At 31.9% G+C, this 72,089-nt stretch overlaps 1 protein-coding gene and 1 long non-coding RNA gene across 2 annotated transcripts; one reads left to right on the forward strand and one right to left on the reverse strand.

Moving 5' to 3' along the window:
* The first annotated feature begins 905 nt into the window (after positions 1 to 905).
* Positions 906 to 34,175, forward strand: LOC114335203 (cuticle protein-like). Its single transcript, XM_050658981.1, has 6 exons — positions 906 to 986; positions 4,073 to 4,297; positions 5,036 to 5,319; positions 23,886 to 23,913; positions 26,639 to 26,830; positions 32,561 to 34,175. Exons 1-6 carry the CDS (start codon positions 975 to 977, stop codon positions 32,822 to 32,824), a joined length of 1,005 nt encoding a protein of 334 aa, XP_050514938.1. The 5' UTR covers positions 906 to 974; the 3' UTR covers positions 32,825 to 34,175.
* An 18,035-nt stretch (positions 34,176 to 52,210) lies between these two features.
* LOC126890583 (uncharacterized) lies at positions 52,211 to 54,447 on the reverse strand. The gene is made up of 2 exons (XR_007700380.1): positions 54,116 to 54,447; positions 52,211 to 53,986 (listed from the first exon to the last, which is right to left on the reverse strand). It is a non-coding gene; the product is annotated as an uncharacterized LOC126890583 (long non-coding RNA).
* Positions 54,448 to 72,089: the final 17,642 nt, after the last annotated feature.

A 72,089-nucleotide genomic window follows, 5' to 3' on the forward strand; every position in this document is an offset into this window, starting at 1 on the left:
ATAACTCTTATAGGTGTCGATAAGAATTGTCTACCTTATGTGCTTTTCTGTTTTTAAAGTTTTGTTAACTGTTATTTTTTATTGTTAATTTAGTTTTGTTTCAGTTAAAACCCCTGTTAAAGAGTAAAACCACCTATCTTTTTGTTTCTAAAGATATCAGGGACATTCAAAAAATAAAATGTTCACAAAACGTAAAACTACAATACGGTTCTGATACTAACATTTGTACCTCGTCCTCCCTACAGGATGGTACAAACTTAATATAAGAAAAACATTCCTTTTCTTCCACCCGGTATAAATACAAAAAAGAAGTTTGAATAAACCTCTGTACAACTGTGTAAATACTAAAAAAAAATCTAAAATAATAAAAAAAATTAGCGGAATCCGTTAATTTATTCACGAAAAAATCAACTATGAAAATGAGCATAATACTCCATATCCTTAACTTTTGACGAGCAGTTTATAAAGGAGAGGATGTTTTCATACCGGGTATACCGATGAATTAAAAATAATTGAAAGCAAAGCCAATCTGACATATTTAACACTACATACATGTCTTAATGACCAAAAGGGTTCAACATTAGACATTTCGCTAATACTGAAATCGGGACCACAAAAAGTTATTATTAGAACAATTATTATTAAACTAACATTGACACAATTGTTTTGAATGAATGTACAATGAATGTTTTAAATAGTTTTGCTAAATATTTTAAAATGGTTGCTACATAATCAATAAATGTGATATACAATGATCATAAATCGTTTCGGGCAATATTTGTCAAAATCAATTACTAGAATAAAAGCTTTTAATACTGCTACCAAAACGATAATATCAAGTGGGCTAGTTAATACGGCTGATATTCTTTCATAATGTGACCGTGATTCTGTCAATTTTAAGGTATTATTGTTTCATATAAAAAGCGTAGCAATGTAGTTTTATTCAGTTAAATCATAGTCTATCTATCAACACTATGTTCTCTAAAGTAAGTCTTAAATATGTTTTCTTAAATAGCATTAATTTTAAGACCCGCAAATTTTACAAAATAATACTTCTTTTTTTTAATGTTTTTTTGTCACTTTCTGGTGTAAGCTAACAGTGTTTTGATTTTGCTTATATCAGCTCTCCGTCATTCCGTGTTATCATGGCTTTCTACTCTAATCACTACGTCATATTTTATACCTCTTTTGTTCTTTGGTTATTCCTACCCTTAATTATTTCTTACAGAAATATTTGCTTAGTTTAAAATGTTGCCACTTTCTTTAGCCCTTTCATTGCTGACAAAATATACCTAACGCTACCTGGGTGCTAACTCGATTTTTCGCTGTATATTTACATTGTAGTGTTTTGATCGAGATGGCCATGGAATTGCTACATCCATAACATGAATCTAAACTGACGTTATAAAAACACATTTACCAACGCAATAGAAAGACAACTCGTTTCAGTCAAACTCAAACAAATACTAATCTCTAAACGAATGTTATCTTCTTCTTCTTCTTCTTCTTCTTCTTTTTCTTCTTCTTCTTCTTCCTTTTCTACTTCTTCTTCTTCCTTTTCTTCTTCTTCCTTTTCTTCTTCTTCTTCTTTTTCTTCTTCTTCTTATTCCTATTCTTCTTCTTCTTCTTCTTCTTCGTCTTCTTGTATAGACATGACTCTGTGTGTCATTCCATCGTTTTCATGGTCTTCCCACTGATCGTTTTGCTATTGGGGAACCGTCTCTTCGGCTTATGAGATCACTCCACTCCTGTTTCTTACACACTTATTAATTTTTTACACCTTTCATCTCCGTCGTATATCTGTACTTCTAGCTCTGTGCCATAGTGTCTTCCCATCTACTTTACGAAGGGTTCTCATCAATGCTGTTTTGAGCATTTTTGCTGTCATTTTGTATCAGATCGTGTTTCTGCCGCTTAGGACATGATTGGCCTGATGACTATTTTGTAAATTCCGCCTTTCATTTCTTTTTCGATATTTTTATTTCACCATAATGTCTCATTCAGGCAACCTGCGGCTCTGTTTGCTCTATTCACTTGATCTTCCACTTCTGTTTCGAGCTTTCCGTAGCCTAAATAGTGTGATGCTTAGATATTTAAACTCCATTATCTGACTCTCAAGATCCAATTATTTACATCTCATTTAATTTGCTGTGTTAACCAGGCATTTTGCCGTTTTTGGAGAAACTAACATGCTACATTTCCTGGCGGTTATATTAAATTGATGCAGCATACGTTGTAAATCATCTTCACTTTGAGAGATTAGTATTGCATCGTCTGCATAGCAGATTATTTTAAGTTGTTTGTCTACCATTTGGTATCCTTTTTTATTCTTATTTTATTATTTCATCCATGATCAGGTTGAACAATAAAGGACACAAGGGATTCCCTTGTCTTATCCCATTTCCAGTTTAAATTGGGTCAGTTATTTCATTTTCTACTTTTACGAATGTTGTGTAAGAAGCATGAAAACGTCATCGGCAGTAGTAACGGTATGACGTCCTAATACGTCATCAGCATTCAAGGGGTTAAGTTTTACTATTATTAACAAATTTGGCTTCTTTTTATTTACCTTGTGGCCTTGTGCCTTGTAGCTCTATACACAATTATTATTGTTTGATTTTGTATATGTTTACACATTGCATATTACAATAAATATTACTATTATATCAAATATATCAAATATATAGGGTGAGGCAGATAACTGGCCTATTAGAAATATCTCGAGAACTAAAGTCAACAGAATCATGAAAATTGGAATAAAGGGGTTTTGAGGGATGATCTATTAAATGAAAATATTTTCATCTCTTTGCAACTTCCGGTTATACCGGAAGTTGCTTATAACTTGGTTTTTTAAATGGGACATCCTGTATATTTTTACATTTTTGGATTCTCCTCAATATCTATTTACGTTTTTTTTTATTAATTTCGTAGTAAAATTCACACCCTGTAGAATTGTAATAATTTGACATTAAAAACTCTGCTTACGTTCAAGTGACTTTTAATATAGTCTATTATTGTTAAGAATCATTAGTATAGCTAATTTTGAAATTTTAGTATACAGGGTTGGTCGAAACTCAAAATGAATATTTTCTGAGTTTTCTTAAATAGAACACCCTGTATTTTAGTATTGTAATTAAATGATATTTTTTAGTACTTTTTTATTTTATAAGTATTCCCTATACCTAACTGCTTTAATTTGTGAGTTATTGGTGATTCAAGCTAAACATAAATTGCAACAAAAAATACGTAAAATTTTATTAGGTTGGCCTTGAAAATATTCAATCACAAATAATTTTTCAGAAATAAATACATATTAATCCAGACTGATCCTTAAAATTACCAATAATAGTTTAGCTATCAAAATACCTACGTAGTTAAGATTGTTGGTGCGACTAACAATTAAGCACAATTTAAAGCAGTTAGGTATAGGGAATGCTTAAGAAATAAAAAAGTACCATAAAATATCATTTCATTACAATACTAAAATACAGGGTGTTCCATTTAAGAAAACTCAGAAAATACTCATTCCGAGTTTCGACCAACCCTGTATACTAAAATTAAAAATTTAGCTATACTAATGATTCTTAACAATAGTAGACTATATTAAAAATCATTTGAACGTAAGTAGAGTTTTAGTTGTCAAACTGCTACAATTCTACAGGGTGTGAATATTGCTACGAAATTAATAAAAAAACGTAATTATCTTTTAAAATACCCTGTATAACATTACAAATCCTCATATTTTAAGAAAGAAGACATCGAAGAGAATCCAAAAATGTAAAAATATACAGGGTGTCCCATTTAAAAAAACGAAGTTATAAGCAACTTCCGGTATAACCGGAAGTTGCAAAGAGATGAAAATATTTTCATTTAATAGATCATCCTTCAAAACCCCTGTATTCCAATTTTCATGATTCTGTTGCCTTTAGTTCTCGAGATATTTCTAATATGCCAGTTATCTGCCTCACCCTGTATATTACTATTATACAAAATATAAAATTTAGCATTTTAGTAAAAATTTGTAAACAAATGACAACAATTACTTTAAATTTTTTGGTGTGTTCAATTTTAGATTTTGTCAGTGTTAGCCTTCACAGCTTTAGCACAAGCTGGCGTTTTAGACTACAGTCACGGCCATGCTACCTCATATGCTTCCTCAAACCTAGGTGGTTCAGAACATGGACATGGATATTCAGCTCCAGTTTTAAGTCACGCATATGCTGCACCTGTTGCTCACGGATATTCTGCTCCTGTTCTCGCCCACGGACATTCCGCACATCACGATGTAGATTACAACGTAAGTACAAAAATCTTAATTTATTAAGAATGACTAAAATAATTTCCAACGGTATATCTTCTCCTCCTCGGTCCCTAATCCCTTACAGAGATGAGTTGACACCACCAAATTTTTACATGTTATTTCCATTGTTCTCTGTTCTGGGTTAGTTATTCGGTCTCTTGAATTTCTCGGTTGATGAGTGTTTTTGTTTGATTCACCCAACGGCTCGGATATCTTCCCCTTGGTATTTTCCCTTCAACTTTGTTATTAATGATAAGTTTTTCCATCGTACCAGTTCTTCTGTCAATGTGTCCATAATACTGTAAGTATCTTTGTTGTATTTATGCAAGTAACTTATCTTTTATATTCAGTTGTTTTATAACATTTGTTCAATGTTCAACCCAAAATATTCTCAACATACGGCGGCGGTATACCTACATCTCAAAAGCCTCTATTTTGTTTTTATCTGATTTATTCAGAGTCCACATTTCAGAGTCATACGTCACAGTTATGTGAACAATAAGTGCTAACAAAAAGATCAAATTTTTTTTCCAAATTGTTATAATCTTCATTATAGCTGTTCTAGCGATAGTAAGCCTTCTACATATCTCTCTGCCACATCCTCCTTCGTTATAAAAGACTCCAGGTATACGAAACTATCTACTATTTCAAAACCATCGATCTCTTGAATACGTTGAAGTTTTTTTTTGTACTTGGTCTATTATAATTTATATATATAATTATTATATATTTTAGGCTTATCCCAAATACGAATTCAACTACGGAGTTCAAGATGGCCACACTGGAGACCACAAAACTCAACACGAAGTCCGTGATGGTGACGTAGTCAAAGGTTCCTACACAGTAGCTGAACCTGACGGTACTCTTCGTACTGTCCACTACACTGCTGATGACCACAACGGTTTCAATGCTGTTGTTGAAAAATCTGGACACCCAGTTCACCCAGCTCCAGCTCATGGACACGGAAAAGTACTCCTAGCTGCTCCCGCTGTCCACCACGCTCCATTGTACCATCATTAAAACCTGAAAGATGCATGTTGATTATTGTTACTGTATTTATTGACTTTGTTGATTGAATTACTATGTAATTAATTTTTGTACATAAAATAAATTTAATTGAATATACAGAAGAGTGTTTGCTTACCAGTAGTAAAGAGGTTATAACATTTACTGTGTAGGTAATCATTATATTATGTGATAACAGCAGTAAGCACGAAAGTATATGACACAGGTAAAATACTATTAGACTGGCAAAAACGAACATATTTAGTATCATCACCAAAAAAATCCAATTAACACTTTTCTTGACCTTCGGATGACCAAGCGGGGGAAATTGTGACCCCAGCGTATGTTTTTCTTTAATAAATTCAAACGTATTTTCAATTTTTACCTTATTATTTTTTCATTTGACTTTAATATCATTCTAGATATCCTCATATTTTGAAATAAAAAAATTCCCTATATTTTACGAATAAAAAATATATTCTGAAGTTGATGTTTAGTAAAATACCGTCTATTATGTGTAATTCCAAGTAGTATTACGCTAATGACGTCGAATTTGCAAAGTAACAAGACACTTACTCAAAATACATACTACACACTACACATGATACTAATACTCATGTTGTGACTGGCTGAATGACATAAAGTACATGCCATAAAAAAAACCTTAATTCATCCGTGTAACAAAAAAAGGTTGGTCATCGGAAGGTTAACACTTTTCTCAGAATCGTTTATAAACAAATGGGAAGGAAGTCTGAGTTAGGGATGGCGGTTGTTGACAAAACACCGGTTTTCGGTTAAACCGGTTTTTTTAACTTACGGTTTAACTTGGCGGTTATAACCGGTCAAATACCCGGTTATTCCAAAACCCGGTTTTAGGTTTTTTTAATCAATATTCAATACCCAATAAGTTACAACGTCACATTTACATTGCACTTTAGTTTGTGATACTGCATGTTATCTATTTTCAATATAAAATCTCGCAGTTTTCGATATATTGGAAAAATCAATTTTCATTTGGTAACTTCAAAGAGCTGTAACTTTTTTAAGTGCACATTACTAAGATAAATTGGGTTAAATCGGTCTATTTTTGGTCCCAGTATATGTGATTTAATTTATGACCTACCTTTTTGTTACACCCTTTATAATAATAAACTAACCCAATGAAAGTTTCGGGTCCAAATACATAATATCAAATAATTGAAAACTACAAAAGCAGTAAAATTAGCTACTTACATATTTATAAGACCTTAAGCGTAATTCTGAAGTAAATAAGACTATAACGTGTAAGTATACTTGTGTAATGTATATGAATAATAATTATTAAAACAAAAATGTAACATCAAAAATAGTGAAACTAGTAAAAATAAATAATGAATCATTGTTAAAATTCTGAACTGAGAGAAAGATACACAAAACTATTTTATTTTTTTCATTTTTTTAAGTGATTCCACAGGCTCGTTTGTGTAGGTATAAGCATTTATTATAAATAATACGACTATGACTGCACATTCTGCACAGCACACAGCTGATTGATATTGATACTAATATCTTTTAATATCTGTTTTTAATAGCATCCCAAATTCAGCATACATGACCTACTTATTCTAAAGTTTATCAAAATAGCTAGTTGAGCTTATCACATTTCTTAAACATATATTTCAGTGAGCGTGAGAGTCACTAACGAATATAAACCTTAAACAAATCAATAATAATTATTGATGAATTTAAACAAACAGTATTTTTTTCTCTGAATTCATTATTTTTTATTATCTGGTAACTATTAAGGTTTTATTATCGAAGGTCACTTATCAGGTTTTTTACCAGTTATTTCATTAAAAAGAAAAAACCGGTTATAACCGTGACAAAAAACAACCGACAAAACCGGTTATTACGAAGTATAAAACCGTGTTTAGGTTATAACCGGTAGATTTTCCCATCCCTAGTCTGAGTTAGAGATTAGTGACAATCAATTCGGATTTAAAAACGAATTGGGAACACTAGAAGCTCTTTTTGCCTTAAATTTATCAATAAAACTATGCAGAGACATGAATGTACAGTATATGTATGTTTTTTTGATTATCTAAAGGCATTTGACCGTGTTTACAATCAAAGCATGATTAAAATTCAGAGATCAAAACTGGAATTGACGAACACTACTAACAAATTTTCTCAGAACTATATTGGCACCAAACTACAACAAATGAAATAATAATAGAGTACACAACATCCGAAGATACACAAATCGGACGAGGAGTGCGATAGGATTACGTCTTGTCACCCCTATTAGTTAATCTGTATTCGGAGTCTCCCTTTATAGAGCCTTTATTGGACGCTTTATTACACCCTTTATTAGAGCTACAAAATATAATAAATGCGGTAGTTTGTCATAGAGAAATGATCAGTTAACATCTAAACGTTTCCAAAACTACAGTTTCTAACTCTCTTCTATCTTAACATTTTTTTCTAAAATTTTTTTAAAATAGATATATTTCTGACGTTTCCGAAGACAACGGCACTTGTTTCAAGCTTTTAGTCGTATTCTGTTAAAAGGTATCAATTTTACTTTACCAATTTTACATACGTAGTATAAACATTTTGATCTAAAACTCCTCAAAAAACTTCTCTGTACTTTATGTTTTAACATAAACGTGATAAAAAAGCTAAATTTCAAATTACGTCCCTAAACTTCTGAGATTTAACTTTGTCATTCACGAATCTGCCCCTATTATTTTAAAAAACTTATAACTTTTACAACAATTACACTGAAAGCTTACAGCAGGTCTCATAGTCTTCATAAAGGTGAGAAATTATATGCTATAGAAATTTAAAAAAAACATTAAAACGGAACAGAGTTGTAGCGATTTAAACGCAAAAAGAAGGTGTTTTTTTATTTATAGGGTAAAATTGCGATTTTGATGATGTTCCCCACTTAAAATTCAAAATAAACTTCATTTTCGTATTCATCATCATCAAAAACATAAAGTTAGACCAAAATTAGCCATTCGCCACTCATGGTAATTATCTCGCAAAATAAGCGTTATTTTGGAGAGATATAAAAATATAGTCGATATTAAAAGTTGCACCATTTTTTTATAAGACATTTTGACCTAAAACTTTCGAGAAAACTTCTTTGTACTCTATGTTTACATAAGTTAACGTTAACGTTAATGTTAACATAAATATGATTAAAAAGCTAAATATAAAATTTCGTCACACAACTTTTGCGATTAAACTTTGCGATTCAGGAATCTATACCTTTTACTTTAAAAATTTAATAACTTGTGTTAGAATAAGACTGAAAGCTTGAAACAGGCCCCGTTGTCTTTAGAAAGGAGAGATACCTTTGTACCTATCTTCTTCTTTACGTGCCATCTCCGCGACGAAGGTTGGCAATCATCATTGCTATTCTTACTTTTGACACTACAGCCCGAACGAGTTCAGTTAAGCTGCATCCAAACCATTCTCTGAGTATGCCTGAATAATACAGAACCTGCTGTTCTGTATTATTCTCCTTAGTACTTCCTCAGTGGTTATTCTGTCTGTCCAGGAGATTCTCTGCATTCTTCGATACGTCCACATCTCAAATGCTTCCAATCTATTGAGGCATTGTTTATTAAGGGTCCATGTCTCCACACCATACAAAAGGACAGAAAATACATAACATTTTAGTACTCGCTTTCTAAGACTTAGGCTAAGGTCTCTACTACATAAATATTAGTGAATGCACTTCTAGCCTTTTCTATTCTAATTCGGATTTCTTTGGTATAATCGTTTGTTTCACTAATGTTTGTCCGTAAATAGTTATAATTCTGAACTCCTTTCAGAACCTATGTAATTTACCAATTTCATAAAATTATTAAAATGCAATAGAGTTGTAGCGGGGTAAACGCAAAAAAAGTTATTTCATTCTTTTTTTACTTTTATTGTAAAATTGCGATTTTGACAATATTTCTCCAAAAAAATCAAAATATACCTCATTTTCGTTTTCAGCACCATCAAAAACATAAATTATGACAAAAATTAACCATTTACCACACCTTGGTCAGTAGGTACCTGGTAATTTTGGGGACGCGTGCCGCTTGTCTATAAACTTCCAAACGATACAAGGGAGAGGAGATCTTTATTAAAGGAGAAAATTTATTACAATTTTATAAAAATATCTTTAATATCCTTCTCCTATATCTATTTCTAATAGGCTAATGGTTTAAATAAAGTTATTAAAAACCATTTCTCTCAACATTCTATGTATTAACACAATTAGAAAAACTTCAAAGTAATGAGATAGTTGGGTTGGGTAGGGCGCCTAACAATATTTCATAACTAAACTTGTCCGTGGTTATTTATTTGTTATTGTTGTTTTGGCAGCTCAATATACTGTGTAAAGAGCGTTACCAATTTAATTTAATTCACTTACTTTTGTTACATTTTATCAAGATATACTCCATAGTGAAAAGAATCCTTGGCCGATATTATACGAGGCTTATTCAATTGAAACCTATCTTTGGTCCAAAAAAATTGGCAGGTATATCTACAAATAATTACCACTACAATAATTAAAATAATTAAGGCATAATATATTCCATTGTTTCACAACCGATGTAGAACTTATACGTAGTAAAGAATTCTTGTGGCTGTTGCTTGATGATTTCTTTGAAGCATTTTGTATTTCTTCGTCCGACTGAAAACGATTACTCTTAACGCCCTTTTTGGCCACCAAAAGATACAAAAACTGCAACGCAATAAATCTGGACTATAGGATGGATACACTATATGATGATTTGTCCCCGAAAAGTGCTTAATATTTTGGTTATTTCACGTTCAAATATTCTATTTGGAATTTGACAAATAAGAACCTATTCTCATGAGGTGACGTCTTCGTATATACACCCTTTTTTTCGTTTTATTATAAGCTACTTCGTTTTATTATAAATATTTTTTCGATAAATTACTTACTGTTTGAGTAATTTACGAAAAAACGTCTAAAAACGTGGCTTGTTTTTTGAAAAATGAACATTTTCACTCTCAAATAACTCGAAAAGTATTGACTTCGTCAAAAAACTCCTCTATAGAACAAATTTGCTTATAACCCAGGCAACCAAATGACGTCAAGAACGTCGAGGAAACGTCACTTTTTGGTGGAATATATATACGTGGTTGAACATTACGTCATATTAACGTCTTTTGTAGGTGATTTTAAATAGGTAAAATTAATTACGTTAAAATACGTTTAAAATACGCTTTCATTTCAGACAGCCTAAGTCTGACTTCACGAAATTGGGAGGAGCTTAAAAGTTACAAAACAAAGGTTATGTTTGTTTGTCGTCGTATTTTGCCTATTATTTTGGATTCATTTGGATTTTGTTGGCTGTTTTGTGTGTATTTTTTAAAACTTTTGTTTGTGGTTTGTGAATTCTATAAATTTACCACAATGCAAAGTGATTATTTAAGGAAATTATTATTGGAAACTCCGCAGAGGTTTTAGAAATATAGGCGAAACAATTTTTATTTACTATTCATTTTTCCCTGATATTTATTAATAATGATGAATTTTGCAAGCAATAACATTATTTCTTTTATTGTTTCAAATATTCATTGAAGCTGAAAATAATTGGAGATTTAGATCCATATACAATTCAATCATCAGAATTGGATTTTACAATAAAGTGCATTCCACCAATTACTATTATAATGCTATAGGACTTTTCATCGATTGTCATTTGTTTCGAGCTTCTGTCATAAGTTGTATAATCTGTGTATAATATTAATATACACGGATTATACGACATATAACAGAAGGTCGAAACAAATGATTGGGAATGAAAAGCTCTATTATAGATATTTATACATATCTGGTAGTCTCACAGTTAATACTTTAAGCAGAAGATGAAAGCATACAAAAAAAGCCTTCACCACTGGATTTGTTTTGAAAGTTGGAGTAAAAATTGTTAATGATTTCTTTATTATTGTTGGAAAGGTAAGCCTTTACTTAATTTATTCACCATTAAGAAATATATGGATAACAGTATTAGTGTCTTTTGGATAAATTGGTTTTAAATGTTAGATTTATTTACGTTTATATATCTGTATGAAACCAGACATATTGTCGTCCTAATTTGTAAACTGTGTAACTCCATATTTCTCTGAAAATGAGTTATTATTGCCATTTATTTGAAAAAATCCCTACTCGTTTAAAAAAGGATGCACATGCATATTTTTACCAGAAAAGTAATTAGTGATATCTTCGTATAAACCGTATCTCCCTTGCGGCAAATTTAGTATGAAAAATATGTATCTTCCCAGTTTGTCATAATACACGACTGACCTCATTGTTTATAAAGTGATATTTTCAAGAAAAAGTAGGTGGTGAATAATATTAATACACTCATTAAACAATATAGGTACAAATGTTAGTAATATGTGTACCTATTTATAAAATATTCCATTTTAGCATCCTATCTTTTAAAATGGGTGATACGTAGTATTCACATTAGCCATATGTAGAGAAATAATTTTTTGTGCCTCTGTAAAATTTGGATAAATGGAGTTACGCAGTTTACAGATTAGGTCGACGACATGTAATTGCTATGATAGACAAGAGAATAATAAACAGTCATGATTGTTTGTTCTAAAATTATATTATATGAATGTCTGATTTTAAAATATTCTCAATCATTGTAAAGAACGCAAATACTCTAATAAAAATAAATTTTTGTAGTTGAAGCATTCCCACAAAGATAAAATATTTTTTTTAGGTGAAGCATTCCCAAAAAGCTAATACTAAAAACCACTAGATGCTTGGGTGATAGCCAGTTCCAATGGCACAGCAAATGCACATTGTATGTGTATGGCCGGTAATAGTGAAGTTTGCAGCCATATTGCAGCAATCTTATTTGCAGCTGAGTATGCCCACAGCAATACAGAAGAAGAAGAACCCAATGCATGTACAGATATTACAGCTATGTACATTATCTGATGAAAAACTAATGAGTTTTCAAACTGTTCGGTAAGAGTGCTTGTTGCGCTCTCTAAACGAACTGAAATATAAGACGGCTTTGGCTTCACGTTGCAGCGATATGAAAATGGTTAGTCATTTTTAACTATAATGTACTTCTTCATAATGAGTATTTATGTATAGGGCTTTTCATTCACAGTCATTTGTTTCGAGCATCTGTCATGTGTCACATAATATTAATATATCTACGTCATACGTTATTGGTATATACCAATGATACAAACCAAAGACGTATGGCGTAGAAATATTAATATTATGTGGCACATGACAGAAGCTCGAAACAAATGACAGGCAATGAAACGCTTGATTAGTCTTATAAGTGTGTATTATCAGATATCACTTGTAAATTGTTTTATCATTTTAATTTGGTCATTACAGTCCCTTAATCAAAAATATATTTTTCAGGTGTCTGTAGATTTTTTGTATGCAAAAATTTGTAATAATTATTTGAAATCAATTTGAGGATTATAAGAGTATGAAAATATATATGTGAGAACACAGACTATTATAGTTTTGTCCTATTTTTTATCATTCAATTGTCTTCCTTAAAATTTTTAAATATAAAGCAGATAGTTTTCATTGAAATTCAATATATTGGGTCTTATTTGTATGCATTCATTTCTGACTAAAGTTACGATTCTGACAACGACTGCATACGGCAACTGCGAACATCAGTTGCAGTTTCCGGCGTTATGGACGTTACTAGTTTGCACTATTTATCTGTATGAACTGATTCCGACATCTGACTGCAACTGCTATCCGGCAGATCGTCAGTTGCTAATAATTATGCAAATTAATAGGGCAAAATAATGACGTCTGTCATGGTGACAACTGTAACTGCTGTCTGCAGTCGTTGTCGGAATCGTACCTTTAAAGTGTGTTGTATAATTTATAATAATTATATAGGTACATTATATAACTTAAATGGTTTAAACTTAAGTTTGTTATTCAATGGTGACTTAAATGTTTAATTTGTTATTAAATGATTTATTAGTTTATATGTTGTTTCACTTTTGACACAATAAATACTTATAATATAAAGGGTGAAAATTCTATGTATGTTATATAATAAGTATGTTGCATTGAGGATATTGTAATTCTATGCATTTTAACGAGCCTTCCATTTGGTTTTACTTAAATGGAAAAATTGGAATACTAACAATGCCCATAGGAATAATTGAATGGGTCTGCCGAATAACGTTGTAAGCGCCACATGGTTTGTTTTTGAGAAGTCAAAGAAAAAGTTTTAATATTGTGATAATGGTGAGTATATACATTTTAAGGGCTAGTAATACAGTTCCTAAATACAAACTGTATTACTCACTTTTAAAATGTATAAACTCACCATTATCACAATATTAAACTTTTTCTTTGACTTCTCAAAAACAAACCATATGGCGGACCTATTAAATTATTGTGTATTTCTAAATCCATAAAATGAAAAATAAATCTAAAAGACGACGCAAAATCGACGTAAAAACTACGTTTTTCATATCACGTATTTAAAACGAGATAAAAATGACGTGAAGTATGGTGGGACATATTCACATGATTTTCGACGTCGAAAAAACGTAATAAACTGACGTCGTTTGGTGATAATTATGACGTTTTTTCAACGTCTTGTAAACGCTATTTTTTTGCCTGGGAATTGGTTAGTTTATCCATTTCCGGACTTATTTTGAGCGTATGATTTTTGACCCCGAAAAAGGGTGGTTTTAACCCCAAATAAAAGCAACTAACGGTACAAATCCAAAAGTGAGGTGGAGGATAAGAGGATCCAAATCTTCATGCAACTCGGTGGTGACACGAAAAATTACAAGTCTCCTTATTATTTCAAGCTCATTATTTACTGACCACTTTTATTCTACATAGGTTTGCTTTAGTAACGAGCGGTCCACAATTACTGGGATCAAAGCTAGTATGTCTTGTTTTAATCTGAATTTATATCATTGGTTTATCAATTAATTTTGAAAAATTCCACAAGGAAAAAGTTTTCCTGTAGTTGGCTGTATACCATGTAATACAAAAACAGTAAATCCTTTACAAAACGTATATTTAAAATCCCTAAAAAGGGCTACATCACAATCAGAACTAGTTTTCGACTGGTTTACCAGTCATCATCAGTGCTTACGTGAAGTTTACATGCTAACCACCAAGATATAATTTTACAAAAATATGTGGGTCAAAGCCCTATATACGTGGTCCGTTAAGGAAACATCGGTTAAAGATGCCAATTAAAACATGGATGTTAGAAATATTTTACCATTATGCCCTAGGTAAAATCTGAGCAGTAGTGCGACTTGATTACATGGTGGAATTCATGGAATTCAGGTGGCAAGTAAGTCAGGTGGTGGCCACCTGACTTCCACTATGTAATTAAGTCACACTACAGCTCAGATTTTACCTAGGGCATAATGGTAAAATATTTCTAACTTCCATGTTTTAATTGTCATCTTTAACCGATGTTTCTTTAACGGACCACCTATATAGGGCTTTGACCCACATATTTTTGTAAAATTATATCTTGGTGGTTAGCATGTAAACTTCACGTAAGCACTGATGATGACTGGTAAACCAGTCGAAAACTAGTTCTGATTGTGATGTAGCCCATTTTAGGGATTTTAAATATACCTTGTATAAAGGATTTACAATTAATTTTGATTAACATTTTAAAACATAAAAAATCAGTCAAAACCTTTAACACAGAACTTTAATCAAAAATAAAAATAATTAACAAAATTATAAGTAAAAATAACAAATAAAATCAAACAAGATGCTGTATATGTCCACTATGGAGACCTGTCCATAGTGTCCACCATGTCTCCATAATGTCCACCACCAACATTCTACATAACCTAACTTTTCTTGTTAAGTTGACGTGCACTGCAAAGTTGACGTAAACTGGAAAGTATATCTGCAATAAGAATAGACATGCACTGTATAGCTATCTCTGTCGTTCAGAGCCACCTATGGTGACAATAATTTTGGATCACACGTTATTTCGTAATATTTTGATTAAAACCAAGTCCATGGGAATAAATGCAAGGAACAACACGCTATTTACTATCGACATCATGCAGATTAAAAATGTGGTAAACCTTACGTATTTTGGAAGTGTCATAACTCATAACAGAAAACGCAGGTACAAAAGACGATATTCGTATGAGGATACGAAAAGCTCAACAAGCATTCAGCATGTTTAACCCTGTTTGGAGATCTGGCGAGTACACTACAAGGACAAAGATCCGAATATTCCAGTCCAATGTCATACCTGTTATCAGGCGCGGATCTAGAAATTCATAATAGGGTGGGGGGTCAGACTTACCTCATATCAAATATTATATTTTCCAGATTTAGCCTACGACTCACACTTACTCTAAGGATAAAATACACTATATATAATACCAGATACCTACGGTATCTAGGCAAAAGGTACGTGGAATGTCAAACGCATGTATCAGCCGGGTAAAATGCATAACATCTTCCAAGAAATGAGAAGACTGAATATAAATATACTAGGAGTAAGCGAAACATGGTGGCCTAACTCAGGATGCCTTTCGACCAAAACCGGTACCTTATATTATTCGGGAAACACTGACAACCAACATAGACGTGGAGTAGCAAATATTGTCGATACAGAAGTCAACAAGTCAATAGAGGGTTTTATCCCAATCTCAGAAAGAGTGATGCTACTACAAATAAGGACATCACACACTAAACTAAATTTCATTCAAGTGTATGCACCAACGACGGATGCAACAGAAGATGAAGTAGAAACATTCTACCAACAAATTGAAGATGCACTGAAAATGACAAAGAGCAGGAAAATCACGGTAGTTATGGGCGATTTTAATGCAAAAGTCGGCAAGGGAAGTGCTGGAACAATAATGGGAGATCAAGGACTAGGGGAACTTAACGATAGAGGTGATCGTCTAATACAATTCTGTCAAGAACAAAATCTAATAATCACAAACACGTTCTTTAAATTACCTTTGAGACGATTATATACATGGCGCTCACCAGCAGATAAACCGGAAAAAGTGGTAAGAAACCAAATTGATTATATACTGATTAAAGAGAGATATCGTAACACCATCAAATCCGTTAAAACATATCCAGGAGCAGATGTCACATCAGACCATAACCCACTAATCGCTAATGTGACGCTTAAGCTTAAACGTATTAGAAAACCCCAAAGAACTCCAAATATAGATGTTAGCAAACTGATAGAAGTTGATATAAAAAACAGACTTCAACAGAGAATATACGAAAACTTGGATAAATTAGATACTAACAACTACGAGGTAAACCATCAATGGGAAACACTAAAAAACTGCCTACTTGTTCCATGCAAAGAGATATTAAAAGAACCGATAAGAAAGAGAGACAACTGGATGACCGACGAGATACTCGGCATGATGGACCAACGAAGAACAAGCCAAGAACAAAGACAATCACAATTACAAAATAATTAACAATGAAATCAGAAAAAAGATAAGAGAGACAAAATAAACTTACTATGAGGAAAAATGTAAAGAGATAGAAGATCTTCAGAACAAATATGATCTATTCAACCTGCATAAAAAGGTTAAAGAAATGACAGGGCTGCAAAAAAAAAACCACAACACAACTCTTTTAGACAAAAATGGAAACACTATTATAACGACTGACGAAAAGCTAAAACGATGGAAAGAATATATGGAAGAGCTTTTCGACGACGAAAGAGGAAACCTACAAGACATATCTTTCGAAAACAGGGAAACAAGTGTAGAAATTACAAAGGAAGAAATATTGTATGCACTAAAAAACACCAGTAACGGAAAAAGCCCGGGGCCAGATCAACTGCCTATTGATATTCTTAAAATAATAGAAAAAAAGTACATAGATGTCCTCTTAAAGCTATTTAATGAAATTTATCAGTCGGGTAACATACCCAATGAATGGTTGGCCTCAACATTTATTTGTCTCCCAAAAAAGAAAAATGCTAGAGAATGCACCGACCACCGTACCATAAGCCTGATGTCTCACATACTTAAAATGTTTTTAAAGATCATTCATAAACGCATTTACCAAACACTTGATATGGATATTGAAGAAACGCAATTTGGATTCCGTAGAGGCGTAGGCACCCGTGAAGCTCTCTTTGCATTCAACGTACTAATCCAGAGATGCTTGGACGTGAACCAGGATATGTACGTCTGTTTCATAGATTACAACAAGGCTTTCGATAAAGTCCGCCACAAACAGCTAATGGACGTCCTCCAAGCAAAACAAATACAATACAATGACCTTCGAATTATAACAAATCTATATATCTATATCTAATATAGAGAATGAAATAAAGTCCAGAAAGTAGGGTTGATTCGGTCACACACTCCAAAAAAATAGTTCCAGTATTGCAAAGTTTGCACTATAGTAGTGAAATCCCCAAGGAAAAATAAAAATAGGTCGCCCAGCACAAACTTGGAAGATCCCTCATGGACGAGATAAGAGGTCAAGGAAAGTCTTGGCATGAGGTGAAGGCCTTAAGCCAAAATAGAACCCGATGGCGCGTTTCCACTGAAGCTCTATGCTTAGGGTTACCATAATTTATTAGGGCCAAATCCGGACAGGGTAGTCCAAGGGGTTGTAGAAAATGTAAAATGTTAATTTGACTGTGTTGCAACCTTTACATTGTACATATATGCGAAATGCATAGGGCAGAATTAAAAGTACAGTTGTTTCGCTACAATATGCAACTAACATCGAAAATCTCTGCCAGTGTAAAATACATATACACCTATGTTTTAACATACTTTAGACCTGAAATGAAATTTCCCACCGTTGGGCCTAGTATTTTTCATGTTTTTAGAAAGGAAAAAATCCGGACAGTTCTCAGTTCCGGACGCCAATCCGGACATGTCTTTCAAATCCGGACTGTCCGGACGAAATCCGGACGTATGGTAACCCATAGACTATGCTCCACTTAGGAGTTCAAGAACATTATAAATATATTTTGTAAAATTTGGTTTGAAATATTGTCCCATTGGCAACGGCGGATCCAGCAACCTTGCAAGGAGGGGGCAATGAAATAAACATTTTCTCGTCACTCGCGTAGGCAGGATTCTTGTTCAGTATGAGCTGTTACTTTATTTTTCTTCATGTATCATGTCTTTTCAGAACGTTGGTTACTATCATAGCTATCTTAATTTTATTCACTGCCACCCTAAATCAACCACGAAGTGATTTTTCGTCCTGGACTGCGTTTGTCTTCTATTTTCACTTGCATAATATTTTGTAGCAACCCATGTTTGAAACTTCTCATTATGTGTCCAAAATACTCCACTTTTCTCTTCTTGATGCCTTCTATAATCTCAGTAGTCTTGCTGAGACGTTCTAGTATTGTGGAGTTTTGAATCTTCTTTACCCAAGATACTTTTAAAATTCTCCTATAGAACCACATCTCGAAAGCCTCAAGGCGATTTAGGTAAGTAGATCGATTTTATCCACAGTCCAAGACTCGACACCATACAGTAAGACCGAGAACACGTACTTTGGAGAAGGAATTCAGTTTTATGTTTCATTCCGTTATTCAGTTGTCAACAGGACACAAAACTCACTATTTATTTTCAATCGTAATTATCTCTTTCTTTAAAAAAGGCGACGCCAGGCGGTCTCAAGGAGGGGGCAATTGACCCCATTGACCCCCCTTGGATCCGCGTCTGCCCATTGGTATTAAAATGGTAAGTGTATATTATAGATTTCCTCTACTTCTTTTTTTTTCAAAAATTAAAAGTAGGCAGCGGACAGAACAGGTAGGCCAATGTGATAATTAATTATTTTTCCAAATATATGTGTAATACAAGCATTTAAATTGGCAGACATATTTGCCAATTTTGTATAATATACAATGAATATTATTGCTAAAAGAAACAATTAAAATATGTTAATCGTATTAGTTAGTTATGCATTCCTATGATTTCCTTACAAAATGTCGTTCGCCTAATTAGAGTGAAAGTAAAAAAATAGTCCAACAAAACATATAGACCTGGATCCCGCGTACCAAAAAAAGTTTATTAATAGCAATCTGAAAATTTATATTAATAGCTTAAAGGTGTCTAGTAGCACAAACTTTGATGTACGGGAACACTGGAACAGGAAAACTTTTAATTGTGGAACGTGTCATCCTGACAAGTTTATGATTGTGAAAACTAGCAGGTTTTTTTTATCCAATAGCAAACTTTATAATAAGAAAAATGTTTGTCCGACAAATATACAGAACCCGCTTATTAGAATCCCTGTTATAGGAATATCCCGGTTTATGGAATATAAATTCGAGTTCCCGAAACTTATATACTCCTTAATAAATTTATCCTTTTATTGGAATAGGTTCTAATTAGATAATACCGCTTATTAGCATATTTTGCAGGTCAACGAATATTTTTTTTTACAATTTACTAAAAATTTAAATTATGTTTGGTATTATGGTCAGTCGTCAAGGCCTGTAGTGCTGGATTAGATATTATTAGGGTAATAAATATTTATTACTTTGTTACGAGTAACTACCAATTCGATCTTTAGCCGAAAATTGCATGGGTCATAAAGTAGTTTTTATTTGTCTACACAAAGGCACTGTTGCCTGCTATAAAATTGTTAGAAGCAGTTTATTTAGAATTCACCCAGAGAGTATTTACCTACTTGTTTGCAAGATGTGAATTATGGCTTTGTTAAATTCATCCATTTCTTGCCGCCAATAAAAGTTCCATTCAACCAATGGATTAAGGATGACCACATGGATTAACAATAAAAAACTATAATTACTGATAATTTTTCAAGAAAAAATAAGTCATTTTGTTATATGCATTTTAATAAGAAAATATTTACATATCTACATATTGCATACATTTTATATTAATTACCTACTGCTACCGTATTCATTCACATACATAATATAATGTAATTTGCTATTTAACACATACATAGATAAGTAGTAGTTACACTACTGTATTATTGACGTAAAAAGACCTAAAAACATCTACATATAGTGATTATGTAAGTATATTAGTCCAGGAACCGAAGCATTTCACCTCGCAATTTTTACAGAATGGATCGATTTGCTTGAAAATTTGAGAATAAGTAGTGGATAGTCCAAGGATCAAAATCTATATGATGCCGAAATGCTCCTTTTCCATGGGGTCAGTTGCCACCCCATCTTAAGGGTGGAAATTTTTTATTACATTTTGACTTCAAAAGTTGATAAAAACATTCATTCTAAGCAAAAAATGTTTTATACATTTTTTTGCTAAAATTAATACTTTTCGATTTATTCGCTATCGAAAGTGTTAGTTTTATATAGAAAAATCAATGTTTTTCGATATATACTCATTTACCATTCACTCAATTTTTGCCGTAGAAAAAATTTTTTCAAACCAAGTTCTTGGGAATTAAATAACCTACAAGTTCATATTAAAACATTTTTTCGTATATCTGATGCTAATCTTTCTATATTGAAGAAAATGGCATTTTTACCAAACTACAAAAAGTCGTTATTCGCTTTTAACTCTAGTTTTTTAAAAACTAATTATTCGAAGCCAGTCAAACTTTTAAAATCTATTAACAATACATAAAAAAAGAAGAATTATTAAGGCCAATGACTAAAAGCAAAGCTAACTTACATTATTATGCTTCCAATTGGATTTCTTTTTTTTTTTTTTGAAAAAAATATATTGATTTTTTAACCGTAACCTTTTTAATTTTTATCTTAGAAAGTTTGTTAAAAAATAATTTGGTAGGTTTTTACAAGATCTATAAGACTGTGAATACCAAATCCTTTTAAAATCCTCAGTCGCAAGAAGCGGTGACTTTGAAAGGGTTGGTAAAGGTGATTTTTGCATGTTATTACAAGTTTTAATTGCCAATAGCTCACTCAATTTTGACCGTAGAGAAAATTCTTGCAAACCAAGTTCTTGTGAATTAAATAAGCTACAATTTTATATTTAAATATTTTCTTGTATCTCTGATGATAATCTTTCTATTCTGAAGAAAAAGGAATTTTTTACCAAACTTCAAAAATTCAATATTTGCTTTTGACTCCATTTTTTTTTAAACTAATCATTCTAAACCAGTTAAACTTCTAGAACCTATTAACAATACATAAGTAAAGAAGAAGAAATGAGGTCAATGACTAATTTTAATCAGGGTGGTGATTAGGGGTTTGCTTTCGATCACTTTTTCGCTGAAAAATATAGGGTCTGACATTCTTTTCATTATAAGCCCCCTAATTTTTGAGCTAAAGACTTTTTTTTATTTCTGAAGATAGATATTTTTAAATACTTCAAATTGGTTTAAACAAGTGATCCTCGAAAAATGCATAGTTTTCCCGTCTTTGCACTTAGAAACTACAATATTTAGCATTTGCCGAAGAAGACCTAACATATATTAAAGTATAGCTCGATTACTATTTGTCTTAAAGAAAATTTAAAAACACGGTTTTGTTGATTTTTTCAAAAGGTACATTTTTTTAAGCAAAGATGTTTTGATAAAACAAAAACTTTTTGAGTTATTTGCAGGAAACTGATTAAAAACATTCATTTTTTTTAATATAAAACTAACACTTTCGATAGCGAATAAATAGAAAACTATTACTTTTATCAAACAAATGTATAGAACATTTTTTGCTTAGAATGAATGTTTTTACCAACTTTTGCGGTCAAAATATAATAAAACATTTTCACCCCCGACATGGGGTGGCAACCACCCCCATGGTAAAAGCGCCTTTTGGCATCATATAGATTTTGATGCTTGGACTATCCACTAATTATTTTCAAATTTTCAAGCAAATCGATCCATTCTGTAAAAATTGCGAGGTTTTGTCCTATTTTAAGCTTCATTACTTGGACTATAATATGATATACATATTGGCATAGTATGTAAAACTACATATTGGCATAGTATGTAAATAATATTATTACGTATATTCGGTACACTTATTTCGACTAGCCACCAATGATCGGTTATTAGAATATCCCGGTTATAAGAATATTTTTGCCTGGTACAAAGGCTATTCCAATAAGCTGGTTCGACTGTATTGGGCATTTTAATAAGTCCAACACGTAGAACATGTCAAATGACAGGAATATTATTGGTGGTAAAGAGCAGTCTGATTTTTGCATGAGAGTTTAATGAAAGGGTAACAAATCGATTGGAAGTTCTGTCCGACAAAATACACGTAGACAAGGCGAGAACGACGGGTTCGTTGGAAAAAATATGCAAAAAAATCTCATGGGAATAATCACATTCGTGAGACACCCCAGAATAAGGTTCAAGAAGTCGCCCACGCGAAAAGTGGTTCAATTTTTTTTAACAATTTTTTTAATCAAATTGCAATAATCAATATTTTTGGCCCGCAGAATTTTTTTATATTTCTCGGACCATCCTGGACAGAAAAGTTTTCTTATAATTTTTCTCTAAAGTTAATCGTGTTCGAGTTATAAGCAATTTAAACTTTGAAAACGCTAAAATGTCCATTTTTAAGACTTAATAACTCGGTTAAAAATGATTATTATGAAAGTCGGAAAGTGACTAAATCAAACTTAAAGCCCATCCCTCATGGTTCTGAATAAATTTGTGTCATTAATTTATTACTAAGCTGTTATTTTTAATTATTAATAATGAGTGGTAAGATCGTATTGACGCGGCTGTAAATGTGAGTGCGAGTGAGATGCGCCATTGGACTGCCTGAATGGCATCTCTTTCGCACTCATCATGGACGGCCGCCTAATACGTGCATGTCGCTCATTATTTTTACTTAAAAATAACAGCTTAGTAATCAAATAATGACAAAAATTGCTTCAGAATTTTGTAGGGGGGGGGGCTTTAATCTTTGATTGAGTTATTTTCTGACTTTCATAGTAATAACTATTAACCGAGTAATTAAGCCTTGAAAATCGCCATTTTTCTTTTTTTCAATTAGAAAATGCTTTTGCCTCGAAAACGATTAAATTTAGAGAAAAATTATAAGAGACCTTTTTTATCCAGAATGGTCCAAAAATCCTAAAAAAAATTGTTTCGGACAAAAATATTGATTTTTACAATTTGATTAAAAAAAAATTGTTAAAAAAATTTAGATCACTTTTAGCGTGGGGGACTTCTTGAATCTTATTCTGGAATGTCTCACGAATGTGATTATGCAGAAAAATCTCATGGGAATATTTTTTCCAAAGAACCCGCCGTTTTCGCCTTGTCTAACGGGAAGTTTTCGTAGTCTGACGTTCGAAACCTGTAACCTGTTCCACAATTAAAAGTTCCCTTCTTCCAGTGTTCCCGTACATCAAAGTTTGTCCGACTAGACACCGTTAAGCTATTTACAAATTTTCAGCTTGCTGTTAATAAACTTTATTTTGGTACGAGGGATCCAGGCGTACAACAAAATATATCGAGTGTAAAAAAGTAGGTAATCGTTCGATACATTGTCAGATATTGTTTCATAATTTGACCGTGATTGGGTCTATTGCATTGTGATTACGGTAGGTTATTAAATTATATATAAAGCTTAATAACTTTAGTGTACTTCAGTTTCTGATATTGGTTTCGATCAGTAATAAGTATGTACTCAAAAGTAAGTACCATCAATGAATATACACTCACCGGCACAAAATTCCGCCACTAAAAATTTTTTATTAAGTTCGACGATTTATAATTTTATTATTTGTACTCCGATTTTCAAGATTCTTGCATCAGTTTGTAGGTGCGTGTATTGATATCGTTTGTTATTATTCCGGTAATAAAATTTTTTTGCTTAGATGGCATTATACGGGGGTGAATGGAAGTGTTGTATTTTCTCCTAACTTTAAAAAATTCTATGCCAAAATTGATAGGCTGATTTTGTTTCATATTCCTTTCGTATTATCTCGGAGGCACACCTAAAATTTTGTTTTTTTAAACTATCCCAATATCTCTTTTGTAGGAACTGTAAATAAAACATTGCTTTGAAGGTTTGTTTGAAAATTTGAGAATAACTAGTGAATAGTCCAAGAATCAAAATCTATATGATGCCGAAAGGCGCTTTTACCACGGGCGTGGTTGCCACCCCATCTCGGCGGTGGATTTTTTTATTATATTTTAACCGTAAAAGTTGGTAAAAAAATTCATTCTAAGCAAAAAACGTTCTATACATTTTTTTGATAAAATTATTAGTTTTCGATTTATTCGCTATCGAAAGCGTTAGTATTATATCGAAAAAATCAATGTTTTTAATAAGTTTTCTGCTAATATCTCCAAAAGTTGTCGTTTTACCAAAACAACTTTACTTAACAAAAATGTACCTTTTGAAAAAACAAACAAAACCGTTTTTTTTTTATTTTCTTCATGACCAATAGTAATTGAGCTATACCTACTTTATTATATGTTAGCTCTTCTTCGTCAAATGCTAAAATATTGTAGTTTCAAAGTCAAAAGACGGAAAAACTATGCATTTTTCGAGGATAACTTGTTCAAACTAATTTAATGAATTTAAAAATATCTATCTCCAGAAATAAAAAAAGTCTCTAGCTCAAAAATTAAGTGACATAATGAAAAGAATGCCAGTCCCTATGTTTTTCAGCGAAAAAGTAATCGGAAGCAACCCCCTAATCACCACCCTAAATAAAATTAGTCATTGACCTTATTTGGTTTTCTTTATTTATGTAATATTAATAGGTTCTAGAAGTTTGACCGGTTTAGAATGATTAGTTTTTAAAAAATGGAGTTAAAAGCGAATAACAATTTTTTGTAGTTTGGAAAAAATGGCCTTTTCTTCAGGATAGAAAGATTATTATCGGAGATACGAAAAAATGTTTAAATACGAAACTGGAGTTTATTTAATTCTCAAGAAACTGGTTTGCAAAATTTGTTTCGACGGCAAAAATTTAGCGAGCTATTGACAATTAAATCTTGTAATAACATGCAAAAACCACCTTTACCAAACCTTTAAAAGTCACCTCTTTTTGCGACTGAGTATTCTAAAAAGATTTAGTATCAATAGGCTTATAGATCTTGTAAAAACCTATTAAATTCTTTTTACCAAGCTTTCCCAGATAAAAAATAAAAAGTCGCGGTTAAACAATCAATATATTAAAAAAAAAAAAAAAAGAGGAGAAATCCAATTGGAAGCATAATATTGTAAGTTAGCGGTGTTTTTAGTCATTGACCTTATTCATTATTCTTTATTTATTATTAATAGATTCTAGAAGTTTGACTGGCTTAGAATGATTAGTTTTAAAAAAACTGGAGTTAAAAGCGAATAACGAATTTTTGTAGTTTGGCAAAAAAATTAATTTTCTTCAGAATAGAAAGATTAGCATTAGAAAAACGAAAACATGTTTAAATAGTAGGTTTCTCAATTCCCAAGAATTTGGTTTGAAAAAATTTTTTCTACGGCAAAAATTTAGTGAATCGTAAATGAGTATATCGAAAAACATTGATTTTTTCGATATAAAGATAACACTTTCTATAGCGAATAAATCGAAAACAATTAACTTTAAAGAATAAATGTTTTTATCAACTTTTGCGGTCAAAATATAATAAAATATTTCCACCCCCGAGATGGGGTGGCAACCACCCCCATGGTAAAAGCGCCTTTCGGCATCATATAGATTTTGATCCATGGACTATCCACATCCACTACTTATTCTCAAATTTTCAAGCAAATCGATTCATTCTGTAAAAATTGCGAGGTGAAAAGCTTCGGTTCCTGGGCTATATTAGCTGCTATCTGTATTTTCTACGATCCTCAAGATGGACGGCTTCATATAAAGACTTCATATGTGTCTACCCACCGTTGGAGATCTGAGTATTTTTTAGACTTTTTTTTATAGAATTTGGATTTAGATTCCTGAAACATTCTATGTGGTTTTTTTAATTCTCCATTATACTCTTGATTGGCTTCAAGTTGTGGCTTGAACTCTTTTTAACTTTTTTAAATGGTTGTTTATGACTTTCATAGTGGTTTACATGTTGGTCAAGTACTTGTATATGGTTGCTCAGTCAAGGAGCTAATGTATAAGTTGACCGCCTGCAAAACTAGCATAGACTCCCTTCGGTTTTTTAAATTAGATTTTTTTTGTATAACACCAACAGAACAAAAGCTCATTTTTTTAGGAAGGGATGCCCAGTGAATCCCTTACAGGCCTATTCTTGCCGACACTTTGGTTGTTTTATCTCTGATTTACACACTGTACCGTAATGGAGTAACTACATTATGTTTAATGAAAATTTCACATTTTCTTTCTGATTTCTGGTTATACCCAAATTTTCCAAAGTTTTACAAAGCTTTAATTTGTATTTTATTTTTTATATTTTTTCAGATCTTGTCAGTTTTGACTCTTGCTGCTGTGGCACAGGCCGGTGTTTTGGACTATTCACATGGCCATGCCACTTCATACGCTTCTTCTAACTTAGGTCTTGGACAAGGACACGCCGTACCAGTGGTTGCCCATGGATACAATGCACCGGTCCTTTCACATGGGGCCTCTGCACACCATGACGTAGATTACTATGTAAGTTGGTTACAAATGTTTTATTAAATTATAATATTATTAGTTTCAATATGTATCTAGTCACTTCAAATATTTTAATTTTCAAAGACAGTAAAACATAACTATCTGGAACCTGTTTGACGCAAAATCTGAAATTTGACAGAGTTTTGAGTTTGGCGATTTGAGGTGAGTTTTTGACGATTAGGTACCTAAATTCCGCCATTAAAGCGAGAGAGACTTTGACCTGGTCATTGCTTTTGTCACCAAGACAATGAAACACAAGGAAGAGAAGGAGAGGCGTCTGCAGACGGGATGACCACTATATTTATTTCTTTAAAATGTGTTTGTGTCGTGGCGGGCAGTCAGCGGGGGGAGGACCCTTTACATCCAAACCACACTGTCTATTTTTATTTTTACATGGTTTTACTTATTTATTTTATTGTAGTTTATTTATTTATTTACTTAATTTTATCTATACAAGTAATCGTTCCTTGAACAATTTTATATTTCTATTTCCTGTTTATGTTCTCTATCTTTACTTTTTCTTTTTCTTTTTTGCTTCTTTCCTATTCTTTCTTCTCTCTTCTCTAATTCTATCTCCGCTTTCTCTTTTCATCTCCTTTTACTCTAGTTCTTTCCTTGTATGTTATAGCATGTTTTGTATCGTTTTGGGACATTCAGTGGGGAAGGATCTTCTACATCCGACCTACACAGACTGCCCAAGTGGACTGGAGTTGCTCGTAACTGCCAACTGACATTCTCTGGCTAGTTCCATCCTGGATTGGGGCACACCCCGGTCGACCTACCCTCGCACCGGTTGAGCTAGGCGGTCGCTTCACCGGCCTGTCTGGTGCGAGGCGTGGGCGGGGGGACGGCCGAGCGACCAACTAGTCCATGGAATGCACGCTAGAAGTGCCGGAGGGGAGCTATGAGTAAGGTCGACGGGTCAGATATGCTAGCTAAGAGCGGTTCCAGACCCGTCGGCTGGAGAAAGAGGAGGTGGGTTTAGTCGGTAGGCGGCTCGTGATACTTAGAGAGCGGGCCGAATCCGACACACCTGGGACACCTTCCCAGACGGTCTTAAGAAGATTCCCACCTCCCAAAAAAAAGGTACCTAAGTTCCATTTTTTTCAGACCTGGATCGTAAAAAAGTTTATTAATAGCCAGCTGAAAATTTGTTAATAGCTTAACGGTGTCTAGTCGGGCAAAGTTTGATGTACGGGAACAGGAGAACTTTTAATTGTGGAACAGGTTACAGGTTTAGAACGTGAGACTACGAAAACGTCCCATGTATTTTGTCGGACAGAACTTCCAATTGATTTGTTACCCTTTCATTAAACTCTCATGCAAACATCAGACTGCTATTTGTCACCAACATAATTCCTGTCATTTGACATATGTTCTATGTATGGTACTTATTAACATGCCCAACATTTTTGTTGGACAAACAGTTTTTCATATATTATATTATAAAGCTTGCTATTGAATAAACATAAAAACGACCTGCTAGTTTTCACAATTATAAACTTGTCAGTCACTTGTAAATCACGTTCCACAATTAAAGCTTCCCCTGTTCCAGTGTTATCATACATCAAAGTTTGTCCGACTATACACCGTTAAGCTATTAACCAGAGAGCAGTCGCGCTGTTAGAAAAAATCTAACATTTTACCATTTTTCGTGATAACTCGATGAAAAATTTTGCAACATAATCTTCCACTCGTAAGTGCCTCGAGGAAGGGTGTAGTAATGCGTAGGTTTATTTTTAAAAAAATTTTCTTTTTCTTCTTCTTCTTTTTGTGGAATTTATAACTTTGGTGAGAACCAGTTGGCATTAATAATTGTTAGAAATAATATTTCTAAAATAACAAGTAAATAAAAATACTATAAAATAAAAGTTTGTTGTAAATTTGAATTTATATTCGTATTGTTAGATAAAATCTAACGCGCGACTGCTTACGTGACAGAAGTGAGCGCGACTGTTCCCGTGTTAATAAATTTTCAGCTTGCTATTAATAAACTTTTTTTTGGTACGCGGGATCCAGGTCCATCACGGGGTCTTAGAGCGTAGAGTTATCTTAAAGAAGCTCCTGAAAGTGCCCAAGCCTGTGCTCCAAAATAATAGGATCTGATGATAGAGTTTGTGATCCGGAAATGGTAAACCGTCATTTTTCAAAATAGCCTTTATCTTTTTGCTAGGCTTCCCTATGAGTTAATTTATTTCAGTAGAGTGGTTACATTGGCAGTTTATGTTGGTAGCAAGATGTGTGTGTAGCTGATTACCCTACTTCCATAAAGTTAGCAAAACAAAGTCAGCAGAACACAGTAGCTGTGTTCTGCTGACTCAGTAGCTGTTTAGCCTACGTCCATCAAGTTAGTACAACAAAGTCAGCAGAACACAGTTGTTATTATTATACCATAATTAAGTCTTAATAAAATGCAAATTTAATGTTGCACAAGAAAAAAAATTATTGCTCCTTAAAAGTTATCGCGTGTTCTGCTAAGTTAATTTCAAGCTAGCAGAAGAGTAGTTAAAAAAATTATAAACCATTTCTAATTGAATAATAGACTATTCTCTAAATTAAATGCAAATTTAATGTTCCAAGAAAAAATTTATTGCCCTTTTTGTTTAAAGTTATCGCATGTTCTGCCAACTTGATTTCACGCTAGCAGAACAATAGTTTAAACCAGCGGCGGCTCGTGGGTCAATCTTCAGGGGGGTCATTTTGGTTTGAAAACTTCAAACTGTTGATTTTTTAAAGTATTTAAAAGATCTTTTAGCATTTATATTTTAGATAAAAAATACAGACTTAGATAAAACTCAATACTATTTACCCTAATTTTCCGAAAATTAAATTTGTCTTTTTTTAGAGTAAATCTTTTAAAAAATATAGGAAAAATGGTATGAACAGGTTATTGACTGATATATAGATAGGAATATTTATAGTATAATAAATTGTAAATTTATTAAAACGAAACTTACTTTAAATATTTTTATATTTTAAGTCAATTCTTCTATCCTTTAGTTCTGCAAAATAGTCTATGACCTTCTCATTGAAATTTGGAATGCTCTTGACAAGCGTTTTCTCGATGCTCAGCATAGACAAGGCACTAAGTCTAGGTTGTCCCATCGTATTACGCAGGAATGTTTTTACTCTTTTTAAAGTAGAAAAACATCTCTCACTTTCCACGGTTGTCATAGGGAGTGTGCACAAAATATTTAATAACTTCACTGCTTCAGAAAATGTTTCAGACAAATTCATGTTAATAAAAAGCTGAAGTATGGCTACTGCACCAGCACTATTGCGAAAATCCTCACGACAATATAAGACTTCAAGTTCCGATTTTAGTTTGGAAATATTCACTGTGGGATAATTAGCCGTCACCATTTTTAAAATATTTTGCGGAAAGTTGGTAGTGTATGCTTCAAATTTCTCTATGTAGAATAACTGTGAAATCATGAGATGATCATTGAAACTAAACCTGTGATTTATTTCAGATATAATAATATCACAAATTTCAAGTGCAGTTCGTCGCTTTGGATCCTCTGCAGTAGTTTTTCTTTTTTTTGCTGTTGATGTGCTTGGTACTTCTGATTCCAAAATAGTATTTCTAATTATTTGGATATTGTTGTTAAAAGACAGGATACAATTTTTGACAGATATAACATCAATGTCTCGCATTTGCAATTGTTTAAACAATATATCAACATGGGGCATTATTTTATGGAAAAAATTTAACCAAAATAAAAAATGCTCATCTTCCAAATGTCTTTTTAAACCAGTTGCTTGATTTATATTGTTACCATCTTGCTCCTCATCAATAATTTCCTCTAAGCAAGATTTTAAATCATCTTTATAAGTGTATACAATTTCAACACATTTTGTATTGAAAGCCCATCGAGTAGGCGCAGCTTTAGGTAGCCTTACTTTAACCACTCTATCCAGAACCATCGTACGTTTTGGAGATCGGCCGAAAAAGGACGAAAATCCGTGTAAATTTGCAAAAAATATTTTTATCGGTTTGTGTTGACTCGCCGCTTTTTGGAGGATAAGATTAAATTGATGGGCATAGCAGTGAATGAAGTGTGCATTTGGGTATATTTCTTTAATTTTTGTTTGTACTCCTCCCAGTTTACCGCTCATGACTGATGCACCATCGTAACTTTGGGCAATCAATTTTTCAGGTGCTTCATTAATTTTTAATAATTGAAGTTCTTCCAATATTACATTAGTTAAATGTTGTGCTGTAGTACCTAGGGGGTTAACAAATTTCCAAAATCTTTCATGTACAAACCAGTTAATACATATCGCAATATGATAATCATCTGCGTTTTATTGGAGCTGTCTGTGGTCTCATCTACTTGAATGGCCACAAAATTTGTCTGGCCAATCTCCTTCATGATATGAGTATGCACAATGGCTAACATTGATTCTAAAATATCGTTCTGAATTGTTTTCGATGTTCCTTTAAATACTGTACTTTTTTCAATGTGTTCTTTAAACATTAAATCCAGTTCAGAAACAAAATCGATAAGGCCCAGAAAAATTCCACGATTATTGGAGCTGTCACTTTCGTCATGACCGCGCAATGCAATTTCGAAAACTCCACAAAATTTTACACAGTCGATTAGTTTGTTTAAAATATACCTATTTTTAGATACCAATTCATTAAAGTCATGCACAGATTTACGATATACACTATCAAGTTGCTGTCTTATGTTAACACGTCCTAAACTTGCGTAACTCATTGATGAATTTATATGAGTAGTTGAAGAGGCATGTTTTGTAATTTTCACTTTTAAATGCTTAATGTCAGTTACTCCATTTTTCGCCCATACAGCGTCATTCGAAAACAGTAAACACGGATAGCAAAAAAATGCATTTCTCACACTGCAGCCACAAATCCAATCACACAAATTGTACATTGATTCTTTAAAATATCTTTGAATGTCCTTACCCCTATCCTTTGTTGTTTGTTTTAAATTCATGTTTGGTTTTGGTCGACCACTTTCTTTTTTCTCAAGCCGCCGTTCATAATTTAGTGTTCCAGCAGATTTTAAGGCAATTATTTCGTCAACAACACTCATCTTGTTTTTGTTACAATCACAAAAAAATCCAACAAAACAAAATAAATTACGCAAATACGCCGCGATCGATATAGACCTGCCGTGAAGTGCGGTCAGCAGACGGTAACTAACTAAACGTGAGGCCGTCGACTCTACTAGAGGTATACGACGGAAAGGTCACTCCCACTCTCGCCCACGAAATTGCTATCTGCCGTCTCTTTTCTATTTTACATGCATTTGTCCATAAGCCATAAGAACTGTATATAGACAATTTAAAATACGGCCCAGCCACGGGCTTGTGTATAGCGCGAGGCGCGACGTTATTATATCTATTATATTTGTTTTGCCAATGCAGACTGCTGAGAGAGAATTTTATATTTCAGAGTGAAGTTTTAGATAAAAGATATTTTTAATAAAATTGGTATTTTTATGAGATTATTTTAGGGGGGTCATTGACCAATTGACCCTAAGGAGGAGCCGCGCTTGGTTTAAACATTGATAAACCATTTATAAATTGAATACCAGAGTATTAAACATAAATAAATATGGTGATATGGTGGTTTTTAGTTGGTATGATTCTCCCTAGGTATTTTAGCGAATTTTTGTGAGGTAATAGGTATATTTAATAAATATCTCTTCTAAAATTTGTAGACTGTAAATTTATATACTAATATTTATGTTGAAGGCTCATCCCAAATACGAATTCAACTACGGAGTTCAAGATGGCCACACTGGAGACCACAAAACTCAACACGAAGTACGTGATGGTGACGTAGTTAAAGGTTCCTACACCGTAGCTGAACCTGATGGTACTTTTCGTACTGTCCACTACACTGCTGATGACCACAACGGTTTCAACGCTGTTGTCGAAAAATCTGGACATCCCGTTCATCCTGCTCCTGCCCAGGGAAAAATTGTTGTAGCAGGCATACCTTCATATTACCGCTAAATTATTTAAATGTTTGGTTTAGAGTGTACCTGTTTATGTTCTTATTGTTATATTTTATACTTGTTGCATTATAGTAAACATTAATATATTTTGTCGTCTTCCTTCCAATTTGATCAAAAGTAAATAACTATTCTAATTGGGAAATAAGCAATTTAACTTGACAAAATGATTTTATTAATATTTTACTAAGCAACAACATTACTGTTTAATTTATGTATTTCGTATTTTGACAAAACCTTAATAAATAGTTATTTTCCTAACTATTGCGGAAAGTACGAGACTGCCGTTGACCCGAACGACGCGATAGCGGAGTTCGGGCAAGCAGTCTAGTGCGGGGAAGACACTTTCCGCATGAGTTAGGAACAATATATTTTCTAGGGCCGTACGTTTGAAAAAAGCCACAAAAAATAGAGTTATATAAATTTTTATTTAGAAGTGAAAATACACAAATTAATTCTTTGACAAGGTTGTCAAAACCAAACCACACCAAACTTTCAATATAATGGGTTACCACGACGACGATATTGGTTTCCATGACGACGAGTAGTTGTCTACTAATCTGACTTTTAAATATTATGTCAAAATAATTTTATTTTATCGAATTATCGCGCTAATTTCATTAAATCCTGAACACAATAAGATAAATCTGAAATAAATTAGTAAATAATATCTAAATATTAGTTTATTGCGCACACCGCCGTGTGGGAAAGTGCAACTTTCGGAAACGAAATGCGTGCGTGAAAGTGGCTCTTTCAGCACGGCCGTAGAAAAATTAAATTTTCAAGTTAAATTGTGGATTATTTCCCAATTATAATAGTTATTTACAAAAATGCCACAAAGAAATAGCTTAAGAACAATATTGGTCAAAAGTTTTGTCGATTCCCATTATGCAAGAATACGATTTTATGATAAAAGTTTGGTCATGTTTGTCTTAAAAATACAACATTTAATTGTAGTTTAAGACAATATACAAACATTAGCACTACAATGAGAACATTTTTATTGCCACATTTAACTGGCATTGACTTAACAATGTCCATGTACATACTCAAAATAATAAATTAACGACTTAATAACTAGCTGTCGAACTTTGTGACAATTTCATATTTGTTGAATATTGTGCATATGATTTCTTTTTTTACTGCCTCTGTATATTTTGCAATTTTTGGAATATAATGGCACATAGGACCCATATAGATTTTAATAGTTTACTAAGATGCAATAAGCAAGCACTTGGGTGGTATTACGGCACTGTAAGGAAATAAATTACAGATTATAATGTTTATGACTTCTGAAATTTTGAAATTTTCTAATAGTCCATTTACTCAGGGTTTTGGCTCCGAATTTTAAAGAACCGCTTGGATTGACATACAATTTAGCATACACTAGTGTATGCTAAATATATACAGTGCTAGTCAAAAGTCCGTACCCCCCCTCGTAACTTTTGACCGGTTATACTTATAATAGTGAAATTTGGAGGAAGGAAATGAACGGACGTAGGCTTCTTAACTAGTCATGACAGGTGACGTAAAAGTGACAGATGACTTTACAGCGCCACTGTGACAGATAATTTTAAATGGTACCCTATGGTAAGCGATACCTCGTTTGATAGGTATTGAAAATACCCATTCAGCTATACTAATTTTGTTTGAGTTTAAGCTCATTTGGATGAATAAATGAAATAATAAAAAATTGTAGTTTCGCATTTAATTAATAAAAATTCAAACCTCCGCCTATGGTTACTTGTCAAAAAGGTTGACGATGACGTAAAAACTACTAGAGAGCTGAAAAGTGTCAACTTTTTTGACAAAATAACCATGGGCGGACATTTGAATTTTTAATAATTAAATGCGAAATTACAAAGTTATATTTATTTCATTTATTCACCAAAATCAAAATCAACTTAAACCCAAAAAAATTAGTATGACTGAATAGATATTTTCAATACCTTTCAAATGAGGTGTCACTTGCCATAAGGTCCCATTTAAAATTATCTGTCAAAGTGGCGCTGTAAAGCCATCTGTCACTATTACGTCACCTGTCATGACTAGTTAAAAAGCGTACGTCCGTTTATTTCCTCCCTCCAAATTTCACTATTATATGTATAACCGTTCAAAAGATACGAGGGGGGGTACGGACTTTTGACTAGCACTGTATATACGAAATAGTGAAGTGTACAATGTACAAATAAAGAAGCCGAAAAAGTCCTGGGGATAGAGAAATGGACATATTGCGACTCTACAGAGATATATGCTTTTATTGGACTCCTACTAACTGCAGGGCACCTGAGTGTCAACAATCATAATGTAGATATACTTGGCTGCACATGGATTCGCTCCCGGGTTCAGGTAGGAAGACCTAACCCTTCGGTCATAACTTAACTTTCGGGTATGAGTTTCGGAGCCAACTCGTGTACAATAAAAGTGGTTTTATAGGGGTTGGGAGCGAATCCATGTGCGCCGATATACTTTGGAGTGAGTTTTATATACCTACTATATTTTTTCTTTTATACTCTTTTCTCAGAAAGGTTTTCACACAATAATGAAAAGCAACAACACCGTAATCTTTTTCCAGGGTATGCGTAAATACCAATCCCTCTTTTCAAATAAAATGGCCTATCAGATTTACAAAAGATTTTATTTATTTATAGTGCAGTCACTGAAGGTTTTCATCTCCGATTTCGTTGAACCTCCATCGATTTTTATGAAAATTAGTGAGCAGTTAGAGAATACCTCAAGGAACAAAGGTGACATGATGCCAACTTGCGCTTTTACCTTGGGGGTTGATGCCACCCCTTCTCGTGGGTGAAAATTATTTTATTAAAAATAATACCATAAATCGATAGGGGGACAAATTCTAAGCAAAATTTGTTATATTAAGTTATTAACATAAATCAATACTTTTTGAGTTATTAAAGATAAACATTTTTATTTTTTCGTAAAAAAATGCATGTTTTAAAGCTGTTTCTCACGTATAACTTAAAAAGTATTAGCTTTTACAAAAAAGTTATTTTTACCAAAATTGAAGACAATAAAAAATTGAATACACTATTCACTTAAAGTACTAAACTAATGTTAATTCAAAGTGAGTTACAGGTAATTGAATGTATAATTTTTTCGATGAGTACTCAAATCTAAGTATTCAAGCTTAAATAACGGGAAAACGATGCATTTTATAAAATGTATCTGTTTGTATAACACTTATTAAAGTACTTCAGAATACCTAACAAATGAGCTCCAGAAGAAGTTAATAGCATCAAAATTAAGCAAGTTATGATGAAACTAAAATAACCCTTTCGAATTTTTTAGGAAAAACTGAAAAATAAAACATACGCCATTTCCACAAAAATTAAAAATTATAGTAATCCTTACAAAAATTTCTTTGTATTAGCATAAGTAATCATTTTAACAATTTTCACTGATTTAGAATGCATATTTTTGAAAAAAGATATAATTTAAAAAAATCAGAATTTTTAAAATTATCGTCATTTTCATTTTCTTTTGATAATAACTACGAAAGTACTCAATATACGTAAAAAATGGTAAATAACCAAATTTTAGTTTTTTCTATATCAAATATTATACCATTTTTACCATTTCTGTAGGGTAAAAAATAACCGAGATAGAAACGTTTAAAACTTAAATTTGGCTGCGAGAACCATGTAACCGTGGCCATTTAATCTTTGATTTTAAAAAAATTAAGGGGTCTGAAAGATTAAGTTCAACGAATTTTCATATCCTTTTTAATTACCTTTCAAACCGTTTTTAGGTGAATGTGATGCATTAAAAATTAATAGAGTTATTAAAAAAAAACGATAACTTGGAGCAAATCAAATATTGCAACTCTTCATGCTACTATAACTTCTGATCTACTTACAATAAAAACCTACTACTATAACTTGCTACTACCCTGCTACTATAACTTCTAATCTACTTACAATAAAAACCTGGTCTGACTCTAATCTACTCTCGTTTAACGTAGATAAAACAGTAGCATTGTCTTATAAAGGAGTCCTTCACCCCTTACCTCTTAATAACAGCCAGATCAGTACCGTTGACTCTGTAAAATTTCTTGGTATTTTTTTAGACAGCAACCTTAAATGGTCCCACCATATCGATTTGTTAAGGAAGAAACTATCCTCAGCTTGCTATGCTATAAGATCTGTTTCGAATGAACTCAATTTAGCATCTTCCAAAATAACATATTTTTCTTTGTTCGAGTCACATCTTCGTTATGGTCTTCCTTTTTGGGGTTCTGGTACAGCTGCCCAATTCGATGTTATTTTCAAATTACAAAAAAGAGCAATTAGATATCTGTTTGGCCTCAGAAGAACAACACATTGCAGAAGTTACTTCAAAGATCACAGAATTTTAACCCTTCCATCTTTGTATATTTTAGAAACTGTTTGCTTAATTCGTAAACATCTACATGTCTTTCCACCAAGACCTAATCATGACTACTTCACGAGAAATTCTACGTTTGACGTCTATATGCCGACCCCGTCCTCTGAGTTAGTAAAGAAATCTATATTATATTCCGCAAAAAAACTTTACAACCATCTCCCTCTACAACTTAAATCTGCAGCATCTTTCCCCAAATTCCGTAAACTGACAAAAGCCTACCTATCTGAAAGACCATATTATTCAGTAGAAGATTTTCTTAATCAATAACTAAGAAATTACAGTACCCTTTGCACAAGTAGTATTTTTATTATCATTATTTTGTCTATATTTGGGTGTCATATGCAGCAGCTTAACTTTTTAACTTATTAATTACTAGGTAGACTATGCATTTGCAATTTACTTAAATTTTGCAATTGATTAACTTCTGTTTAACTTCATTATTATTGTTATTATTGGAAATATATTGACGATTTATGTAATTTTAGTAAATTGGATTGTTATTGTTTTGTTTTCTTGAATTTTTATAAGCTTTGTCGATAAAATTGTACAATTTTTCATGACAATAAAGCATATTTCTATTCTATTCTATTCTATTCTAACATTATTTGAAAAAATTTAAAAAAAAATAAAGTTTGAAAAATTTTTGGAACATAAATTTTAATGCTATGAACTTGTTTGGTATCTCATTTGATAGACATTTCTAACTACTTTCATAAATGTTTAATAAGTTTATGTTATAAAATGCATCGTTTTCCCGTAATTTAGGCTTGAATACTTAGATTTGGGTACTCGCCGAAAAAAATATGCATTAAATTACTTATAACTCACTTTTAGTTAATATTAAAAGGTTTTTTTATAAGGAGTTTATTTAATTTCTTATTAGCTTTAATTTTGGTAATAATAACTTTTTTGTAAAAACTTATAGTTTTTGAGTTATCTACGAAAAATCGGTTAAAAAACATGCATTTTTCTTACGAAAAATTAAAATTTTTGATCTTTAATAAATCAAAAAGTTTTGATTTATTTTAATAACTTTATATAACAAATTTTGCTTGGAATTTGTCCCTCTATCTAACTATGGGTTTATTTTTAATAAAATAATTTTCTTAATGTTGTTCTGAAGCTATTTCCTTGTGGCATTTTTATGATTAATTATTTTTATGGGAAATAAGCCACAATTAAAATGAAAAAAATAATTTTATTAACGTTTCGACGCCCAAATCGGGTGCCGTTGTCAAAATACAAAATATTACTAAAATAAACTAAAGTGTTGTTGCTAAGCAAAAAAAATTCTTCTAATAATTTATTTAATCTCACTCATTTATATTGGCAATTCAGACATATATTATACATTTTAAAGTAGAAGACTTTAAAATGATATTGCCAATATTTATGAGTTGCGTTCCTGGGACGACTTACTGAAAGATAGTTCATTCGATTACATGAAATTAACCCCAACTCAAGAATATCCGTCATAAAAAATTATAGCATGTGATATGTCTTTAAAAAGACAACCAAATGCAACGACAGTAAAATTCTCGCGTTAGAGACTTCATAGTAAATCACAAGGGAAAACCAGGAAAAACCCTGTGATACTATCCCGACATCGTAAGTATTTGGTCTTACATTAATTTACTCTCAAAAAATAATACCAAATTCTGACTTGTAACATGTTTAAATTATAAATATTATTAATAATACTAGATATATAAGTAATACTAAAATATAAAATATGTACTAGCTCGATATTATTGACTTACTAATCTTGGTATTTTCTTTCTATTGACTTCCTCTTTCAGTATGGGTAACCACATCCTACTGCATTCTACCGAGGAATTTGCGACACAATTAGTTTCATTTAGCATAATTAGAGCCGCTTCTTTGATTTTTCTCTTTTTTTACTATCTGATTCTTTCAGGACTATACTTGAATCTCTCCACTGAACTCTATGTTCATTATCCCATGCTTGTTGACATATTTGAGATCTCTCAAATTCTCTATTTTTAATATAAGATTGATGTTCACTTATTCTAACGTCTAATGGTCTTGATGTCTCACCTAAATAAAATTGTTCGCATTCACAAGGTATTTTATAAATGCAATTTTTTGTTCTTTCTTGATCATTGTTAGGTTTAGTTTTAGATAGAATAGATCTCAATGTGTTTGTTGTTTTGAATGTTGTTGAAATGTTGAATTTATTTCCTATTGTTTTAAGTTTCTCGGATAGTCCTTTTATATATGGTATTGATATTTTCCTCGTATTATTTCTGGTGAATGTTGTAGGATCCCGTTCTAAGTTGTTCTGTTCCATTCGATCCAATCTTGACAATTCCTTATTTATAAACGATAAAGGATAATCATTTTTTAATAAAACAGATGTTAACAATTGTTTTTCTGCTAAAAAGGAATTTTCGTTAGAACAAGTAATTTTGGTTCTATCATATAAGGATTTAATGATTCCCTTTTTAACGTTGATGTTGTGATTTGACTTGTAATTGAGATATCTGTTGGTGTGTGTTGGTTTTCTATACACTTGAGTCTCATATCCAATATCCTTCTTTGAGATCAAAACATCGAGGAAAGGTAGGCTGTTATTGTATTCCTTTTCCATTGTAAATTTTATTGTCTCTTCTTGATCGTTTATAATATTCAGGAATGTATCCAACAATTCTGATCCATGAGGCCATATTGAAAACACATCATCTACATATCTCCACCATACTGTGGGTTTTAAATTTTGTTTAGAAATAATATTAGTTTCGAAATCCTCCATAAATATATTAGCCAATAATGGAGATAAAGAAGAGCCCATTGCTAGACCAAAATTTTGTTTATAGAATTCATTGTTTAGTTGAAAATAGGTATTATGGGTACATAATGTCAATAACTCCATTATAGCTGATACATTTAGTCTTGTCCTAGTTGCCAATGTATTATCATTCTCTAATTTCGTTTTGATTATGTTTAAAGTTTTATCTAATGGTACATTTGTAAATAAACTGTTTATGTCAAAACTTACTAAAATATTATTTGGATTAAATTCAATAGTTGATAATTTGTTTAAAAAATGTTTTGTATTTTTTATAAAAGTGTCATCATTATTAGCAAATGGTTTTAGAATGTTTAATAAGAATTTTGATAGTTCACTACAAGGAGAATTGATGGTACTACAAATGGGTCTAAGTGGTATGTTCGCTTTATGAATTTTCGGCACTCCATAAAAATGTGGTGTCTTACTGTAGTGAGGTGTCATTAATTTTCTTTGATAGTATGTTAGATCATTTTTAAATTTGAATAAAGCTCTATATATTTTGTTTTCCAGTGTCTTCGTTGGATCCTTCGTTAATTTGCTATAAGGTCCATTTGTAATTAGATCTGTAATTTTGTCCTCATATTGTATTTTATTCATTATTACAGTTGCATTGCCTTTATCCGCTGGTAGGATTGTTATGGAGTCGTCATTTCTTAAAGTTTTTAAAGCCTTCATTTCCTCTTTGCTGATGTTCTGTTCAATTTGATTAGACTTTTCCAATTCAAGTTTACATAGTACCCTATATTGTTCTTTTTCATGAGTTGGTAGACACTGGGATATTTTCTCCACTGAGCTGATTATGTCTAATTTTGGAATAGATGGATGAGTAACAGCATAGTTTAAACCTTTTGACAATACCAAATTTTCCGTTGCATTTAAATGTCTATTTGATAGATTGACAACTGTCGTTAATATGTCATTATTTCTATTTAGGTTATCAAAAGTATGTAAACTATTTTGTTCTAAAAGATTATTAAATTTATTTAAATGTATATTTCTTTGTTTCTGATATGAATTTTCATAAATTATATGTAAACTAAAAATAATTCGATCAAAATCAGAATTTGATATCATTCCGAAAAGTAAATCTTCAATACTTACGATGTCTTGTTCGATAAAAAATAAATTTGACCTGTGAAATTGCAACCTTTCCCGGATCATCGACAAACTGGCTCTATGTAGAATATTTTGGAGTCTTCTGCTTGAGTATGCTGGCCGTAACCTCAAGCCCTTTGGTATTATGTTGTTATTTCTACATCTTCTTAAAAATTTTATTGAATTTTGACAATGTGCCAGTTTCTCGTAGAAGGTTTCCAATTTCCTAAAATTTTGACACACGATAGGCGCATACCGGTTTCTTAATGTTGTTCTGAAGCTATTTCCTTGTGGCATTTTTATGATTAATTATTTTTATGGGAAATAAGCCACAATTAAAATGAAAAAAATAATTTTATTAACGTTTCGACGCCCAAATCGGGTGCCGTTGTCAAAATACAAAATATTACTAAAATAAACTAAAGTGTTGTTGCTAAGCAAAAAAAATTCTTCTAATAATTTATTTAATCTCACTCATTTATATTGGCAATTCAGACATATATTATACATTTTAAAGTAGAAGACTTTAAAATGATATTGCCAATATTTATGAGTTGCGTTCCTGGGACGACTTACTGAAAGATAGTTCATTCGGTTACATGAAATTAACCCCAACTCAAGAATATCCGTCATAAAAAATTATAGCATGTGATATGTCTTTAAAAAGACAACCAAATGCAACGACAGTAAAATTCTCGCGTTAGAGACTTCATAGTAAATCACAAGGGAAAACCAGGAAAAACCCTGTGATACTATCCCGACATCGTAAGTATTTGGTCTTACATTAATTTACTCTCAAAAAATAATACCAAATTCTGACTTGTAACATGTTTAAATTATAAATATTATTAATAATACTAGATATATAAGTAATACTAAAATATAAAATATGTACTAGCTCGATATTATTGACTTACTAATCTTGGTATTTTCTTTCTATTGACTTCCTCTTTCAGTATGGGTAACCACATCCTACTGCATTCTACCGAGGAATTTGCGACACAATTGGTTTCATTTAGCATAATTAGAGCCGCTTCTTTGATTTTTCTCTTTTTACTATCTGATAAATATTTATATATTATATATTACTATAAAATAAAATAATTTTCACCCCGAGAAGGAGTGGCATCCACCCCCAGGGTAAAAGCGCAAGTTGGCACCATGTCACCTTTGTTTCTTGAGATAACCTCTAACCACTCACCAGTTTTCATGCAAATCGATGGAAGTTGAATGCAATCGGAGGTAATAGCTCATATCCACCTTCAGTGACTCCACTATTATTAATTAAGTCTTCTTTGGCTCCAAATCTTTATTACTTGTAAATAAATATTTTTTCTACAAAAGTTTTTTTGCATTTCATTATTTTGTGCAAATCCTTCAGGTAGATCGCACCCTCGAGGTAGACCGCATAGGTACTATAGTTTCACCTTTTTTTAATCTAGAGAATTTAAATTTAACTTTAATAAAAAATCAAAAATGAGTATTAGACATAATATATTGGTAAATATGAATAGTACATTAAAGAACAGTGGTGGGCAAAACGGACCCGAGTTGCCCGGATAAGGGTTAATATTGTTTTCACCAATTTTGAAAAAATGTGAAAACGTTGAATTATTAACGTCCGTCTGTCCGTCCGTCACGGTCCGTCTGTCTTTCTGTCGGTGAACTGAATTCCTCCGTCATTATACCAGGTAGAATGACAAATGAGGTGTCAAATGAAAGCTTATAATCCAAGAATGGTACTAAAGGTGAGAAATTTGATCTAGGACTTCCGGTTTTAGAAATGCGACCGGAAGTACTGTTTTAAAGTCACCGGAATTGTACAAGTGAAATATTATTCGACGCGACTAAGACGAGACGCAAGACGAGAACAAATATATACTTCCGGTTTCATGACTGTCAAATTATTTTTCCTGTTTCATTATTTTTCCAAGAACAAAGTATTTTATTTAATTTATTATTTATATTAAGCCGTACTACTAGTTCGTTGAATTACTTTCTTCTTCTTGGCATTTTCCATTATGGGTTTGCTCTTTTCGTCTTCCATAGCACTCTATTCTCTCAGTCGCCATCTCTGAGGTCTCTATCTATCAGCAGGTCTTTCCTAGTTTGGCCTAGGCCAAACTAGTTTGTCCTGAAATCGGGTTTGGCCTGTAACAGACATAGCATTATCTCGAGAAAGAATACGTTTCGCCATGTCAATCGTCAACGTCTAGAGTCTAGGGGACTTTACTAGGGTAAGTACGTTAAGAAAAAGAAGGACATAGCAAGAAGATTCCAATAATCTATAATAATTAAACTTGTTTTAACTTTTTTCAAATCAAATTTTCAGTCAAATTTACTTATTTATCTTATTTAAGACAGATTGTAAATATTATAAAATAAAAAAATATATTTAGGCTTTTAAAAGATATTTTAGTAGTAGGATTGATTCTTACCATTAGAAAAACAAAACGTTAATTCTTTATTAGTGTCGAAGTAATCGAGTGATCAAAAACCTTTAACGTGAATAAGGTTATCGTGTAATCGTGCAAGCAATGTCATGCAATGTCTGTTTAATATCATCGATCTTTAATCTGATTGCCTCATCATGAACAAAAACGTCTTTGAACTCTTGATAGGTGTTGCAGCGTGGTTAACACCGACACAAGAGCAAACCGTTTTTATTGTTTTCCCATTCGAGACTGCGGATAGCAATATTTTTATGGATTCGGCCCTGAGAAAATGAGTCAAATCTGATACACCTACACTGCCTTTCGCTATTGAAAATCGATGAAATTAGCGTTGGTTATGAAACGACAAAAAAGTATTATTACCAATTTTATTGATAATATAGTATATTAAGTATGGAGAACGGTAAGGGTTTTATACCGATCGAAGACAATTGTTTGGAGGAGGAGCGGAGCGACGACTCCAATTATTGTCTGAGATCGGTTACCCTTAACGTTCGACATGCTTATAACGTTTTTTGCACGATTGATACCATTATAAATTATAAAATTAAACATTTTCGTCATATTGACTAGTTTCATTCATTTTATCAAAATAGATACTTTGGTTGTTAGGTAGTAACTAGAGTGCATAACAACAATGGAGAATTGAGTTTTTATTTAGTTGTCAATAATTTTAAGTACAATTTTGTTTATTATAAATTAAAATATGAGTGAAAGTGAATTTAAAGAAATTGAACGGGCTTGGGAAGAAGATTTTTTAACTCGACGGTAAGTGAATTACTTACCGTCGAGTTGGAGTACTTACCGTCGAGTTGGATTACTTACCGTCGAGTTGCTAGTAAATGTCACCTACTGACGTAAAATCTGTCACGGTAAACAGTCAAAAATGATCAATCGTGCAAAAAACATATACATACAGTTTAATACAGCTGCAAGATTATTTCATTCATAGGAGATATTGACCAATAGAAAGATACGTACAGTCGGAAAAATGAAAGAATACCCACGAACGATCACATAAATCACTTACACCGAGAGAAAAAAATTCTTGACATAAAGAAACTTTATTAATATTTAAGAAAGATCGACTTGGCATATTGCCTAAGAAATATATCTTTGTATGTAAGATATAATTTTCTAAAATATTTTAAATAAATTCTACTACAGCCAAAGAAATACATCTTAAACATGATTGAACTATCACTTTCTGGCAAACTTCAAACCCATTTATCAGAAAGAAATTACACTTGATGTTAATTAATTTTATTAGTTATAAAAATATATTTTCGACACATTAGAAAACTATTCTTTCTGAGCAATAATATTTCTTAGTAAGGAATATTATTATTTTACTATTAATAATTAATTTATTTAATGTTAAGAAATATATTTCGCAGAAATAAACGTATATTTAGAGTTAAGTTTATATTTCTTGAAAATAAAGTGATATTATACATACGGCGAAATAAATCATTGCGTTAAGGTAAAATCATTATTTATTAATAAAACAAGATATAAAACGTTATTATTACATACAAATATTTTCTCCACTCTTAAACCACTGGCTTCTATACAACAATAAAGGGATGGAGAGGTAAATCCAACTTCCTCAAATTTTCCTTCTTTTGTTAATAGCACTTTGTATATCAGCAATTCACTAAAACAAGATCGTTATGTAGAAAGAGTAAACTTACTTTAATAAAAATTTTTTGTAAAGATATAGATATTTATTTTGACAAATTTAGGAAATACAAAAAAAAACAAATACACGGCCCCACATAAGAACTATTAATACTAATAATAATCAATAATATTTAGTTCAAACATGGCATTATTTAACCTATACATCTTTGTTTATTTTTTTCTTTTTGTTAATGAAATATTAATTATTTATCTGTATAATATTAAGTCACACAATAAACATTGTTTAGCTAAAACAAGAGGGAAAATACAACCAATGTAAAACATTGAAGCAGACATAATAATATGTAATTTTCTTAATTTTTATAATCTAAAAGAGACAGCATACCTAATCATTAAGACATTTTATTACGGGAAAGTATTATTAGTTTACATCTAAGCCATTTAATACATATTAACTAATTCACGGTTTTCGGCAATAACATTTCTTAACCATAAACATATATTTCTTTTAGACTAACTGATTTCTTTATCTCAAATAAATTAACAGAAAAAATCATCAGCGTTGCACCCGCCATGTTTGATATAGCGTTGTATTGTATATTTTTATAGAAGACGATACATTCAAGAAACTTATTATGATTGATACATAAGTATACACATTTTTAAAAAGGTACTTACATGTATGAAGTTCTACCATTTCTGGAAGGCCCGCAGTTGGTTAATAACTCCTTTCTTAATATTGTTCTGAAGCTATATATTATATCATTCTGTCCCAGCTTTAAATTGTGGCATATTTTCCAGTTAGAATAATAAGCTCCTTTATTTCAGAGTCGTCCATCATTATACCTAAAAAGCATATAAAGATACTATTATGTTTCTTTTTTAACCATTCGGATACGCAACAATATTATTATTACATCTTAAATTACTCAATTTACTTTTATTTAATACCTATATATGTTCGTACCTTCAAAATATGCGTTAATTTTTAAAGTACACCAATAAATCCAACATCCATCTATATTAACATGAAATCATAACTAGTTAATCTGCGCAATTCTTTTGTGGAAGAAAATCTCTTTGCAAGTAACATTTCGACATTAATGACAAAGTTTTTATTTTATAACCACAGTTACTACAGAGGGTATTTCTGAAGAATTATTTCTTGTGGTTTAAAATATTTATTTGATTGCAAGAAAATTTCTTGTTCACAAATATAAATATGGATTAAATATTTGTAGTTTTCAATTTAAGAAATAAAAACTTTAAGATAAGAAAATTAAATGTAACCATTAATGCATTTCTTAGTATTGAAGAAATTATCTGTAAGAAACTATTGAGTTGTGTTTAAAAAACTCGTTTCTTTATATGTGAACCGGTATGTTTAAGTTAATAGGATATGTTAACTTTTAAGAAATATTGCTCAAAGAAATCGGTGTTTTAGGGTCGATTTCTCATACCTGCGTTAATCTATGGTTCAGTTGAACCAGGTTCACCCGTGATCTGTGGTTTTGTTTGAAATGCATTTCTCATTGCGGGTTCATGTCAGCGCTCGTTCTACAGCTTTCGAGAAATGCCAATAGATGGCAAAAGGTAAAAAACTGTCGCCATTTTGAACTACCATTTTTATGTTGTTTTTGAATAAAGTTAAATTTAAGTATTTATAGTCAAATAGTCATTTTAATAATTATAAATAAATATTATAAAAACAAAAATAATGTTATCGTTTATCGTTAGGCTTAATATAATAAAATAGGATATATTTATATTATGACAGCGTTTCGTGTTAATACAACGCATGCGTAGTCCATGGAATCATATGAACTGAGTTCTGAAATTTTTGAACGGTCGAATTCCACCGTTCAAGCATCGTTCAAGTTTAAACTGCCATCGGTTGAACGTGAATTGAGAAAGACGATTTTGACTTTAAACTGACGTTTACTAGAAGTTCAGGTTAAACTGGAGTTGAACTCGATATGAGAAATTGGCCCTTAGAAGAAAAGAAATTGTTCTCTCGGTGTACTTTGTATTTGCTGTCTTTTTCTATAAATAACAAACGTTTGTTATAGAAAAAGACAGCAAATACAAAATAACTGATTGACATGGTCGTTAATAGGTATTCTTTCAGTTTTCCAATTGTAAATAAAAATTACAATAAACAAATATAACCCAGTAAATGAACGGGAAATTCGGCGATACCGTGTAATTTTCAGGGGCAACTCCGAATTGCATGAAAATTTGGATTTAGTTCTACTTCAAAGTTGAAATTGTGCCGTTGGTTGCTTTTACTTGAGGGGTGCCAGTCACCCCTTCTCGGGGGTGAAAAAACATACCTTCAAGATAAGACCGGAAATGGATAAATTGACTGATTTTAAGCAACTTTTGTTCTATAGAGTTTTTTACGTAAGTCAATACTTTTTGAATTATTTGCCATTGAAAATGTTGATTTTTCGATAAAAAAACTGCGTTTTCAGACGGTTTTTCGCAAATAACTCAAAAAGTAAATATTTTATCGAAAAAAATATTCTTAGCGAAAGTGCAGCTTATAAAAACCCCAAAAAAATGGTGTATCAGTAAAGTCTATCAACCAAATAAAAACAAAGTTGTAGCTCATGAAAAATACGTTCTTATTCGTCTAATTCCAAATCGAATACTTCAAGGTGAAATCACCGAAAAATTAAGCACTTTTCGGGGAAACCCCATTTAAACTTTTTTAGTGTTCATAAAATGCTTTGTTTTAATTGCTAAAAAAAGTTTTAGCATTAAAAATAAGCGAGTTACGCACAAAATAAAGTTGGCTTTCTTTTTTTTTTGTAAAAAATCATGAAAATCTCGCCATGTTTAGCTCCCCAAATGAAATTAATCGCTACCGCTTTACAAACAATTTACTTATCTATCTATTTTTTATATGATCTGTCAGTCTCACCAGTTTAAAGTGTTTATTTTTGAAAGGGTTGTAATTGAGAAAGCTTGAATGGGCCACTAATCACGAGTGTATGCAAATTTTGAACAGCCATATCTTAACCAATTTTTGTCTTACGGAAAAATAAAATGAAACTAGCATATTTATAATAGCAAAACCTACATTTTTTTACTCTTTAAAATTTTTCTTATCACTAATACTTTTTAAGTTATTTTGAAAAAATTAAATTTTTCAAAAATTTTAAGAATTTTTTTTTATATCAAACCAAATGTTTTCAAAAATAAGCACTTCAAACCAATCAAACTTACAGATTATATAAACAATACACATACAGTTAAAATAGATGGTAAAGCCAAACGATTAGTTTCATTTAGGGTGCTAAATAGAGGGAGCTTTTCACGATTTTCTTTACCAAAAAAAGGGGCCCACTTTTTTTTCAGTGTAACTCGTTTATTTTTGATGCTGTAAACTTTTGTAAAGCACAAATAATAAGCTTTTTTTGGATACTTTAAAAATGTTACTAAGGTTTTTCCGAAAAACGCTTCTTTCTTCGGTGATTTCGCGTTGAATTATTCGATTTGAAAATTAGACGAATAAGAACGTATTTTTCATGAGCCACAACTTTGTTTCTACTCAATTTGTAGACTTTACTGGTACACCATTTTTTTCGTTTTTTTTTTATAGGCTACACTTTTGCTAAAAATATTTTTTTCGATAAAATATTTACTTTTTGAGTTATTTGGGAAAAACGGTCTGAAAACATAGTTTTTTTGTCGAAAAATCAACATTTTAAATCGCGAATAACTCGAAAAGTATTGACTTACGTAAAAAACTTTATAGAACAAAAGGTGCTTAAAATAAGTCAATTTATCCATTTCCGGCCTTATTTTAAACACGCGTTTTTCACCCCGCGAGAAGGTGTAAATGTCACCCCCCAAGTAAAACCAACCAACGGCACAAATTTAACTTTGAATTGGAGGGTAAGTAGAACCTAAATCCAAATTTTAATGCAATTCGGAGTTGCTCCTGGAAATTACACTCCAAAACGGTCATTTATTGGGCTAATAACACAAATACAATTACAATACGATCAAATAAAAACAAAATGTAATTCCGTACAGGATGGAATAAATTTTTTATCAAAGTTTAGGACAAAACAAAAGATATTTTCAAGAAAGTATATATTCATACGAGGGGATCATTGTTTAAATAATTAAAAATTTGTAATTTTTGCTCAAAATTGACTTTTTTAACTGCTGCGGTAATTCATGTTTTTTTAAGGTTTTTATAATTTTTTCTGCAAAGCTGAAGAAACAGTATTTTACATAAGATTTACTAAATTAAATTTGACTCTTAATTTATTTAAATAATTGTAAATCAAAACTGAAAAACAAATTTCCAAATTTACATTATAAATCACTATAAAACATTTTGTTTTGCAGAAAAAGTTGCGCCATGGTACCAGTATAAACTGAAAAAAAAGTGAGTTGATAAATATTGAATAGTTTACGAGATATTTAATTTGTTTATAAAAAATTACCATTTTTTCAATTGCAAAAACGCGGTTGTTTTAGACAAAATTTTGAGGTCTCATTTTTTTGCTTTTATGTATATTTTTGACAAATGTATTGACAAATCAAAATTTCAATTAAACACTCCTCCAAAATGGCGTTTGAAAATTGGTGTAATTTGTTTAAAATTTGTTTTTTTTTTAATAACACCGCAGGGATTAATAATTTTGAAATATTTTTTTTTCAATATTCAAAGGAAAAAAAATAATTTTTCAATTCAAAGGAAAATAAAATAATTTTTTCCGAGATAGTTTTTCCAAGTTTAAAAATTCATAATTTTCTTATTTATCAATATTAACATTTAAAAGTGCTTAAGTACATCTATTAGCACTACTACTTAACAATGCCATTTATACACATATTAAAAATTGTAGAATATTTTAAAAAATGATGATTTTCATAGCACCTTAAATGAAATTTTTTTTTCTTATATTGTGATAAAGTTGGCACCAAAGAGAACCACAAACAGTATCCATTTTTATTTTAAAAATTTAACAAAATAGTAAAATTTTGTTAAAGGAACATAAAAATTTCTTTGTACAAATCATTGACAAAATCTCGCAAAGTTGTATGGAAAGTATCATGTGAATACAAAAGAAAATATATAAAAAATGGAGGACAACCTCTAAATAAATATACCCTAATAGCACAAGGACGTCCAATGGACGTCCATTGGACGTCCTTCACGGACTTTAGGGACGTCCTTTGGACGTCCGTTTTCGTCCGAGGAACGTCCTTTATACGTCCTATTTTGGTCCAAATGTCGCGCTACCGAACGTCCATTGGACGTCCATCTAAGGTCCGAGGGGACGTATATTGGAACTTAATCGGACGTAAATTGGACCTTAATCGGACGTCCTAGGGGACGTAAATTGGACCTTAATCGGACGTAAATTGGACCTTAATCGGACGTAAATTGGACCTTAATCGGACATAAATTGGACCTTAATCGGACGTCCTAGGGGACGTAAATTGGACCTTAATCGGACGTAAATTGGACCTTAATCGGACGTAAATTGGACCTTAATCGGACATAAATTGGACCTTAATAGGACGTAAATTGGACCTTAATCGGACGTAAATTGGACCTTAATCGGACGTAAATTGGACCTTAATCGGACGTAAATTGGACCTTAATCGGACGTAAATTGGACCTTAATCGGACGTAAATTGGACCTTAATCGGACGTAAATGGGACCTTAAGCGGACGTAAATTGTACCTTAATCGGACGTAAATTGGACCTTAATCGGACGTCCTAGGGGACGTGAATTGGACCTTAACAGGACGTCCAATTTTGGTCCAAAGGCCAAGTTGCCAAACGTCCAATGGAGGTCCACCTAACGTCGGAGGGGACGTTCGGTGGACGTCATTTGGGCATTCATAGGATGTCCCAGTTTGGTCCAATGTCTTGCTGCTGAACATCCATCTAACGTCCTGGAAGGTCATTCGGTGGACGTCTAGCGACGATATTTAGACCTGTGGAGAATGTATTGTGGGAAATAAAAAATATATTTTTTAAGGAACTTATATTTCATCTTATATCAAATTACAATTATTGGATATTACATTATTTACATTAAATTACAATACACTTCTCCAAGAAATTAACGCACCACCTTAAATATGGGGTATATTTGATGTCTCGTATTTCCTAAACCTGTTGTCCCATCTAAGTGATGTTTTTATAATATTATAGCCTAGGCTATAGGTTACCTCCTTAAGCTTGTCATGCACAGGGAGCTATGCTGTAATATATGTATATTATATCATATCGCTCTCTATAGTAATGTGATATAATATATATTACAGTATAGCTCCCTGTGCATGACAAGCATAAGGAGGTAACATATTCTAGGGCCTAGGCTAGAATATTATAAAAAAATCACTTAGATGCAACAACAGGTTTAGGAAATTCGAGACATCAAAAATGCCCAATTTTTAAGGTGGTGCGTAATGGGCTGTATTTACAGGGTGTAACAAAAATACAGGTCATAAATTAAATCACATATTCTGGGACCAAAAATAGTTCAAATGAACCTAACTTACCTTGTACAAATATGCACATAAAAAAAAGTTACAGCCCTTTGAAATTACAAAATGAAAATCGATTTTTTCGATTATATCGAAAACTATTAGCGATTTTTTATTGAAAATGGACATGTGACATGTGGCATTATTATGGCAGGAATATCTTAAAGAAAAATTATGGTGAAATTTGTGCACCCCATAAAAATTTTATGGGGGTTTTGATCCCTTAAATCCTCCCAAACTTTTGTGTATGTTCCAATTCAATTTTATTATTGTGGTACCATTAGTTAAATTCAATATTTTTGTTTCTTAGTATTTTTCAAATAAGGCAGTTTTTATGGAGTTGCGACTTCTTTTTTAATATGTCCACGTAAAAATTTTATGGGGGTTTTGTTCCTTTAAACCCCCCAAATGTTTGTGTATGTTCCAATTAAACTATTACTGAGCTACCATTAGTTAAACAGAGTGTTTTCAAAACTTTTTTGCCTCTTTGTATTTTTTCGATAAGGCACGTTTTATCGAGTCTGGCTTCTTTTTTAATATGGTTCAAAATATACCTAAAAATGTAAAGCATAAATAAGTTTGCATATTATTACCAAGTCTCCATAATCGTACTTAACCATATACAAATATGTGGTGGATTTGACAAATATTCAAAATATTTCGATAAAAATTGACTTTTTGAAAAAGCAATAAGAGGCAAAAAAGTTTTTAAAACATTGTTTAAATGGTAGGTACTACAATAATAATTAAATTGAAACGTGCACAAAAGCACATTGTTTTCGATACATTGGAAAAAATCACTTTTCATTTTGTAACTTCAAATGAGTGATAAAGGCACAGAGACTTAGATCACGAGGTCACATTGAAAGGATGCCAAAAACGAGGACTCCGAAAAGGGTACTAAACTACACTATAGCTTCAAGAAAGAGAAGAGGAAGACCGGAAAATAGATGGAAGCAAGAGGTCGAAAAAGATTTGGAAAGAATGGTGTTACAGGGTCAGAAAAGAAAAATGAATAAGAGGAAGGAATGGAGAAAAATCACATATCAAGCCAGAGAAGATCTCAGTACATAAAGAAACGTGAAAATGAAGAAAAAAACAAACTTTTCAAGCCATGGGCCTCTAAGGCCCTTGGTGCTATTAATATATAACTTCAAAGGGCTGTAACTTTTCTTTTGTGCACATTTGTACTAAGGTAAGTTAGGTCCAATCAAACTATTTTTGGTCCCAGGATATGTGATTAAATTTATGACCTGTATTTTTGTTACACCCTGTATATATATATAAAGGTTATATTTGGTTCTTGGGACATCAAAGTATATTTTTTAGACATTCCCTGGATATAGTCACTGATGTGACATACCTCCGATTTGTTTTTTCATGAGTTTTTTTAAGAGAGACTAAAAACTTTTTTTATGGTCACCTCCTGTTTTCATATATTTTTTGACATGTTTTGTAGTAAATCTATCTATTTACTACAAGACATGTCAAAATTTACATGTGAAAGCAGGAGATGATCCTAAAAATGGTTTTTCGTCTCCTACAAAATTCATGAAAAATCAGATAGGAGAATTTGTACATTGCAATTCTCTGATGTTTGGGAAAAAGGGCTTAAGTCAGAAATGCACATCGATAATGTTTTGATGATTTCTGGACCAGAAAAATCGGCTCTTTTTATTGGTACATACAGTTTACGTCTATAACAGTTTTTTGCTGGTCCAGAAATCATCAAAACATTAGCAATGTGCAATTCTGACTTACACCCTTTTTGTCAAACATAAAAAAAAGCAATCTGGTCATAACTGACCAATGAGCAATTTTAATTTAACCTAAATTACTACTGTTTCTTAAAATGAAGAGCTTACCCGATAGCGTCTCTTATCTAATCTAACAAGATCGTGCACTATTCTAACATACACAGCCACATCACGCACTATGCTCTGCTTTTCACTATCACCTATCACTCAAACTAGTTCAAAAGGCTTTGTCCTCTTCAATCTTCTAGTTTGCCCAGTAGTATCGAGGAGCTGGATTTCCTGTTGTTTGTCGGGATTCCTGCTATCTTCTTGATGATTATATCCAGGTTCCATTCCTAGGTCTTAATATTTGTTTATAAAGTAATAACTTATTATGCATGGACAATGTTGAGTTTCTTCCAATTAGCCAATACACTTTTTATATCTTTATTTTGGTTATATCTGGTTTTTTGTAGACCACTTTCAGCTGATTCTAAAAAAAATTAAAATGAACGGTAATTTTTCTATTCTTTACAATTAAAAATCAAAATATTTACAGGTAATACATGCATACATGATTCGTTTCATAAAGAAAATTGAAAACGGATTTTATAATACTTACATAATTGTTTAAAGAGATCCAGCCATAGCCAAAACTAGCATACTAAACAGTACAGTTGAGTACAGCAAAAAAAAGCCACTAATTTCCATTTTTCACCCCCTTATCGATGCATTTTTTTCTAATCAAAATTTTTACTAAATTTTTAGGTTATCTTATGATGAAAATGAAATAAGATGACTTGATGACCAATGACCACGCGACGCTACATAGATACTCGCGCGGCAAATTTGAAAATGAACGCAAATTGAATAGTAAATGGCCTCTCTTTAGAGTATGGAAAATTTTACCCCTCCAGGAGGACATTGTACTCTTTTCATAGAATATCTTGTGGTAACTTTCCAGCCATAATTTAATCAGATGTTCACGGAATAGAACTTTGATAGTAGAATTCCTGGAATGTTTTGTTGTTAGGGGAAACTTTTATTTTATTTATTCTTGAATATTTCCTGTTGTTAAACATTGTAACCAATAATTTACAAATAAGATTTTCATTACATTACATGAAATCAAAACATGTTTTGGATATTAAACTATATAGTTTATAATTGTAATAATTTAATATACAATTTTGAATTAAGATTTAATCTTTTCGATTTAAACTACAGTAAAACTTGTGTTACCGGCCCCCTGCCAACACCGGCCACCTGTACTAACGGCCAGTTTAAAAATTCCCCACACTAATTACAGTAAAACCTGTCAGTAACGGCCGCTAAAAATGAAAAAGCTATTGGATGATATAGAAAGGTGACCAGTATTGCCAGTTTTTGTAGTCTAGATATAATTGGTTTGGGGAATTTTTAAACTGGCCGTTAGTACAGGTGGCCAGTAACACAGAATGTACTGTATATCTAGGCTACAAAAACTGGCAATAACGACCACTTTTCTATATCGGCCAATAGTTCTTTCATTTTAGTGGCCGTTAGTGACAGGTTTGACTGTATTTCATTAACGTAAAGTTAACGCAAGTTAATATTTTATTGAATTATTTTGCTATTTGATCCCGTAATTGGTATAATGTGTCCAATATAAGCGTTCATAAAACGTCCGTATTTCGTCCAGTATGGACGTCCAAAGGACGTTCAACGTCGGACGTCCAAAGGACGTCCATTTTTATTCCTTCCGAAGGACGTCCAACATGGGACGTCCGTTTATAGTCCATGGACGTTAGGACCAAAAATGGACCTATTTTGGACGTCCAAAGGACGTCGTGTGCTATTAGGGAAACTAAAGCAAAACCTGTGTTTCCGGCCACTTGCCAACATAGGCCACCTGTACTAAAGACTAACGGCCAGTTTAAAAATTCCCCAAACCATTTACAGTAACGGCCACTAAAAATGAAAAAACTATTGGCCGATATAGAAAGGTGGCCGGTATTGCCAGTTTTTGTTGTCTAGATATGGTTTGGGGAATTTTTAAACTGGCCGTTAGTACATGTGACCAATTTTGGCAGGTGTCCGTTACTGACAGGTTTTACTGTATTTCATTAACGTAAATAAGTTAATATTTTATTGAATTATTTTGCTATTTGATCCCGTAATTGGTATAATGTGTCCAATAGAAGCGTTCATAAATTGTCCGTATTTCGTCCAGTATATATACGTCCATATTTATTCCATCCGAAGGACGTCCAACGTCGGACGTCCAAAGGACGTCCATTTTTATTCCGTCCGAAGAATGTCCAACGTCGGACGTCCAAAGGACGTCCATATTTATTCCTTCCGAAGGACGTCCAACGTCGGACGTCCATATTTATTCCTTCCGAAGGACGTCCAACGTCGGACGTCCAAAGGACGTCCATTTTTATTCCGTCCGAAGGACGTCCAACGTCGGACGTCCAAAGGACGTCCATATTTATTCCTTCCGAAGGACGTCCAACGTCGGACGTCCAAAGGACGTCCATTTTTATTCCGTCCGAAGGACGTCCAACGTCGGACGTCCAAAGGACGTCCATATTTATTCCTTCCGAAGGACGTCCAACATGGGACGTCCAAAGGACGTCCATTTATAGTCCATGGACGTTAGGACCAAAAATGGACCTATTTTGGACGTCCATTGGACGTCGTGTGCTATTAGGGTATGTATATTGGTGAATATAAATAATTAACAAATATACACAATTTTAAGTGTACTGCCTGTTATAAAAATTATAAAATTAAATGTAAAATACATATTATATTTTAATATTGTACAAAGAAAAAAGTATTTAACAAATTTTTATGCTAATTCAGTATTATTTTGTTAATTTTTTTATAAAAATCTTTTGTGTCAATTTTTATTTATCACATCCACAGGAAAATTAAATTTCGAAAAAACAATTGTTTATAACAAATTGACGAATATTTATTATAAAAAGTGTCATTTAGATGTTATTATTTTTATATGCTACCCTAAAAAAACATTGAAATTGGTCCATTATTAACGAAGATATTACAAAGTAGGTAGTACTGCACCACTCTTCATGCAAAAAGTTTTAATTTAAGGTTGCTACAAAAATTATTATTTTTTGAAATATTCTAAAATTTTTACTTTATATATAAATGACATTGTTGAGTAGTAGGGTTGATAGATGTACTCACGCACTTTAAAATGTTAATATTGATAAATATACAAATTATAAATTTTTAAACTTGGAAAAGCTATCTCGGCAAAAAATGGATCTAGAATTTGTTTTTCTTGTGTGTGTCAAAAACTATCGGGAACACGAATATCAAAAATAATTTCAAAATTTTTAATCCCGGCTATGTTATTAAAACAAACAACTTTTATACAAATAACACCAATGTCAAACACAATTTTGGAGGGGTGTTTATTTGAAATTTTGATTTGTCAATACATTTGTCGAAAATATAATTATAAAAGCAAAAAAAATTAGACCTTAAAAACTTGTTCACCTTATCAGCAACATAATACCAATTTTTATTTCTGTTTATACTAGTACCAATTTTTTTTCTGTGAATACTGGTACCATAGCTCAACTTTTTTTGCAAAACAAAATGTTTTATAGTGCTTATTTATAATGCAAATATTTTGTTTTGAAAATTTGTTTTAAATTTTGATTAACAACTATCTAAATAAATTAAAGGTCAAATTTAATTTAGTAAGTCTTATATCGCACACCTAGATCTAAAGAGAGTTAAGTCAAAAATATGTGTAATTGAGTTAAGTTCACCATTTAATTTCCTCTCCGGATACCTATCGATCAATAAAAGAGATTTAAAAATAAGCGCAAAACTCAACCCTAGACGGCGCCTAGAATCCCTTTTGTTGAACGAGCGAGCCAGGTCCCTCCGCACGTAAACGGGAACAAAGCTAGTTGCAATCAAAATTACAAGCGGAGTGCACGTGTCCTGCGTAAAAAGTTTGGAGTTATTTTGAGTTGAACCTGTTTAGTTGAAATTTGAAGCATTATTATTTTGAATTGTCACTTTTTAGATGGTTAATGGTAATTAAAAGGATACAACAAATACAACATTTTGAGTTCACCCTGTATTGCTGGCAAGGTGAGTAGAGTTTTTATTTTTATTTTGAGTTGTTGCCCTATTCTTGAAACATTTTCGATTTTGTAATTGTGTCTGTTTTGTTGAGTGATATTTGATTGTTTCTTTTTTCTATAAAATCTTATCAAAATTAAACTTATTTCGTTATTGACGATTCCAGTTTTTAGGTCTTAGTACAGTTTAATGTTTATGTTAGTATTAACAAAATTGGTTCCTATTTTACTGCCAATTTTTTAAGTTAGATCCCTTTAGATGGTTTCTGAAAAATATATTTTTAAAACATAGCTAAAAAGATTAAAAATGTTTTTACGGGCTTCCTAAATCGATTTGTGGCACAACATTTTATATTTCAAGAAAACAATAAATCGCCTGCGTTGTTCGTAAGTATGGTAGAAGAAAAGGTAAAGAAAATATCACTCCTATAACTTCTACTCAACATACAACCGTGGAAGATGAAGATGTCATCAAGTGATGAGGTTCCAAAGAAACTCATGCTGTCCTGACACCCGTTAATACATCTATCCGTAGCACGTCTAAACAACAAAATTGTGTTACCCCGAACTATTATATTTCAAATATCCGGAGCGATTAAAGTGGTATTGACTCCGATAAAAATCCTAATTTTCAATTGTTACACAAAAATGCGCAATGCGCACCAACCTAAGGTGATACCTTCATCCTCATCGGTAACTTCATTCATCTCCAGCAGCAGCAGCTCCAGTTAATCGGATATCAAAGATAATTGAGCAAGTAGGCCCGGAAGGTGTTATGGTTCCTGAAACTGGTCCTGAGATCGAAAAAATAGCAAAAAGATGGTACGCAAACCAGCAACCTAAAGGTCGAAAATCGCAAAACAATTAAGAAATTCTGGCAAAGCCTACCCGCCCCTGTCAAAATCTAAGAAACTAATGCTAGCAAGAAAGGTTGGACCACCCAATGGAGACAAATGTCACCTAGAATGCAAAGATAATGTGGACGAGATGTCAAGACAATAGGTCTTTGACGAATATGTGGCACTCGGCGATCTTGAAAAGCAAGAGAATTCATAGTACGTCACTCGCAAAAAATAAAGCCTAAATATCGGTACTCAAGTACGCGAAATTTTGGAGCTCTCAACAATTCATTTTACTTTGAGATTAATAGATCCAAAATACAAATATGCAAGCCATTTTTCAAATCCTCTCTTGATTCTAGGAAAAAGCGATAAAAACAGCAATTTAGAAGAAAACAGACATTTCTATGTGTCATTTTTAGTAGTTTTTTTTAAGAATAAGCATTAATATGTAACTATAATAATTAATAATTCTGTAATTGTAAGACAAATATGATTGTTATGATTCAGATGTGAATTTAAATTTTTTTCTAGTTTGCAATATATTTTATCTTTTTTTAAGAGTTATTATGACCCAGTTGGGTTTTTGTTACTGACATAGGTTATTGCTACCAATAATAATAATTGTACTAAAATAATGTTGATTGACTGCAGTAGTTTTTTATTTTTATGAGCAAACATACTTTTACTGTTGGTCATAGCACACTCTGTCTATTGGACTTATAAATAATTCAAAAAGCCATTTCGTTCTATATGAATAATGCCTCTTCAGAAGAGAGGCAACTACAAACTTAATTCACCAACACAGGCTCAACTCGAGTTAGTATAACAAATATACATACTTGATAAGCAAAAGGGAAATAATTCAAAAATATCGATTTTTAGCCTTAAAACGTGTATAAAACACTAAAGTACTTCAACATAATATTCTTGTGCATAAATAAAGCAAACCATAAAAACAAAACACTCCTGCAGTGCACTGGAATAGAGAAAACAGTTTTTCGTGTTTTTTGAAAAAAGTGCTTTTTTGACTAAAAGCTCTTTAGATCTAGGTGTGCGATATATAAAAGATCGTTTCTTCAGCTTTGCAGAAAAAAAATTGTAAAAATCTTGGTGATTGCAGAATTGTAAAAATCTTGATGCAGAAAAAAACATGAAATATTGCAGCAGTTAAAAAATAAATTTTGTGCAAAAATTACCCATTTTTAATTATTTAAAGAATGATCCCCTCATATGAATTATACACTTTTTTGAAAATATATTTTGTTTGGACCTAAAATTCGATAAAAAAAATTTTCCAACCTGTATGAAGTTAAATTTTGATTTTTTTATTTAATTGGACTAGAACATTCAGCAACATTAATGACAATTAATGTTTTACAACTTGTCACAGACAACACCAAGAAACAAGTTTAGCAAATATTTAGGTGAACATAAATATCAATAAAATGTTAGTTAAAATGACTTAAAAAGACATTTTTATTCATGAAGTAATCTCATCGAGCTACCCTCGATCTCTAAAATTATTATCTACTTGTTGCCCTCGTGCCACTTTGACATAATTTTACTTCACTTCGGGCCGTGAAATTAAAACTGTCAAAGTGTCACTCGGGAAACAAATCGATAATTTTAGAGCTCTTGTGCAATTACTACTGAAAATTTAACATGTTAATTTGAGGATCAACGGAAAAGTAGAAAGATAATTGAATAGAGCAAATGGAGTCACAGGTTGCCTGAATGAATTAATATGAAGAAAAAAAATATCGGAAAGAAATGAAAGGCAGAATATGCAGCAGCAATACGACCTGACAAAAAAACAATGCTAGGAATACCAGAGATGAAATTCCTTCGAAAAATCGATAGTAAGACACAATGGGACAGAGCTAGAAATACAGATACCTATACCATTGTTTCCTATACGATGGAGATGCAAGGTGCAGAACATAAAGAACTGAGTAAGAAACAAGAGCAGACTGAAATGACCTGATAAGCTGAATGTCAACAAACAGAGTAATAGAGACGGTGAGAGACGAGTCCCCAATCGGAAGACAATCAATGGAAACTCCAAGAAAACGACGGAACCAGAACATACTGGAGGCAAACTGAAAAAAACAGACACAATCTTGTCTACACAAAAAGAAGCAAATGAAGGAGACCTTCATTACACTTTCTGTTTATTAGACTGTGATGATGGTTAGTTTTTATGTATATACTTGATTTCCCCAAGTGGTAGTCTGATTCAGAGGTGCCTGTGGTGCATTGATTCTTGTCTAACTATATTCCTAAATAATCAAAACAAGAACAAAAACAACATATTCGTTAAAAATACAAGCAAAGAGTATTTAAAATTGGAAATAACGAGAAATAAAAACATATTCAAAAACTCAATAATGAAGTACACTAAACTAACTAATAGTTCATGTTGAAAGAAGATAGATCATAATCAAAACTAAGGTTTTTCATAGATTATTTGATCAGATTGTTTAAGCATCTTATTGGTGTTTAATAAATAAAAAAATCTCAAAGAGTATCTCCACGGTCTATCTGGTCATGTCTGATAAAAGTTCTGGGCGGAATGTTACCACAAATTTTTTACCAGTCTTGGACTCGCTAAAGTCTTGTATTCATGGCACATGAGGTTAGTGGGCACAGTTAGAAAAAATAAGAGATTTCTACCCACCAATATGCAAGCACACAAGGAAAGAGTCGTTGTTTCCACACATTTTGCATTCAATAATGATGCTACTGTATGATCTTATGAGCCAAAGAAATACAAAACAGTAGTAGCATAGTAGGTATTTCTCTTGTCCATGCCTATGATAGGACAAGTAGAAAACAGTGAAGTAGCGAAGCCGGAAATAATTAAGTATTACAATAAAACCAAAGGGTGCTCATACCATGGATAAAGTGCTGAATGAGTATACGGTCAAGCGTAGAACATTGCGTTGGCCCTTGGACTTCGGTTATAATATGATTGATGTCACTGTCTTAGCATCCTATATTATATGTATATTGAGAGAACAATCCATTACAAAAAACAAAGGACCAACGCAGGAAATTTTTGAAGGATCTTTCTTAAGATCTTTGTTTGCATTTGGTTCAACCTCGAAGTAAAAACGAGATCTCTGAAAGCGAGGAGTCATTTTCTTCAAAATGCTGTAAAAATGGTCCTTAGCCGAAACATACTATTTACTGTAGATACACCTCCTCAAGTATCTCGCAGCACTCGTGAAGCTATTCCAGTAACAGGAGTTACTGGTCTCTACCTTTTTAGAAAAAAAGTTATCACAATTAAGAAAATCACAGTTATCACAAGAAAACTCAAAAGTTACAACTATTGTACCTATGCCGCCCGACGAAGGTTAACAAATAACGTAAAAGGAAGTAAAATAAATTATTGCTAAGACTATGAAATTTGTAAACAAATCAAGAAATTACAGCCAAACCAGCAATAATCATTAATTTTGTAAATTGGTGTTGTATTGCCTGTATTGGCCTTGTCTTCAGATGAGTGTTAAAGAATCAATCAAAATTAATTATTTCCTTGTAAAATCGGCATCGCACTCTGCAAAAATATTAACCATTTAGTGCCCTTGATTTTCTCAAAATAATAATGATCAATTGATTATATCGCGTGATCTACCTTAGTACTTATTCCTAACTATTCTTTTATTTCGTTATAAGGTAGATTCTAATATTTTGGCAGCATAGCCTCTAATGGTCCCAGTTACTCTTTATTTGGCAGTAACCATCATCATTGGCTCTATAACGAATATGGGCCAATGGGTCTTGGCCTGTTCTAGGATCAGCTTCCATCCTTTTCTATCATTTGCCGTGGTTTTCCAATTGAAGACCTTGGGACCAGAAGGGGACATGCCACCAAACAATACTTTGGAGAAAACATAATTTTAAACTTGTTTTCAAATCCTGAAATCCAATTTTAACATTTTTCTCGGAAGTAGGGCCCATAATCGTTTGGAAATATGTTATTAAATACACAATAAAAGTAACAGAAATGTTTATTTAACGGTTTTTGAGTTTTTGAACATTCAAAAAAAAAATATGAGGCTTATCCCCTTTTGTATAAAAAATTATATTCTAAAAATGAACATAAAATTCGGCAATAAAATAATTTAGTTTTCAGTATTTTCAATAGCTGAAAAAGGGTCCAAATGTTCAGTGTCTTCCCTTGGTTCATTATTCTCAGTATCTGGTAGAATCTGTTGGCAAGCACCAAATTATGTCTATACTGTTTTGTGCAACCGCAAGGTGCACCTATTTTTTTTTGGTTCTATTTTCTTCCCGTTTGTATTTATATATTCGTAACCTATATTTCCTTTAGTCTTGCGCTTAATTTTTTTATGTCGTTGGTTATCCTTGTGTCTCCATCTAGAAGGCGCCTTCTTTCCTGGAGTTGGTAAGATACCTGGAGAAATCTATGAGACATAAACCTATTAATTTTCCTACAATAAAGTAAGTATTTTACTAAAAATGGATAAGCTACAAAAAACCTTTACAACAATCCTAATATTTTTAGGTTCTAAAAATATAAGATAAGGGGACAAGCCACACATTTAATAAACATACCGTTCCTAAGTTTATGTTTTAGTAATCGTTGCTACTTGCGCATACTGTATAGTCTTTGACATCTTCGCTTTCATTTAAAAACGGATCTTGGTCACTGTGTTCAGAATCAAATTCAGAAACGTCTATTTTCCATTTATATGCACGGGAATGTTCCGCCGCCATGTTGATTACTACTGTGGCTTGTCTCCTTCTGTTGCAATATAAAGTTATGGTAACATAACGTGACTTACTAGAGCGGCGCAATCTATGAGAAATCAGCTGAAATTTTCTGTTTGGGACATTAATATGGCCTTAAAGTGTGCGATTTCTATTTTAACTCATTTTTGACGAAATTGTGACTGGTCCCCTTCTGGTCCCAAGGTCTTCAATTTAGTAATATCAATCTTTATATTTCAAAGATTTTTCCCTCAGCTAGGTACCTTGCGCAAAGTTTACATAATATTGCTACTCCTTATAGACAGACACTGGAATCTTTTCGCACACACGGAGTTTGTACTTCTCTCGACTTGATCTCGTTTTCGTCTGACACAAATCTGCTTCCACGGTCACCACATTAACACACTTTGCACAAATACACTACTTTCAATCTGGACTGATTGCTTTGGATGGTAATTATACAATTAATCTCTTTTTCTCTCATCGATTTGAAACTCACCACCTTATTCTCCTTCCATCGCTCTCATACCCAACCACAAGCATTCTCCACACATCATATCTCTACTTTCTTTTCTTGAAAAAAATAGTAGTGTATACAAAATTTCTTTCTTGTCAATTTATAGAAGATATTAAAATTATTTTCATTTACAATCTAAAAAAAACCCTCTGTCCTAAACTAAACAAAAGTATTTACTATCGTTTCTTTCTGCGAAACCTGGGAAACACTGTCTATTGTTCAATCAACCACGGTATACATTAACTTTCTAAACAACCGTTGTAGTCCGTTCTGTTGAAATTTATAAAATGTTCGTAGAAACTTTACCACTAAAATTTTACTCTTCCGCGAAACACTCCTTACGGCTAAAAATTCTCCCCATAAAAATTATATAACAATACGTCTGTTAATTTTTGCAGTTACTGTATTACTTTGGTTGATGTGTGAGCCTAGATATATAAACTCTCTTACTCCTTCGAAAGTATATTTATGTTCCAACTGTTATATCTTCGGGTTTTGCTACTTGCTTATTATTTGTCACCTATATTTACTTAGTTTTACTAGTATATATTAACGTGTATCCCGATTCTTCTTGCTGCGGCTTCCAATGCGGTGAACGATTTTACCAGGTCTGCTTTCTTCTTGGTATGATATCGATGCCAAGAACCGTGAAAGAATGGAATAATCAGGGGATGAATTTTTAACTGGACTGTATTTTGAATATTTTAGTGTCTTGCTCTTAAGAGAAGATGATTTAACTGTGATTTTATTTCTTCCAAAATATAGTACCATCTTTGTAGTCCAGAGCGGAGCTAACATTAATCCACTGATTTTATTTGATCATGTTGATTTCCATTCTCACCCTATATTCTGGAAAGAAGCCAAATAAGTTTTTGACAAAGAATACCGTTAATGTAATTTAATATTGATACAGACATTGACTCAATGTTTCTTTAAGAAATAACGCAAAAGGAAGTAAAATAAATCTTTGCTAAGACAATGAAATTTGTACTTATACAAAACAAGAAATTATAGACAGACCAGAAATAATCATTAATTTTGTGAATTGGTGTTGTATTGGCCTTGTCTTTAGATGAGTGTTAAAGAATCAATCAACTTTAATTATTTCCTTGTAAAATCGGCATCGCACTCTGCAAAAATATTAACTATTTAGTGCCCTTGATTTCCTCAAAATAATAATGATCAATTGATTATATCGCGTGATCTACCTTAGTACTTATTCCTAACTAGGTCACATTCTTTTATTTCGTCATAAGGTCGATTCTAATATTTTGGCAGCATAATCTCTAATGGTCCCAGCTACTCCTATCTTTGGCAATAGTGGTATATAAAAGACACAATAATCATTTTCAGATTAGTATTGTCTCAGTATTAACATTATACACATTAACATGTTTTCAAAGGCAAGTATTGCATTTGTTTCTTAATTGTTGTACAGGTTGGTGTCGTGAGATTTGTTTTGTAATCGATGTAAGATATATTCGGTATTGTGAAGTGATTAATTTTTTTTGTAGTTTACAAACATCATTACCGATTTTTCGATTATAGTACGTGTTTTTAAATAATATGTGGACTGTTGGGATTATTTCTATTTATTTTTACATTTTATTACATTAGTTTTCAAAAGTTTTTATTTTATTTATATTCTGTTAACTCTCCATTTAATTTTTATTTAATTTTGCCAAATATCTTATATCGGTATATTGCTTAAGATTTATTTTTATCAATATGTTTGCGAGGGTATTTTCTTGTGGGGTGTTAAAATCTTCAATAATAAACTTTTTGGAAAAACGAATTTAATTTTAAAATACTTTTCATCATTTTTTAGTTTCCAGCTCGGGAATTTATTAAAAACAATTGAAACCATTTTCAAATTAAAAATAAGATTTTTTATTTTGTGTTATTTTTCGAAATATAATTATTATTTTCATTATTTAATAATAAATCTTTCACTTAAGTTATTTCTTAAAATATTTTAATGTAAAAAAATTTAGTAAAAAATTTAGTATTTTAAAAATGTTTAAAGGTTGACTTCCTGCCTTTCAATTATAATCACGCGTATACGTAATTCTTTGTCTTCTTTCCATTTTCCAATTTTCTATCTATTTACAATTTTGCAGAAATTATCTCTATTCAATGTTACGTCTGAGTTCTTTTTATATTGTCACTTTTTTTAATGTTTGTGCCCCACATTTTTATTCCAATTTGCATTTGTAGTATTTCGTTTTATATTATTTTACTTTTTAATAATTGGGATTCTCTAACTTCAGAACGGTCAATTTTTTTAAATGTTTGTGCCCTCTATTTTCATTCCAATTTGCATTTGTAGTATTTCGTTGTGCGGTATTTTGCTTTATATGATTTGGATATACTGCCGTCCTTAATTAAAACGCGGTATCTGCAATAAAATTGAAAATCAAGTTTTTGCTATATCGTCGGGTTACAAGCAAAATACAGTAAGTCAGTTTTTGTCATTTTTGACTTAATTACATATTGATGTTGCAATTTGTTTAGTTTATGTACCAGCAAAATCCAGTAAGTATTTTTTTATCCTTGACAACACAAAACAGTAAAATTCTACATTCACTAAGTCTTGACAACGAATTTTTGTTCAGGCAAAATCCATTAAGTGACTTAGTGGATTTTGTTGAAGGCAATTATTTGACATAGTGGATTTTACTGGTTAAATTTGGTTTTAAAACTCCCGGTTAAAAGGATTTAGTACAAGTTTTAGCTTGCAAAATATTGCTTCCTCGCTTTGTGTGTGGTGATTGATGACTCAGTCGTGTCTCACTCCAAGACGTTGAAACGAAAACTTCATTATGAAACGTATTGACAAAATATTTGCCAACGTTAAAAAATTTGAGAAGGAAATTGTAAATTTGTCGGTGAAGAGATCGACAATCTTTATAAATAAATATAGGTACCTACTTTAAATTGAAAATTTAGAGTTTTGTAATAACAAAACTACCGCGCGAGAGTCACATCTTGCGGATGTCGGACTCTACGATTTTGTTATTACAAAACTCTTAACTTTCTATTTAAAGTACTTACATATATTTAATTAATAAATATTATCGAGTTATAAGTTAACGACGCGGGACGCGGAAACGTGTCCACCCTGCACTCTAAATTTTTTCAGAAAGTGGTAGACTTACTCAAACGCTCAAACGAAACAATTAAGACCATTTTTAAGACTTTCGTAATAATCTTCTAAAAAACACGATGTACTGTGGACTATTACAGACGAATCGTCTGTAAAGAATACAATTTTTCATTTTTCAAACCAAAGGAAGATCAATGTATGACTTGCAGTGAATATGAATAGGCCGCTCCAGAAGAAAGGACAAAGCTGGAACAAAAGTATCAAATGCATATCGATCGTGTAAAGGCCAAACGGGGTAACCCTCAAAAATTAGAAATTGAGATTTTTGGTTTTTCTGAAAGACCGACCAGAAATACACCTCCCGGACAAAGGTCCGGGACCCCCCACCTATTACTATAAACCTATAGAATATCAGAATAATGTCATTATGTACATTTAACGGTTTCACAATTTCATCCCAACATTTGGCGTAACCCTCACGGCGTAACCCAGAACAGCTAATATCACGTACCGGATAATTGGCCTAAGCCTAACTTTTCCTTAGCATCACCTGATCAAAGTTCTTCCACGGTTATAGCAAAAGCATCATTAGATCCGGAAAGTCAAGAAATAAGCATTTGTATGAAAGGGCACAAGACAATGCGATCAACCATTACTTCACCTTCACTGGCACCGCTATACAACGAAGAATTAAAATTGGCATCTAAAAAAACTGGGAACCGGAAGGCGAAGAACACTATAAATAACCGGGATAATAATAATAATCTAAAAAATACGAGAATCTAAAGAATTTAATTAAAAATAATGTTATTCCAAATCGGTACCAAAAAGAATACCTATATCAAAATGAGATCAGACACTTCGGAGCCAGATGAACTTGCTGAAACTGATGAGGAAAACTAATTTTTGTATACAGAGTAAGCCAAACAAAAAAGTCCACCTCGATATTTGGCAGTATTTATTAGATTTTAAGGAAATTACGAAACAGGTCGATTTTTGATATAAGTGGACACATTTTTGCATTACATACATTTGTCAACCCCCTCCCTTCCACTTCCCCCACCCCTTATTTTCAAATAGGGAATAGAGGTCGTTTTCTAGCTCATTTAAAAGGTTATTCAATTCTCTATTCAGTAATATAAACAATAATATAATTATTTTTACAGGGTGTCCAAAAAAAATATTTTAATTAAATTAATTGACACAAAGAGAAGAATGTATGTAATTTATTTAATTCAAAATACATTCTACTGTTGTCACAAAACAGAAAAAAATGTTTTTGATAAATAAACATTGCTTTCCGCTCAATTTCAATGTTCAAGCTGCCAACAATCTGCCTCTTGGTAGGTTGAACATTGAATTTAAGCGACAAACAATATTTATTTGTCAAATAAACATTTTTCTCTGTTTTCTGTCCGTAGTTGAATGTATTTTCAGTTAAATAAATTGCATACATTCTTCTTTTTGTGTCAATTAATTTAAGTCAAAATAATTTTTCTTGGACACCCTGTATAAATAATTATGTCAATGTTAATATCAATGAATAGGGAATTGAATAACCTTTCAAATGAGGTAGCACACGAACCCTATTCCCTATTTAAAAATAAGGTGTGGGGAAAATGGAAGGAAGTGGATTGACAAATGACAGATGTATGTACCGTAAAAATGTGTACCACTTAGATTAAAAATTGACCTATTTCTTCATTTCCCTAAAGTCTAATAAATACTGCCAAATATCGAGGTGGACTCTTTTCTTTGGTCACTCTGTATTTTGTTTAATATTTAATAATTAATAGACTAATATTAATACATGTAATATAGCATTATTTAGGATTACTATTATTTATTATTGTATACCTATCAGATCATTTTACACAACAAATATCACATTACAGTAATAAGTAATACCAACCAACATAAAGGGGATTCTGACATTTACAGCGTAACCCTCATCAATAGTCGCACAAAACGTTAAAAGCCAACGCAAAAAGTTAAACAAGCCAGCCAAAAGGCGTAACCCACAAAATATGATATAAAATTATTTTTTCTTGTATTTGCAAGTAATAATATAAATTTTTGTGGTATTTATTTAATTCAGGAGATAAAGTTCTACGTGTAAATAGTAAAAGAATATTGAAACAAGCTACAAAGTACAAGTAATTCAGTTTTCTAAGCCTCCTGTAAAATTTATAAATTGGGGTTACGCCCTTTGGCCTTTACACCATCGATATAGAAAGAAAAGATGCAACAATGAACGAAAAAGAAGCCGACAAACAGAGAGCAACTGGTGACAGTGGTTTCATATCCATTTCCTGTGACATGTAAAGTGTGTTTCAACATTAAATTTTGACACTAATGATATTTATGAAATTTTGGCACTTCCGTCATTTTAGAGGTTAATTAAGTATATCGGCGATTTTTTGTGTTTTCTGCATTATTCCTTCAATTTTTAGATTTTTAGTTTACTTGTCTATAAAAACAGTTGGTTTTAGAACTCTTTAGCGATGTGTTAGTATAATATGTATGGATTATCATCGAAAGCTGATATTATCAACGAAAAAAGAAGATGAATTTAGTGACTTTTCTAGTAACCTTCTTGGGTGTGAATCTGTCTTTTTAGTTTACTCCTCTTGGTTAAAAAATCAACTTTAATTTTCTATGAGGTTATTTCAGTACTTTCTATAAGACCAAAATTTAAAGTACGAATAAGTCAACAATCCGATTATTATAAAAGTACAAGCAAAATACATTAATTTTTCAGTTTCAGGTAAAACACATTAAGTCATTGCGACGTTCACAAAAACTAGTTTATTATAGTTCTTTCTTTATTTAATTTATTATTTTTTTAATAATAGATTGTTTTTAAACCCTGTGTGAAGATATACAGAGCAGAGATTTTATTAAAAAACTCAAAGAAAGTCAAATAAAAAACTGCAATAACTTTTTGCCACTTAAAGCCACTTTTTTGACTTAGTGTGTTTTGCTTGTAACCCGACGATATGTGGTTTCTTTCTGACCTTATTTATGCTTCTGCAATGTCTGAAAGCCGTATACTACCAAATAAAACATTTTACTACCAAAATAAACACATTGGAATTTGCTGTACGTGCATATATGTACCTAGAGTCCTGAGAAAAAACTTTGAGAGCCGATTTCTCGGTTTTAAGTTGGCTGCACATACCGCGTTTTATTTGAGGACGACAGTATAGTCCAGGTACAGTTGCAACTATACCGCTCTCTTAGGTTTCTCAGCCAGGAAATTCGTCGTCTTCCTGTGGATCTTCTACCCTTAATTTTACCTTATATTATGATTTTTTATTTGTTTCTGTATATTTTTTTCTCTTTTATGACCTGCTTTTATTTTCGACGTACTCACTTCTTCGATCATAAAATTAATAAACCCATGGATATCTTCTAGTAGCACCCTTTGGCAGAACAGCACGGACTACAGCGGGGACTACAGCAGGGGAAACAACATGGGTAGTACACGCATGGGACGCAACAGGGATAACAAGGTACACAGCAAGGGGAGCAGCAGTCTTGTATTATGAGTCTTAATATCTCATTTTTCGCACTCTGATAATGTGGCTTAAATATCCCAGCTTTCGTGGTTCCAAGTTCTGTATGACCTCGCAATCCTTTTTTAGCCGTCTTAACACTTTTGCATTTGTAACTTGTTGGATCCATGGTATTTTCAAAATCCTTCTATAGCACCACATCTCAAATACTTCCAACTTTTTTTATATCATCCACTTTTAATGTTCAGCTTTCCATTCCACACAACAAAGTCGACAATACGTAGCATCCTAAAGCTTTTATACTCAGCTCCAGAGGAAGGTCTCGATTAACAAACATTTTTTTCATTTTTATAAATGCTTGTCGTGCAATTTTAGTGCGTGTTCTGAATTTTCTACCTTGGTAATTGTTTTGATTTGCTCAAGTTCTCAGATATTTGTAGTTATTCACTCTTTCTTCTTATTTTCCCTCGATATCTAGCCTTCCTACTGTCTATGACTTCCTAGTCCTCCTTTGAATTCAAACTGGGTATCACCTATGATCTATATCTTCTATTTTTTTTGTTTATTCTACCATGTCTGATTTTAAGGATTATCCTAAGTGGGTGGTTTATTAAGAAAATTGTTCTGTATTGGTAGCATTCTGTCGCATATACTGACTTTGGTAGTGTTACAAAGTTGAACAACAAGCAATCTTGGGGTAGGTACTAATCCTGTTCTATATACCTTGTTGAACAGATCTAAAAGTAAGGACAGAAACATTAAAAAACGCAATAATTTTGAATGTTTTTATGTGAAAGCAGACTCTAATATTTCGGCAGAATAATCTCTAATGGTGCCAGCTACTCTACTTCTATCTTTGGCAATAGCGCTATATAAAAGACACAATAATCATTTTCAGATTAGTATTGTCTCAGTACATATTAACATTATACACATTAACATATTTTCCAAGGCAAGTACTGCATTTGTTTCTTAATTGCTGTACAGATTTGTTTTGTAATCGATGTAAAAATATTCGGTATTGTGAAATAATTAATTTTTTTTTGTAGTTTAAAACCATATATATTTTGGTGTTAGTACGTTTTTTTAAAAGGTGCTTGTTTACAATGGATTATTTCTGACCAGTTTTGCATTTTATTACATCGTTTTCAATAGTCTCTATTTTTTATCTTCTGTTTACTCTCTATTTCATTTTTAATAATGTTTCATATACCTTATCTGGTTATATCATTTAAAATTTATTTCTATCAATTTATGCTTTCACAGTTATTTTCCTTTGGCATTTTATAATGTTTTTAAATTATAGAAATATCCTATATTTTTTGGAATGTTATAAAAAATTATAGATTAAAATAATTTTTATCATTTTTTGATAAAAGATTTTTTTACTTTGTGTTTGCTTAGTTAGTTATCAAAATATAGATTAAAATATAATAGCTAGTTTGATTAGTTATCAAAATATAATGAATATTTTTTTATTTCATAATCAACCATTTACTTAAGGTATTTCTTAAAATATTTTAATGTATAAAATTTAATAATTATTTCTTTTTAATTTATTTCTTAAAATATTTTAATGTAAAAAATTTAATAATTATTTTTGATATTTTAATCAAATTTAATATGGTAAAAATTTAGTATTTTAAAAATGTTTATACGTTGACCCCCCTCTTTCAATTAAAATCACGCGTATATGAAATTTTTTGTCTGCTTTCATTTTCAAATTTTTTATCTATTTACAATCTTACAGAAATTACCTCT

Source organism: Diabrotica virgifera, chromosome 8 (assembly GCF_917563875.1).
Source record: "Diabrotica virgifera virgifera chromosome 8, PGI_DIABVI_V3a".
NCBI lineage: Eukaryota > Metazoa > Arthropoda > Insecta > Coleoptera > Chrysomelidae > Diabrotica > Diabrotica virgifera.

Coding starts and splice junctions, on each gene's coding strand:
- LOC114335203 (XM_050658981.1), top strand. Junction 5,320..23,885: donor GCTCCATTGTACCATCATTA/AAACCTGAAAGA, acceptor CTGATATTGGTT/TCGATCAGTAATAAGTATGT. Junction 23,914..26,638: donor TAATAAGTATGTACTCAAAA/GTAAGTACCATC, acceptor ATATTTTTTCAG/ATCTTGTCAGTTTTGACTCT.